The sequence below is a fragment of the Mustela lutreola genome, chromosome 8 (genome assembly GCF_030435805.1).
Source record: "Mustela lutreola isolate mMusLut2 chromosome 8, mMusLut2.pri, whole genome shotgun sequence".
Classification (NCBI taxonomy): Eukaryota; Metazoa; Chordata; class Mammalia; order Carnivora; family Mustelidae; genus Mustela; species Mustela lutreola.
Genome location: NC_081297.1, coordinates 67927858 through 67999946, shown reverse-complemented (window position 1 = coordinate 67999946; position 72089 = coordinate 67927858). Strand labels below are relative to the sequence as shown.

Here is a 72089-nt window from a genome sequence, read left to right as displayed (position 1 = left end):
TTTCCATTTCTTTGTGTCTTCTTCAATTTTTTCATGAGTATTTTATATTTTTCTGAGTACAGATTTTTTGCCTCTTTGGTTAGGTTCATTTCTAGGTATCTTATGGTTTGGGGTGCAATTGTAAATGAGATGGACTCCTTAATTTCTCTTTCTTCTGTCTTGCTGTTGGTGTACAGAAACGCAACTCATTTCTAGATGTTGATTTTATATTCTGACACTTTACTGAATTCCTGTATGAGTTTTAGTAGTTTTGGGGTGGAGTCTTTTGGGTTTTCCACATAAAGTATCATACCTTCTGCAAAGAGTGAGAGTTTGAGTTCTTCTCTGCTGATTTGGATGTCTTTTATTTCTTTTTGTTGTCTGATTGCTGAGGCTGGGACTTCTAGTACTATTTTGAATAGCAGTGGTGATAGTGGACATCCCTGCCATGTTCCTGACCTTAGGGGAAAAGCTCCAGGTTTTTCCCCATTGAGAATGATATTTGCTGTGGGTTTTTCATAAATGGCTTTGATGATACTGAGGTATGTACCCTCTATCCCTACACTGTGAAGAGTTTTGATCAAGAAAGGATGCTGTAGGGGGCGCCTGGGTGGCTCAGTGGGTTAAGCTGCTGCCTTCGGCTCAGGTCATGATCTCAGGGTCCTGGGATCGAGTACCGCATCGGGCTCTCTGCTCAGCGGGGAGCCTGCTTCCTTCTCTCTCTCTCTATGCCTGCCTCTCTCTACTGTGATCTCTCTCTGTCAAATAAATAAATAAAATCTTAAAAAAAAAAAAGGATGCTGTATATTGTCAAATGCTTTTTTATCATCTATTGAGAATATCATATGGTTCTTGTTCTTTTTCAAATTAATTAAATAATTTTAATTAATAAAAGGTATCCAAATAAATAAATCAATGTATTGTATCACATTGATTTATTTGAGGATGTTAAACCAACTCTACAGCCAGGAATAAATCCTACTTCATTGTGGTGAATCATCCTTTTAATGTACTGTAGGATCCTTCCGGCCTACTATTTCAGTGAGAATTTTTGCATCTGTGTTCATTAAGGATATTGGTCTGTAATTCTCCTTTAAATGTGGTCTTTGCCTGGATTTGGGATCAAGGTCATGCTGGCTTCCTAAAAGAGTCTGAAAGTTTTCCTTCCATTTCTATTTTTTGGAACAGTTTCAGGAGAATAGGTATTAATTCTTTAAATGTTTGGTAGAATCCCCTGGGAAGCCATCTGGCCCTGGGCTTTTGTTTGTTGAGATATTTTTGATGACTGCTTCAATCTCCTTACTGGTTATGGGTCTGTCCAGGTTTTCTATTTCTTCCTGGTTCAGTTTTGGTAGTTTATATGTCTCTAGGAATGCATCCATTTCTTCCAGATTGTCAAATTTGCTGGTGTATAGTTGCTCATAATATGTCCTTGTAATTGTTTGTATTTCCTTGGTGTTGGTTGTGGTCTCTCCTCTTTCATTCATGATTTTATTAATTTGGGTCCTTTCTCTTTTCTTTTTGATGAAGTCTGTCCAGGGATGTATCAACCTCATTAATTCTTTCAAAGAACCAGCTCCTGGTTTCATTGATTTGTTCTGCTATTCTTTTGGCTTCTATTTCATTGATTTCTGTTCTGATCTTTATTATTTCTCTTCTGCTGGGTTTAGGCTTTCTTTGCTGTTCTTTCTCCAGCTCCTTTACATGTGGGGTTAGGTTGTGTACTTGAAACCTTTCTTGTTTCTTGAGAAAGGCTGGTATTGCTATATATTTTACTCTCAGGATCGCCTTTGCTGTGTCACAAAGATTTTGAATAGTTGTGTTTTAATTTTCATTCATTTCCTTGAATTTTTAAAAATTCTTCTTTAATTTCCTGGTTGACCCATTCATTTTTCTGTAGGATGCTCTTTAGTCTCCATGTATTTGAGTTCTTTCCAACTTTCTTCTTGTGATTGAGTTCTAGTTTCAGGGCACTGCATCTGAAAATATGCAGGGAATGATCCCAATCTTTTGGTACTGGTTGAGACCTGATTTGTGACCCGGGATGTAATCTATTCTGGAGAATGTTCCATGTGCACTAGAGAAGAATGTGTATTCTATTGCTTTGGATGGAATGTTCTGAATATATCTGTGATGTCCTTCTGGTCCAGTGTGTCATTTAAAGCCTTTATTTCCTTGTTGATCTTTTGCTTAGATGATCTGTCCGTTTCTGTGAGGGGGTGTTAAAGTCCCCTACTATTTTTGCATTATTGTTGATGTGTTTCTTTGATTTTGTTATTAATTGGTTTATATAATAGGTTGCTACTATGTTAGAGCCATAGATATTTAAAATTGTTAGATCTTCTTTTTGGACAGACCCTTTAATAAGACCAATTAATATGCTGTCTGCAAGAAACTCATTTTAGACCCAAAGACACCTCCAGATTTAAAGTGAGGGGGTGGAAAACAATTTATCATGCTAATGGACATCAAAGGAAAGCTGGGGTGGGGATTCTTATACCAGATAAATTAGATTTTAAGCCAAAGACTATAATAAGAGATGAGGAAGGACACTATATCATATTTAAAGGGTCTGGCTATATCAGGCCAGTCCTTTCTGGTCTGCCACAGTCTGTGGATAAGTCTGCTGCCAATCCTATAGTTCTACCACTGTATGTTATAGACCTCTTGTTCTGAGCTGCTTTCAGGATTTTCTCTTTGTCACTGAGACTTGTAAGTTTTACTATTAGATGATGGGGTGTAGACCTATTTTTATTGATTTTGAGGGGTGCCTCCTGGATTTTGATGCTTGTTCCCTTCACCAAATTAGGGAAATTATCTGCCATAATTTGTTTCAATATACCTTCTGTCCCTTTCTCTCTTTCTTCTTCTTATGGGATTCCTATTGTTCTAATATTGTTCAGTTTCATGGTATTACTTATCTCTTGAATTATTCCTTCATGGTCCAATAGTTGTTTATCTCTCTTTTTCTCAGCTTCTTTATTATCCATCATTTTGTCTTCTATATCATTAATTCTCTCTTCTGCTTCATTTATTCTGCAGTAAGAGCCTCCATTTTTGATTGCCCCTCATTAAGAGCTTTTTAAAATTTCAACTTTGTTAGATTTTAATTCTTTTATTTTTCCAGAAAAGTTTTTTATTTCTCTATAGAAGGATTCTCTGGTATCTTTCCATGCTTTTTTCAAGCCCAGATAGCACCCTGATAATTGTCATTTTGTACTCTAGTTCTGACATCTTACTAATATCCATATTGATTAAGTGCCTAGCCATCAATACTGCCTCTTGTTTTGTTTTGTTTGAGTGAGTTTTTCCACCCTGTCATTTTATTCAGATAAGAATAAAAGCATAAAAGTAACAACCCTGGAACAACCCTGTATGCTTTCCATACAGCTTTGGAGGATAGGAATGAAAATGGCAGCCTCCTACTCTCCAGCCCTGTAGGAGCCGAGAGTTCAGGGTCTTACTCCTCAATGTGCTCTCAGAGAAAGCAGTAAATCCCTCTTGCCTCCCTGGTCTCTGGCCATACTCCGAGGTCACATGGCTTGTGACTGAGTATTTCTATCTATGGTACATGGTCCTGTTTGAAGTCTCCAAACCCAGCAGGCTCCTACGCTGCTCCTTGTGGAGGAGGAAGGAGTGGGTGTCTCCCCAGATCTGCCACTTGTGGAGTCCCTGCTCAAATAGCAGTTGCCCAACTGTGCTTTGGATCACAGTTTAAAATAACTCTGAGCTGAATGCCCATATCTAGGCTCTGTCTTTGAAGCTGGCTTCCCTACTCCAATACCTGGGAGCTCTGCAAAAGACCAGACACCCCTGGTCTTTTTGTGACCCCTTGGGTCCTGAGACCCCATCATCCCTGCGAAGCCTCCACCCCCCACTTAGTCTCTGGAGCAAGGTCCCTCATTGGAGAAGACGTCTAAAAGTTTGGATTCTGTGCTCCAGGGGGGTCCATGGTCTCTCCCCCTGTATATCAACTCAGATTCACTACTCCACATGTCCTCCCAGAAAGTGGTCACTTTTCTGTTCATAGAATTGCTGCTCTTCTTCTCTTCTCTCTCTTGTTGAATTTTGTAGGTGTTCAGAATGATTTAAGATCTATCTGAACTCCTGGGACCTGATGATATTTAGGTCTCCTACTCCTGCACCATCTTGTTCCTCCCCTTATTTTTTCAAAACGTGGAAAACATATGTATATATTTACATTTTAGAAAGGTCACACTGATAAAATGGCAAAGGAAGCATAGAGGAAGACCAACTGAACAACAAAGTCTACTTTGGGACTGAAATAATCTTGGAAAATATGAAAAAGTGGGGTAAATGTCTTGGGTGTGAAGAAGTAGAATCAGTTTTTTATGATAAGTTAGAGGTAGGGTGAAGTAGAGGAGAAATTGGATCCCAAGTGTTTGACTGGGAGACGCAGAGAACTGTGATACTAATATTTGGAACAGAAAAGGAGAAGCAAGTATGGGAGAGGAAACAATGAGTTGGTCATCCTTTGTGTTTGAGATGCCCTTGCAACATCAGGTTGAGATGGCAGCCAACTGAAACTTTGTAACCAATGATTACAGCCCTTGGTAACCATGTATATGACTATTCTAAGCACCTCATATAAGAGGGATCATACAATATTTAGTGTTTTCTGTCTGGTTTATTTCATGTGGCATAACGTCTTCAAGACTTATCCATGTTCTAGCATATTGAAGAACCACCTTGTGTTTAAAGGCTGAATAGCATCCTATTATATGTATGTGCCCCATTTTTTTTTTTTTTTTATCCATTCATCTGTTAGTGGGTGTTTGGATTGCTTTCACCTTCTGACTATTGTGAATAATGCTATTATAAACATGGGTGTACAAATATCTGTGTGGGTTACCTCTCAATTCTTTTGGATCTATACTTAGAATTGTTGGATTATATAGCAATTCTATGTTTAATTTCTTGAGGAACCACCATGCTGTTTTCCACAACAACGGTATCATTTTACATTTCTACATTCTCATGGACACTTGTTATTCTGTTATTTTTAATTAATTAATTGTTTGATTGATTAGCTATCATAAGGGGTATGAAGTGGTATCTCATTGTGATTTTGGTTTGCATTTCCCCAATGATTAGTGACGTCAAGTATCTTGTCATGTTCCTATTGGTCACTTGAATATCTTCTTTGAGAAATGTCTGAGTCCTTTGCCCACTTTTTAATCAGGTGGTTTGGGTTTTGTTGCTGTTGATGTTGTTACTGAGTAGTAAAGAATATTTGTAATCCCTAAGGAGAGGGGTCAGATTCTGCCATTTACATAATTCTGATTTCCATTATTTGCAACAAACCACTTTATTCCTTTAGAAAACAGCATATGAAACATTGCCTTAAAATGCAATTAAGTGGAACTCATTGTAGGTACATTTGGCAGAGATCTAATATCTCTAGCTATCTCTGCCTAGCCAGATGCTTGAAATAACTTTTCCATGAAACGAATCAATGTATGTTTCTGTTTTGTCCACATTCACAACTATTTCTGAACTCAGTCAGAAGTTTTAAGAACTACTGCAGACTCTTGTCTTGGCTATAAAAATACCAGATAAATATATACAAATGACAGTGTTTTTCCCTTTTTAGGATATATTTGGCATCAAATTCAAGACAAAAGAAGACACACACTTTAGTCTGTGGTTTGAGTCCCCCAACCTTCGTGAAGGTGTTTGTTTCCACCCACTGACTCACAAAGGTACCATTGCTCAAAGAACATCTCAATCTGTTTATAATTTGAGAATAGAGGTGAGAAAGAATGTTGTTTTTCTATTTTGTGACATTTTTGTGGTGGCATAGATATTTTTATTAAATCCAGCCATGAAATTTCCCTTTTCTGTAGAGATAGCCCATGAGGAATTATTTTAAGAGTAAACTACTTAACTAACTACCCTTATGTGCTCTAAATAAACCTGCACTCAATTGTTTGTAATTGGCTTAGCTGGCTGATTTGTGGGCAATAAATTTTAATAGATTTCTATGATATTCAGCTATTTCTACATCAACAAAGGGAACCATATTATTTTAAGATGCCCCAGAGTATAAAGTAGTGTTTATAGAGGCACTCAGTAAAATGCTGCTTTGTAAAGGTCCTAAAATCATTTTCATATGTTATCATCTATTTATTCCCAAGAAGATTGTAAGCAACTCAAAGGAGCTGTTTTTAATCCCATTTTATTGCATAATATAATGGTCTTCGTACAGTGTTAGCTACATAAATGTTGCAGACTGATTGATCTGGCACTCAGTGGAACTTTTTTATTGGCTATCCAAAAGTTGTTTAAATTTTGGGTGGAAGGAAGAGAGACTTTAAAATTTATGGTATTTCTGTTAGATAACTAGTTTTAATACATTCTGAGGATTTCAAATATAATGGGTGAGTAGAGCCATGTGTTCTACTTTTGTAAACATTCAAAATTGCTCTTCGGCCGTGCCCTATCCAATTTCATTGACCATAATGTTAATGAAACCAAGACTCATCAGCCTGTGGCAGGATGATTCTATTTTTAAAATCCACTTGCTCCTCTCATGCTATGCTTTGAGTTTTTCGTAGGGGTGTTCACAGTTTTGTGCCTCCCGTGGTACTTGTTTAGAGTGAAGAAAATCTTTCATCTAAGGTTGGGAGACCACTTTTCTCCTCTCTTGTAAGTTGGAGAGAACTGGCTGTTTCCATACCAACAAAGTGAAATATATATATTTTTAATCCTCTGGAAGATACACTTTTCTGTATGGTAGCCACATGTAACTGTGTAGTACTCGAAATGTGGCTAAACCAAAGTAAGATATGCTATAGGTATCAAATACACAGTGGTTGTCAAAGACAGTACCAAAGAGGGGAAAATATCTTAATTTTTAAAATATCGATTTTAGATGGAAAATGACATTACTTTGCTTATGTTGGCTAAGTAAATATATATATATATATATATATATATATATATATATATATTTATTTATTTTAAAGGTTTTATTTATTTATTTGACAGAGAGATATAGCAAGAGAGGGAACACAAGCAGGGGGAGTGGGAGAGGGAGAAGCAGGCTCCCCGCTGAGCAGGGAGCCCGATGCAGGGCTCGATCACAGGATCCTGGGATCATGACCAGAGCTGAAGGCAGAAGCTTAATGACTGAGCCACCCAGGTGCTCTCAAATAAAATATATTAAGTTAATCTCTTACTTGTTTTCCCTTTGTCTTACTGTAGCTGTTAGAAAATTTAAAAGTTTGTGTGTGGCTCAGGTTAAACTTTTTTTGGACAGTTACTTCTCTAGTGCAGGATTTCTTAGCTCCAGCAGTGTGGATGTTTGGGGTCAGATGATTTTTCGATGAAGGGGTTTTTCTGTGCATTTTTGGGTTTTTAGCAGCATCTCTAGCCTCTACTCACTAGAGTCCAGTAAATTCCACCCTCTTCAACTATGACAACCGGAAGTGTTTCCAGATATTTTGCCAAATATCCCCTGGGGGACCAAAATTGATCCTAGTTGAGAATGCCCCTTGAGAATGTAAAAGAGCAATTGTAGAGGCATCCTCTAGAATGTTACTTTGGACATGTTCTAAGGTTTTTGGTAGGTTTAAAGATTATTTTACCCAATAGATCGCACACAACTTATGGGACATATTTTTAACCTCACCTTGGTGCATTATGTATACTGTTCTCTGCACAGTTCTGTGGGAAGTCAATAATTGATCTTTATTTTTTTCCAACTTTTCCAGTCCTAATTTCACTGCTTCCAGCTTTTCTAGGCAGTCAGAGTAGAAGGAGTTGTTGGTCACCCGGTAGTCTTTTCAAATCTTGGCATGTAGCAACCACTGTCAACAGTATTGTTTTCATATACATGAGCAGTGCTATGAGTCAATCCATCAGACCAGACTTACCGCAGGGACAAAGTCTGCATAACCATCAGTATACGAACTGTCTGGGGAGGTGTTGAAGAACAGCCAGGACCCTTGAAAGAGCCTAAAGATACTATAATAGAAGCTCCCTAATTTTAGAAGAAATGATTTTCATTTTGGTTACAGCTGTTGGCATTCCAAGTGGTCCTTGTTCTGTGTGTTGAAATGAGGAGGCTGTGTTAGAGGTTTGGTTCAGTCTGAGGATTTGGTGACATCATATCAAGAATTACTAGGCTGTCCATGAATATATTTCATGTAGAGTGGAGAACTATCTACAAGTGGTTTTGTAAGGCTAGGGATGGGATTCTAAGAGCTGACTGGAAGTTGATTCTCAGAAAAAAGTGTCTACTTCTGAGAGTGTTTTTTGTTTTTTAATTGAAGTGGGGAGATTGTTTTGCTGAAGAACATCCAATGTCACTGGCCACTTATGTATAGAAATCTTTAGGGGACCACAGCAAGATTTGCTGGCCACAGAGCTATAGCTCTGAATCTTTCCTTTCCTCCTCATATTTCAAGTGTTTGTGTAACTTGCTAGCAATTTATGGAGTTGCAGGGATGGCATTGTCTTTGCAGGAGTCCTAGCAGGTCTGTTTCCCACTGGATAGTGGGTCAACTGCTGGCTCCCATTGTGGCTTATCTCCTGATACGCTGAGAAGCCACTCTGAATGAAGACTGAGATCATGGCCTATTTGTTTATCATTGTCAAATCTATGGATAACTCTGGTTGAACTCAGTTAAATTTAGCCTGTATTTTATTTTTATTGTTAAAGATTTTATTTATTCATTTTGAGAGAGAGAGAGAGAATGAACAGGGAGAACTGCAGAGGGAGAAGGAGAAGCAGACTCCTGGCTGAGCAGGGAACCCAACACAGTGCTCAATCCCAGGACCTCGGGATCATGACCTGAGCTGAAGGCAGACATTTATCCATCTGAGCCACCCAGGAGCCCCTTAGCCCACATTTTAAGAGAGAAATTTTCTGTTTCCTAAAAGACTAGATTCCTTGGCTCTTAGACTTTCTTCTAAAATATGTGCTAGTTTCCTTTTTGTTATTTTGCAAGTTGGATTTCTTAAGCCAATATTCATTACCAGGGCTTTAAGCATGGCTATTTCACTATTGACCCCTGATGTATATACTTTTTTCTTTGAGGAGAAAGTGTTTAGAAGAAACTCTACCCAGAACACAATCTTTCTGAAGTAGAATCTAGAGGTTGGAGAGTTTCAAATCAGGTTGCACTTAGTAGTTAGTTCTTTTTTTTTTATTATGATCTTAAATTATTAGTGTACTTATTTCTGCCAATAGACTTATTTCTGCCAATAGTGCAGTAAGTGAAGGAACCATGTCTTCAAAGAGTATAGCACCCTTTAAAAGTATTTCCAATCAACACTTCAATGTATCAGAAGGCACCTTGGTGGCTCAGTGGGTTAAAGCCTCTGCTTTCAGCTCAGGTCATAATCCCAGGGTCCTGGGATCAAGCCCCACGTCGGGCTCTCTGCTCAGCAGGGAGCCTGCTTATTCCTCTGTCTCTGCCTGCCTCTCTGCCTACTTGTGATCTCTGTCTGTCAAATAAATAAATAAAATTTTAAAAAAATAAAAAATAAGCAAAAAAATAAACCATGCTGTCATCACCCAGCATTGGGTGGTATTTTGTTTTCCCTATTAAGAAATAAGGAAAACAAAATGTCAAGCTCTGTTCATTGGTCCTGTTGGAAGTAGTCTAATTAGGGTACTTAAATTTATCTTCTGACTTTGTATGTCCCTTTTAAAAATTTTTATTTTTTAAGAGATTTTATTTATTTATTTGAGAGAGAGGGAGAGAGAGAGAGAGGGAGAAAGATAGAGAGGGAGAGGGAGAAGCAGACTCCCTGCTGAGCAGAGAACTTGTCAGGGGGCTGGATCCCATGACCCCAAGATCATGACCTGAGCCAAAGGCAGTTTTTTAACTGACTGAGCCACCCAGGCACTCCTGTCTTTTTTTTTTTAATAAATTCTGAAAAGGTGTTCTGACTTTAGGAAAAAAAAACCCACTCATACTTTGTCCCTTCTCCACAAAACACTGTCTTCATTGCTTTTTGAGCTACATGAATAAAGAACTAGGTTAGAAATCATCATTGGAAAACAGTGAGACTGGGAAATTTAATCAAGTAAATTTAGTGTTAGGCATTCTGCAAATTGGTTATGGTCTAAACTTGGACATAAATCAAACATATTTGGAAGTCACTTATACTTGGCTACATAAAATACAATTTTGTGTAATTTGAATACTTTGGCCAATATTAATCTGTAACTGCCAATATAATTTTAAAATGGTAGGGTTACATCAAAGTTTTAGGAGCCACATAGTGCTATTTTTCTCTGAATTTTAGTAAATTATAGAGTATCCTTTTTTGAGCAAGCAAATTAGCAATAATAGAAATAACCTACCCTATTTGGACCACCCAATTTTTTCCGCCATTTTTCTCAGTCCTCAATTCCACAAAATTGCTTATTAAAAAACTTAGTTTGCTCAAACTATTTATCAAATGTGCCTACTAAGTACAAAGTACATTCAAGTTTTTTGAACTCTGATTGCCTGAGCCACACTTGTTTTGTCTTGTCGTGTTGTATTGCTTTGCTTTATATGGTAATGAGCCCCTTCATAAGTGTAAGTTTTATTTTTGTTCCTCCTCCATGGCTAATCAAGATTATAAAGCAGCACAAGATCAATGCCCAGTAGCTTTTAAATAGTTTGTATTCCTTATGGCACTGAAAAGATCATTCTAAGCACATAGCAGACCCAATGATATTGAGTTGCCAAAATTAATCTCATAAAGACAGGGATTTTCATTGGTTTTGTTCCCTGTTATATCTTTGATGCTTGTAACAATACCTGGCCTATTATAAGTACTCAGCAAATATTTTTTGAATGAATGAATGAATGAATGAAACCACAGTGATAATTTATACTAATTAGGCCTTTTTAAAAAATTCAGCAAATGGTTCATTCTGGCACTATTGACAAATGTTACTAGAGTTTTGGGCATTATTCACTGCTTTTAACTCCCTGATTAAGTGGGATTTTTAGATCAATACTATGTAAATTACTTGAGAGACACCCTCCCCTACCATGTTCATTTTGCTTTAGTCTGGGCCTGGACTTGGAATCCTCACTTCAAAGAACATTGCAATCAGAGAAGAAAAGGAAACATTCCCCCATAGGAGACAGTCATACAGTGAGTATTATCTCAGAGAGTTGTGAAAAGGAAGATAGGCAGCAGCTCTAAGTAAAAGGAATCCCACTGGGGCACCTGAGTGGTTCAGACACTGGGCATCTGCCTTTGGCTCAGGTGGTGATCCTAGGGTGCTGGCATCAAACTCCACATCATTGAGCTCCCTACTCAGCAGGAACCCTGCTTCTCCCTCTCCCACTCCCCCTGCATGTGTTCCCTCTCTCGCTGTGTCTCTCTCTGTCAAATAAACAAAATCTTAAAGAAAAAAAAAAAAGGAATTCCATTTTTCTTGATGTAAGAATGGGAGATAATTCCCTTTTCAAGCTCTATCAGGTAAAAGAAAGCTGGATCAACTTTCTGTCTGTATCTATCTATCTATCTATCTATCTATCATTATCTATCTTTCTGTCTATCTATCATCTTCAAGAGAGGGCCAAGGATTGCATTAGTTCACTGATTGCAGGGGTAGCTGTTTAAACCATTTTAGATACATTCAGCTTTGTGCATGTCACTCGTTATGTATAATTATATAATATATAATATATGATCTATCTTATTTGTATTATATAATCATAGCTAAATTAATTAAATTATTATGTATACTAGCCATTTTGGCCTACGTCGGAAAAAAATCTCATTTAACCCTGAAAACAATTCATGAAATTGATACTATTATTGATCCCCTCTCTTTTGAAAGTGAGGGAACCGAGGCTCAGAGCAGTCAGTGAACCTGTGCAGATGCAGAGACAAACAGTGCATCACCAAAGTGGGATTCAAAACTGGGAGGCATGACTCCAAGGTGTGGACTTTTAGTGCTGGGATAACATGCCTTAGTGGTGCTTATATTCTTGTTATTGTTTCTCTTATTTGATCATGAGATTCTTCAGGGCACAAACTGAGTCTTATCCATTTTTCTGTTCCTCACAACACCTTGAACATAGTGGATGCCCAGTAAAATGTACTGGATGGAAGATAGTGCTTTTAGAATAAAAATACGAAGACTTGTGTGCCATAGCAATTAACAATTAACAAGTTACCCTAAGTTGCTCTGAAGCTTACTGACATAGATGCATTTATATATATTTTTTTAATTCTTTGCAATTTAAAAAAATTCAGAAGGAAGAAGAAAACAACTAGTATGCTCAAAAATACCATGATTCAGTTTTGAATCATCATCTTAGTCTATCATCTTAATCAATTTCCCCCTTGTTTTTTATCTTCTTTTCTTCAGAGCAGGTGCTATGAAACACAGCTTGGGGGTAGTAGTAGTAAAGAATGTGGGATTTGTTGGCTTTTGATTTGGAGACTAGAGAATTCTAGTCTCCAATTCTGCACATGATTAACTTGAGTGTTCTGAGAGAAGAGCTTTGACCTTTGGGTACTCGAAGAGAAAGTATATCATGGCTGTTGTTCTAAAGGTAGGGAAACCATACTACAAAAACTTTTGGTGATCTGGACTTGGGAGCATCTTTTCCTTCATGTTGGAGTGAGAGAGGTAGGAACTGGCCAAGAAGGTTTGTGCTCACGGGCCTTCTCTATTCTGGGTATCTGCCAGTGAGGTCCTGAAGCAGTTTTAAGTTTTTATATTGATTTCAGAATTCTCATATCTTGTATCATAGTCACATGAATGGCCCTGAGCCTCAGTAGCAGCACTGGGGGAAGATGAAGGTCACGGTGATCTGGGGAGGGGCTGCTAGAGTGATGGGCTAGAGTCCAAGACATAGATAAGCCATGTTCCCCAGAATGGTTACGGTATTAAAAAGCAATGCATATTTTTGCACATACCCTTCTATTCTGCCTCTCTTATTCTATCTCTGGGGGAGAGAGTTAAGGCAAGGTCTTTCGTGAAGACCTCTTTCTCCAAAGGAACATCTGAACATGCTGGTTCTCAGAATTTCATTTGGGTAGGAAAGTAGGATACCTATTTAGGCCTGCTAAGATGGGTTTCCTTGATCTAACTGAAAGCTATTTCTTGGCATTTACGGCTTTTGATCAACTTTTAGTAGCATGGGGCTCATTGAGTATATGCTTTCTTAGTAGTGTTCAGGGAAGAGGGATGTTTGGGAGAACAGGATTTGGATATTTGGATCTCTGGTTATTAGACTATCTCACCTGTATCAGTTTCCTCTTAACCCCTACCAATATTGTCAAAGTTTAGGACATTGCTCTGGACACTTCAAAGTTAATCAAATAGAGATAGTTTCTGTCTTAAAACATGTTGATAAGCAATGGTGGGAGGAATGTAATCATGTGATGGTAGTTTGGCCAGTACGGACCCAAAGAAATAAGGTTTTTTTGTGGATGGCTTTATATAATCAGAATTCATTTGTTGTAAAGCCCAAAATTCTTGCTCCTCCATTCCTGAAGGTTTGGCTAATGGAAATAGATACAAAGATTTCCAGTATAAGGGACATTTCAGATCAGAATTCTGCAGTGATTATGGAATGTGGTGAACTGGAAAGAGAACAAGTCAAATCCAAGAAACTTGGGTTCTTCTCACCAATTCATTCTTTGGATTGGAACAAGAGACATTTTTGTGTCCCCATCTGCAAAGTGGAGTAATTGGCTCTGATTTCTATGTTGCTTTCCCCCTTCCAGTGCTCTGTGCTTGATGTGTCCCTGTTTGAAGGGGAGCCCATCTTAGACTGAAATACCCTTGCTGGAGAGAAGATTGGATTTCAGAAATTGAACATTTTTATTGCTCCTAATATTCCCTTGTCCCTCCTTCTTTCTCCCTTTTGGTGAAATGTGGATAGCATAGTAAGGAAACTATGATTCAAGAGATTAATGCCCTTAGCTTCGTGGAAATCATTTTTCTTTTTCTTCCCCTGGTCAGTTAAAGGTCAGTGTCACGAGCTTGTTTATCTCACTCCCCCTTTCCATTCCTCATCCTCTCCCTTAATTAATGTTTCAGTGATAGCCTAGTTCATTGTCAAAAAATCCCAGAAATGGTAGGATGCTAGCTGTGATACCCTACATGAGGGACAATGACAGCTCCAAGGGTCTATTACGAGGGTTGGCCCACCGTGATGGACAGAATGTGTTCCTGGAATGAAGCCCAGTGCAACATGGACAAAAAAAATGTTAAGTGTAAGTTCCATTTGAGGTATAGGAGTTCTTCCAGAAATAGTGTGTGTGGCCGGCTTTAACTAGGTGTGTGTTTCTGAGGTTTGCGGGAGAACCTAGGTGGGAATGCTGGACACTTAAAAAACCAGAGCCCATATATCCTGACTCCTTCTCTCATTCAGTGAGTAAAAATAGCCTTTAGACCTGGCAATAATCTCAGTCCTAATTTGTTTCTTCTCTCTTCCTATGAGCTATTGTTCATTCTGCAGAATTTTTAAAAAGTCTCTTGTAAGCAGGGCACTTTGTGAAGTTTTATTTAAAAACAAAAACAAAAACAAAAAAAACCCCTAACACATAGGCAAACTTTATGGGAATCTGTCTCCACATCTTAATCTGGCCCAGATTATCCTCATTCTTGCACATCAGCCTAGATCGCCCTCCACTTTATGTTAGTAGAAGAAAACTCCTGTATATTTTCTGGAAACGCAGCATGGAAGGATTGTTAAAACTCCAGTTTTGGTAAAGCTGGATCTTCTTCTTCTTCTTCTTTTTTTTTTTTTTTTTCATTTCATTTTATTTTTTTTCAGTGTCCCAAAATTCATTGTTTATGCACCACACCCAGTGCTCCATGCAATACGTGTCCTCCATAATACCCACAACCAGGTTCACCCAACACCCCCACCTCCCCTCCAAAAACCTCAGTTTGTTTCTCAGAGTCCACATTCTCTCACGGTTTGTCTCCCCCTCAAATTTCCCCTAACTTACTACTCGTCTCCATCTCCCAGTATCCTCTGTGTTATTCCTTAAGCTCCACGAGTAAGTGAAACCATATGATAATTGACTCTCTCTGCTTGACTTATTTCACTCAGCATAATCTCTTCCAGTCCATTCCATGTTGATACAAAAGCTGGGTATTCATCCCTTCTGATGGAGGCATAATACTCCATTATATGTATGGACCATATCTTCTTTATCCATTCATCTTTTGAAGGACATCTTGGCTCTTTCCACAGATTGGTGATTGTTCCCATTGCTGCTATGAACATTGGGGTACAGATGGCCCTTCTTTTTACTGCATCTGTATCTTTGGGATAAATACCCAGTAGTGCAATTGCAGGTTCATAGGGTAGCTCTATTTTTAATTTCTTAAGGAATCTCCACACAGTTTTCCAAAGTGGCTGCACCAACTTGCCTTCCCACCAACAGTGTAAGAGGGTTCCCCTTTCTCCACATCCTCTCCAACACTTGTTGTTTACTGTCTTGTTGATTTTGGCCATTCTCACTGGTGTAAGGTGATATCTCAATGTAGTTTTGATTTGAATCTCCCTGATTGCTAATGATGATGAATATTTTTTCATGTGTCTGTTAGCCATTTGTAGGTCTTCTTTGGAGAAGTGTCTCTTTATGTCTTCTGCCCATTTTTTGACATGAATATCTGTTTTGTGTGTGTTGAGTTTAAGGAGTTCTTTATAGATCTTGGACATCAGCCCTTTGTCTGTAGTGCCATCAGGAACACGACAAGGATGTCCACTCTCACTGCTGTTGCTCAACATAGTACTAGAAGTACTAGCAACAGCAATCAGACAACAAAAAGAAATAAAATGTATTCAAGTTGACAAAGAAGAAGTCAAACTCTCTCTCTTTGCAGATGACATGATACTTTAAATGGAAAACACAAAAGACTCCACCACCAAACTACTAGAACTCATACAGCAATTCACTTATGCGGCAGTATACAAAATCAATGTACAGAAATCAATTGCTTTCTTATACACTAACAATGAAAATATAGAAAGGGAAATCAGAGAATAGATTCCACTTACCATAGCACCAAGAATCATAAGATACGTGGGAATAAACCTAACCAAAGAGGCAAAGGATCTGCACTGGAGGAAATACAGAACACTCATGAAAGAAATTAAAGACACAAAAAGATTGAAGAGCATTCCGTGTTCATGGATTGGAAGAATAAACATTGTTAAAAATGTCTATACTGCCTAGAGCAATCTATACTTTCAGTGCCATCCTGATCAAAATACCACCAGCATTTTTCAAAGAGCTGGAACAAACAATCCACAAATTTGTATGGAACCAAAAGAGACCCCAAATTACTAAGGAAATGTTGAAAAAGAAAAACAGAACTGGGGCACCGCATTGCCTGACTTCAAAGTTTACTACAAAGCTGTGATCACCAAGACAGCATGGTACTGGCACAAAAACAGACACATACTCCAGTGGAACAGAGTAGAGAGCCCAGATATGGACCCTCAGCAATATGAGCAAATAATCTTCGACAAAGCAGGAAAAAAATATACAGTGGAAAAAAAGAAAGTCTCTACAATAAATGGTGTTGGAAAAATTGGACAGCTATGTACAGAAGAATGAAACTCGGTCATTCTCTTACACCATACACAAAGATAAACTCAAAATGGATAAAAGACCTCAGTGTGAGGCAGGAATCTATCAAAATCCTAGTCGAGAACATAGGCAGTAACTTCTTCAACATCAGCCACAGCAACTTCTTTCAAGATATGTCTCCAAAGGCAAAGGAAACAAAAGCGAAAATGAACTTTTGGGACTTCATCAAAATCAAAATCTTCTGCACAGCAAAGAAGACAGTCAACAAAACAAAGAGACAACCCACAGAATGGGAAGATGTGGATTTTCTGATATATTTCTCAATTACAAACAAGCTAACAAATCAGTACTCACAGACTTATTTTTCCCCCCTGAAGAGTGGGTGTTGAAAGGAGAAGGTTTTTTTTTGTTTTGTTTTATTTTTTTGTTGTTTTATTTTTTCAGATCCATACAAAATAGACCGTCTCATCTCCATTAGAATTTATATTCTATGGAGGAATCATTCATGCTTTCCTGTTTGTTGAGTGGGTTATCCATGGTCACATGATGACTCTAGTTTGAGGACTATCTTCCAAGTGGTGCTACCACTTCCATCAACAGTCACAAGCACTTCCGGAGCCTAAGGCTCAGAAATCTGGAGGTTTGAGGGAACAGGGTGACCACAGCTGAAAGCATATAAAAGTGAGAAAGCTCTTGAGATTCTCTAGAGGGCCAAATATTTACCATGTGCCTTTCTGAGTATGATGTTGGACTTGTTGCAAAATAAACACCTCAAGGCCAGGCTTGCATCAACCTGAGAGAGTGGAACATTTCCTAGTGATTCAGTTCTTTTCAATAAGGATTTATTGAGCTACCCAGTGCTGTTTGCCATGGAAAATGCAAAAGAAGTCCAACAGTTGAGGGTATGATCACAGCCCTTAAGCAAGGTTTGATCTGCTTAAGAAAACAAAATTTAACAATAAAAAAGTACACTACAGTGTTTCATTTATTTTGAAGGGCAGATACCTTCCAACTTCCTAATTTTTTCACACCATGGTACACATAGAAAAAAATTATTTAAGTAGTGTATGGATAAATTTGGAAGTAATTGAGAGTTACCTATATGGGATTTATTAAAAAAAATAAAACATTTTTATACTGTGCCACTGTGGTAAGAAAAGTGGAACACAAAATATTGAATATGTGGAAATCTTCCAAAAGCTTTTTTTCAGATAGTTTAAGGAGAAACTTGAAATTGTTTTCATAAACATAATTTTTACTTTTTTTTACATTTTTGTTTGAAATGGCTACATACAATTCCTGAACAAGACATTCTAATAATGTTTGCTCCAAAGCCTGTAGAACCACTATTAATTAGAAAACTGGTTCAGACACATATGTAAGACAAAATTTAAAACAAAATTTCGTGTAATTGAAAAGCTGACAGTAGCTGAAATTGCATTTAAAGACTGTAACAGCTTTTTCTTACCTTTCACTGACAAATGAAATTAATTTTCCAAGTTTTTCAAATAATGGTGAAGCATTAATTTGTAGAATTCACATGAAGTTTGCTTCATTGAGATGAAGTTCACATAATACATGATTAACCATTTTAAAGTGTACAGATGGGTAGCATTAGTATATTCACAGTGTTGTGCAGCAACCATCTTCTAGTTTCAAAACTTTTTCTTTACCCAAGAATAACACCTTGTGCCCATTAAATACTCACTCTCCATGTCCCTCTCCCTCCATCTCTAGGCATCTGCTAATCTATCTTCTGTCTGTATGGATTTGCCTATTTGGGATATCTCATAAAAGAAATTGAACAATATGTGACTTTGTATCTGGCTTCTTTCACTTAACAGAATGTTTTTGAAGTTCATTCAAGTCATAGCATGTATCAGTATTTCCTTTTGTTTTGTGGCCAAATAATACTGCATTGAACATATATACCACAGTTTGTTTATACAGTCATCCATCATTAGACATTGGGTTGTTTTCACCTTTGGGCTACTGTGAATGTTATTTTCTGTTTCTTTCTGAGTCAGTTTTGGTAATTTCTGTGTTTGTAGGAATTTGTCCATTTCATTTAGATTATCTAATTTGTTGGTGTATAATTTCATAGTGGTCTCTTATAGTTCCTTCCATTTCTATAAGGTTTGTAGTAATATCTTTACTTTCATTTCTGATTTTAGTTATTTGCATTTTTTTCTGTAGTTAGCCTAGCTTAATATTTGTCAATTTTGTTGATATTATCAAAGAACCAACTTTTTTTTTTTTTTAAAGATTTATTTATTTATTTATTTGACAGCCAGAGATCACAAGTAGGCAGAGAGGCAGGCAGAGAGAGAGAGGAGGAAGCAGGTTCCCTGCCGAGCAGAGAGCCTGATGCAGGGCTCAATTCCAGGACCCTGGGATCATGACTCAAGCCAAAGGCAGAGGCTTTAACCCACTGAGCCACCCAGATGCCCCCAAAGAACCAACTTTTGATTTTGTTGATTACCTCTGTTGTTTTTCTATTCTCTGTTTTGTTTTTCTCTGTTATAATCTTTATTATTTATTTCCTTCTGCTAGCTTGGGGTTGACTTTGCTCTTATTTTCTAGTTTTTAAAGATATAATGTTAGAGTATTGATTTATGATCTTTCATTCTTTATAATATGGGCATTTACAACTATACATTTTCTTCTAATCATTGCATTAACTACATCAATGTGTTTTAGTATTATAAAAAATTCATCTAAAAGTATTTTACAATTTCTGTAGTGATTTCTTCTTTGGTCCATTGGATGTGTAAAAGTGTACTGTTTAATTCCATGTTTTTGTGAATTTTCCACTTTCCATTGGTTATTGACTTCTAGCTTCATTCTGTTGTGTCTGGAGAGCATCCTTTCTATGATTTCAATCTTTTCAGTATGTGTTCGGAAAAAATATATTGAGAATTGATTTACAGCCTAATATGTAGTCTATCTTGGAGAACATTCCAAGTTCACTTAGAAGACTATGTATTTTGCTATTGTTGGATGGAGTGCTTTCTATATGCCTTTTAGGTCTAGATGGTTTATAGTGTCATTCAAGTCCTCTACTTCCTTATTTACCTTAAATCTAGATTTTTAAGAAAGATTTTTATTTATTTATTTATTTATTTATTTGAGAGTGAGAATGATAGAAAGAGAGTATGAGAAGGGGGAGGGTCAGAGAGAGAAGAAGACTCCCTACTGAGCAGGGAGCAAGATGTGGAATGTGATCCTAGGACTCCAGGATCGTGACCTGAGCCAAAGGCAGTCGCTTAACCAACTGAGCCACCCAGGCACCCTGGGTGTTTCAATAGTTATTGAAACTGGGGCACTGAAGTCTCCAACTGTTAATAAAACTGCTTATTTTTCCCTTCTACCTGTCAGTGTTCTTTTCATATATTTTGGGGCTCTTTTGTTTGGTACATATATATTTATAGTTGTTATATCTTCTTGAAGAGTTGATCATTTGCCAATACATAATACACTGTTTTGGGCTCTTATAGCAATTTTCTAAAAAAGCATTTTATTTATTTGTTTATCCAGGGAGGGGAAAGGCAGAGGAAGAGAAAGGGAGAGAAGCAGAGTCCACACTGAGTGCTGACCTTGTTATGGGGCTCAGTCTCATGACTTTGAGACCACAACCCGAGTTGAAATCAAGTCAGACTCCCAGCGGACTGAGCCACTCAGGTGCCCCTCTTAAGCAATTTTTTACTTAAGATCTACTTTGCTTGGTATTAGTATAGCTACCACACTTTCTGTTGGTTCCTATTTGCATGGGATATCATTTTCCATTTTTTTTAAAAGATTTTATTTATTTATTTGACAGAGAGAAATTACAAGTAGACGGAGAGGCAGGCAGAGAGAGAGAGAGGGAAGCAGGCTCCCTGCTGAGCAGAGAGCTCGATGCGGGACTCGATCCCAGGACCCCGAGATCATGACCTGAGCCGAAGGCAGCGGCTTTACCCACTGAGCCACCCAGGCGCCCTCATTTTTCATTTTTTATTTGCAACTTATTTGTGTCTTTGGGTCTAAACTGAGCATATAGTTGGATTACTTTTTTAAAAAATCTATTCTTCCGATCTCTTTCAGTGGATCAACTTAACCCAATTACATTTAGTGTGATTACTAATAATAAAGGTCTTACATCTGTCATTTGCTATTGTTCTATATATGTCATATCTCTTTTGTCCTCAGTTCCTCCAATATTGCCTTCTTACATATTTGCATTTATTTCTAGTGTACCATTTTGATAGGCTCTTCATTTTCTTCTATATATCTTTAGAATATGTGCTGCCAAAGCGAGCACTTCTTCTATATATCTTTAAAAAAGTTATTTACTTAGTGATTACTGTAGGGATTATAGTTAATATTCTAAATTTATAACAATATAGTTTGAATTGGTACCAACTTCATTTCAACAGAATATACTAATATTGCTCCTATCTTATTCTGTTCCCCCCTTATGTTGTTATTGTTACAATTACATATTAATATATTGTGTATACATTAACATGAAATTACAGTTATTTTTAATACACTCAGTTTTAAATTGTATAGGAAAACAAAACAAAACAAAAAAGGAGGTATAAACAAAAATATAAAAAACCTAGTTTTTATATTTGCCTATGTGATTACCTTTATCACTGATATTAATTTCTATTTATGGTTTTAAGTTACTATCTAGAATCCTTTTGTTTCAGCCTGAAGGATTTCCTCTAATATTTCTTATAAGGCAGGTTTGTAAGGTAACAACGAACTGCCTTAGCTTCTGTTTATTTGGAACTGTCTAAATTTTTGCCTTCATTTTTGAAGGAAATTTTTGCCAGATAGATAATTGGTTGACAGACTAGGTTAATAGTTTTGTTTTGGGGTGCCTGAGTGGCTCAGTGGTTAAGCCTCTGCCTTCGGCTCAGGTCATGATCTCAGGGTCCTGGGATCAAGCCCTGCGTCGGGCTCTTTGCTCAGCGGGGAGCCTGCTTCCCCCTCTGTCTGCCTGCCACTCTGCCTTCTTGTGATCTCTGTCTGTCAAATAAATAAATAAAATCTTAAAAAAATAGTTTTATTTTGGTTTGGTTTGGTTTTTGTTTTTTCAAGTCAGCACTTTAAATATTTCCTCCTACTGCTTTCTGGTCTTTATGATTTCTGATGAGAAATCAGTGGTAAATCATATTGAAGATCTCTTATACATCACATAGCTCTTCTCTCTTCCCACTCTTAAGAGTACCTCTTTGTCTTTGTCTTTTGAAAGTTTGATTATAATATGTGTCAGTATAGATTTCTTTGAGCTCAACCTGCTTGGCGGTTTTTGAACTTCTTAGAACTGTAGATTCATGTTTTCCATAAAATTTCAGAAAACTTCTGCTATCATTTCTTTGATTAATCTATCTGCTCTTTTCTTCCTCTCTTCTCCACCTGAGATGTTTATAATCTGAACTTGGTGCTGTCCTAGAGTTCCCTTATTCTATGTTTACTTTTCTTCATTATATTTTTCTTTTTGCTCCTCAGATTGGGTAATTTCACTTGCCCTATCTTTAGATTCTTCAATACCTTCTTCTGCTTGCTAAAACCTGCTGTTGAATCCTTCTAGTGAATTTTTTATTTCAACCATTGTAGTTTTTGGCACCAGAGTTTCTATTTGGTTCCTTTTAAAATTTCTCTTTATTGATAGTCTTTTTTTTTTTTTTTTTTAATCATATAGCATTCTTCAGATTTCCTGTAGTTCTTAGTCCCTGGTTTACTCAGTTCTTTGTTCATATTTAGGATGATTAATTTAGAATCTTTAAATTAAAAATTAAAATCTTGAAGTTCAATATCCAGGCTTCCTCAGGGATGGTTTCTGTTGATTCCTTTTTCCCCCCAATGAATGGGCCATATTTTTTGGTTTCTTTATATGCTTTGTAATTTTTTACTGAGCATTGGACACTTTGGATATTGTAATGTGGTAACTGTGGAAATCAGATTCTTTATCCCCCTCAAGGATTACTGTCATTATTTGTTGAGGCCTGCAGTTATCATTTATTTAGAGACTTTCCCAGACCCTTCCCCCCATGAAATAAAATATTCCTTGTTATGTGTGGTCACTAGATTCTCTATTCTGTTATCTCTGCGGCCAGCCAGTGATCTGGCAGAGATTTCCTTAAATGCCTTGATTCAGTAAGAAAAGAAATAGAAAAGCTGCCTCTCTTTTTAAATCCTTTGACAGATTCCATCAGGGAAGCTGGCTTAATCCTGAAAAGATTGTAAAATAATGGCCACCCTCTGTGATTGTCCCTCAGCGATCCACCAGAGAGATCAAAATGCATAACTCACTGATGTTTGGAGGATAAAATCTTTATATCCCACCCTGGTACCCACAACCACATTTGGAAAGTAAGCTATTGTCCTCATTGCTGCCTGTTGCAAAGCTGTAGTAAGAGATAGAATTTGCTATGCAAAATGCTAATATTCATTGAAATTTACTAGCTTCTTTTTAAAAGTTTTTTCTTATTTTTAAATTTATTCTAAGAATTTTTCCAAGTTTTAATTTAAATTCCAGTTAGTTAACCTATAATATAATTAGCTTCTTTCTTAATTGTGTCCTTCCTTGGATGCTGTAATTGCTTAACTAGACCCCAGAGTTCCAAAATAGTTGATTCTGATGATTCTTGCCAATGGTTATTTTGGAGGAAGTACGGATTCCTGGAACTTCCTACTCTGACATTTTCTGCAGTGTCACTCTTCACATGCTGTCTTTTAAATAAATCCTCTGCAACTGGGTTATATTATATTAAAAAGTTAAAATCAGCCTTGAGTGGACAAAGTATCCAAAATAGGTGAAGACATTTGTGTCTGCTGCTTAGAGGTAAGTCTTCTAGGACCTCCTGCCTTGACTAATTTCCCATCCCTGACTATACCACTGGCCCTACCTTGGACTACCCTTTGCAACTTTGGACTCTGGATCTCTCTTCTCTGATGGGTGATGGCTTTTCCAAGGCTTCCTGCTGACACTGATGACCTCACAGTTGAGGACCCTCCTCACTGTGCTCTGCATGCTGAGGGGAGCAGGAAATGCTAGAGACAACTCATCACACTGTCTTTTATGGAAACCAAAGAGCTTGTAGCTGCTCATTATCAGAAGTGGCAAGCCTGGAAGTCTCTGGTCACTCCAATCGCCTCAAACTCCCCAAGTTGCCCCAAATGGTGAAGAGATTGATTATGACCAATGTAATCCATTCTGAGGCCATAAGGAGCTTGGCATACCATTTGGGAAGCTCTGGGTGGACCATAATGTTAAAACAATTTGATTTTGTTTTTAAGCTAAACATGATATGAACAAAACCTATAATCTTACCTCATAATACTCATAAACCTGTATACTTGCTAAAGAGTAGATCTGGTATGCAGACCTGTATTGTCTGACTAAAAGCCTCATTAGTCTCCTCTTGGCTGTGCTGTCTGTCTTGGTGAGTGGAGAAGTGTTGAAAACCAGAAAGATCAAAGAGGGCTTCCTGGAGTATTGCACTTACTACTTACTATCGTGCTTACTCTGAGTAGGCTGAGTAGAATTTGGGAAAGCAGAGAGCAAGCAGGACAGGGTGCATTTTAAGGGAAGAGAGCTGTAGACAGGTATTAGAATGGCACTTACAAATAAATTTGGGGAAGAGTAGTGACGAAGGTTTCTCATCATGTATGATTCTTTTTGATCTAAGTGGGACATTTTCAGCTAACAATGGTGTTTCATAACATCTTGTTCCTCACCAAATTGATGTATTTGTTCTTTAAAGCATGGAGTTCAGAGGTGGAGGAGAGAGTGCCCTGAGTAGTTAGAGGACCATATTCTTGACCTGGCTATGCAGTCATGTGCAATTCATTCTTCTCTATTGTTATATCCCTTCGACACTCTCAAATTTGGCTCATCTCCTTCTTAGAGTTGATTCATTGCTGGGGCTATCCACTTATTGATCATAGTACTTTAAACCTTGGATGTGTAAAATGAATTAAGCCAATCAAGGCTACGTGTGAGAGCCTTTCCAAAATTTATCCCATTGTATCAAAGGGCCTACAAGTAATCCTCCTCTTTTGATAACCCACCGATTGTCAAAAATAATCTTGGATGTTTGCCAAGTGTCTACAAGTAAAACCATTATTATGTATTTTAAAAGAATCATTCGGAATCATTTGAGATATGGAATTTTCTCTCAAAGTTCTCTTGGTGTCTGACCTTTAAGTAGTATCTTGGTGGGTTCCCCCTTACCAAGAGTAGAGGGTATTTAGTCTGGGGTAGTTATCAGAATGACTGCTCTGAGAGTCCATCCTCTTTGTTGTTTTTGCCCTCTGTCTCTAAGGGCTGTGGTTCCAGGGACCAGGAGGCCTTATTAGCAGTTGTAAAGGCACTAGGGTGAGAGGCATGTCATTGTTGGCAAGCGTAGGCATTGGGAAGGTTCCTGGCCACAGAAGGAAGCTCTGCTCCTTTTATTGCTTGTTCTAGGCGAATTATTATGTTCAGTGCAATGAATAGTTATGGTTGGAGGAGGAAGCTGGGAAGTGTGTTTAAATTAGAATCAGATGACTAAGGGCAAGTGAGTACACATATTTCACACACTTTTTCCAGTGAGATGGAGCATAGCATACATATGGATCTAGAGACATGAAAATAATTTCTAGAAGTTGATCAAAGCTCAGTGTTTGAATACAATCACATGAAGGAATTCATGCTTTGGAAGCAAGAATGTAGCTTGATCTCTGTTTCCTTCAGAAGTTAGTAACTGCTGGCCTGTTAACTGTGGGTTCTCTCTGCCAGTGGATCCTCCCTGCTGTCCCCCTTGTGCTGGCTTTTGGGGCCTTTACCTGCTTATTACCTCCTCCACTGAAGAAGCCTGGCAGCCAGACCTGGGAAGAGGGCAAGGAAGAGCAACCTCCAGCTGGAAATTTTGTCTCTCATTTTAAGTTCGGAGACAGGGTTTGCAGTGGAGGAAACTGATGACTGTAACCTACGGTGTGGTTTGGGGGTAATGGATAAATTTAATTTACCCACACTGCCCTTCTCTCTCTCTCCCACATACCCCAGGTGACCAGAACCTGACTGCACAGCAGTTCTCTTACACTTGGAAGCTGCCTTTTGAGGGTGTGTGGGAGGGAGAAGAGGAGGCTTTTCTCAGTCTTTCTTCATATGAATTCCACTCAAAGGGTAACTAAGGGGGCTTAGTTATGATCAGAAGACCAGCAGCTTTCTTATTTTATAATTACAATGGAAACAGCTGCAGAGAAAAGCAGATTGCAATTTGGCAAGTTGTTACTGAGTATCTTTACAAAGTGGTGGCCGCTTTAGGAACTGAAAATGCTGGCTTCCAGCACTGGCTTGCTGCTTATCTTTGGTTCCCAAGTTTTAAGTTCTGACATTACCCAGTCTGAAGTCACCTATTCTCATTTCTGTCCCTGGGAACTACTTTTAAAATGTTTTAACTGAAATACATCTTCCTCTCCATTGTTATCAACAGATAAATTCCAGTGGGCTGGGGGTTTATGGGTAGATTGGTCATTGAGACACAACTTTGTAGATTCCATCTTTAAATATCCTGATAATGGTGATGACAATAACGAAGACGATGAGGTAACTGAAATCTACAGCCCCAACTAGGTTGTTCTTGAATTCTGGAAGTTCACCGGAAGTTACTGAGACTGAAGGGAGCAGAGCATTACTTGGGTAATGACTTGGCCACTTGGCCTGACTGACTTGGCCACTTGCCGTCTCTGTGACCTTGGCCTGGCTATTTAACCTTGCTAAGCCTAATGTTCCCAATCCAAAAAAATAGGGATTATGAAAGGGAGATATTTAGAGTGGTCACTGGTCATTCTTTTTGGTTGTCCAGCATGCGGACACTCCTTCCTATGTTTAAGGACTGTTTTCACAAACCAATGCCAGCTGCTTGCTCTCCCAGCCTCCCTTGCATTTGGGCTGCAGGAACCTGCCCCACAGGGATGACAGCGGAAGGACTGACTTCCCTGGGCAGCAGGGGCAGCAGGAACGGAAGTGCCCCTGGTGGCATTCAGTATCATGGGTTAGGAGTGTGGACAGGACAGGGTGTGCCAGCCACTTTCCAGACCAGCAGGGGTTGCCTCATCAAAATAGAGCAGTGGGATGATTTTTCGTGGTGTCCTGCCTCCAAAGGGGCTCTCTAGACCTCCTGGAAATCCTGGGAGCTGCCTAATAGCCTTAAATGAGCCCAAATTGGATTTTGTAGCTTGCACCACAAATTTTGATTGGCACACCACCTCCGAGAGATGAATTTGAAATGAGGGTAGCACTTGGCACAGGGCATGACCCATAGTATGTACTCAATGACTACTATGTTAATAATAGAAGCACTACTAGTAGTGGTAATGGTAGTAGTAGTGGTAGTGATAGTAATGATAATAAGTAGTGAGTAACTGGTAATTAGAACTGTAAACAGACCTAAGGTGGTGTGTACTTTTTAGGGAGAGATTTTGAAGGTAATTGGTGGAAGGAATATATAAAGGCAAACTTGATTTTCATAGAATTAACTGAAAAGGGCAAATTAGACTTAGTCTATTTTTTTTAATGGTTTTATTTTATTTATTTGACAGAGAGAGAGAGAGAGAGAGAACAAGCAGGCAGAGGGAGAGGAAGAAACTGCCTCCTGCTGAGTGTAGAGCCCAACATGGGGTTGGGTCCTGGGATCACGACCTGAGCCAAAGTCAGACACTTAACCTACTGAGTCACCCAGACACCCCTTAACTTTTGTCATTTACAAATAAGGAAACCTCAAGGATGTTAAATGAATTACTCAGTGTCACCAGCTAGTAAATGGCAGAGCTGAGTGCGAACCTGAGTTTTCTAACTTCTGAGTCTTCTGTTCTTTTGTTCTTTACGCCACATGCTGTCTTAAGCTATTTCAGTTTAAAAATTTAATAGACATCTATGTTTGGTATAGTTTTGGTCCTGTGAGAAACTTTAAAAGAACGAAGGGTTGTACTTTGGATTGTTCAGGGGTGTTTCTCATTATCATGGCTGAACCTGGTGAGGCCAAACATACACATAATGAGAAGAAATAGAGACCAGAGTTAAAGAGCGCAGCAGGGGCTGAGCCCTGCAGCCATGGAGCTAAAGCCCGGGGAGTTGTCATGGGGAGGGTAAGCAGTGAAGTGGGTGTGTGGGGGTGACTTTTACCATTGGATGTAGTGTAGGTTATTTTTACTTTTTAAAAAAGTGTTAAGGTAAAGCCAGAGTAAGACATTTACTTGAGGGCTTCTTTGTTTGTTTTCGAGAGAGCATCAGGGTCGAACTTTTAAAAATACCATAGAAATTATAGGATATGAATTATGATGCTTAAATAAAACAAGGTTTTAAAATCTCTGTTGTAAACTCGTAGAGGGATGTTCTGTTGATGTTTGTCTTAACCATTTTTGGAAATTTAAGTCATATTCCTAACAAATCAAAAATATTAATGCAAATATCTTTAGGGATTTTTAAAAAAGATTTTATTTATTCATTTGGAAGAGAGAGAGTGAACGAGGAGGGAGAGTGGCAGGCAGAGGGAGAAGCAGACTTCCTGCTGAGCTGGGCACCTGGCATGGGGTTCGGTCCCAGGACCCTGAGGTCATGACCTGAGCCAAAGGCAGACGCTTAACCATCTGAGCCACCTAGGCGCCCCTCTTAATGGCTTTTTAAAATGTCATTTTGTGTTTTTAAAGGAATATTTATGCGCATGGCCTTGGGTCACTATGACAACAGTGAAACATAGGTAGGGTGGACATTTTTCAAATTGAAAGATGGGGAAATGAAGCTAGGCACAGTGAAACGCTCACCCATCCCATGAAGCAAGCTGGCTTATTAACAAAACTAAGTTCAGGTGACTTGACTTCTACTTTCAAAGTCTATCTGCTAAGAATCTCCAAAAAAATTTCACATGTCAGAAAGCAACTTTGGAAAAATTTTATGTTGTGGTAATAGCCTCTGTTTTCATTTGCTTGGATGTGCTCCTCTCCCTGTTTCAAAGCTGACTTACCCCTAAGAATAGAGGAATTTCTACACACGTCATCAATTCTCGGTTGTCTAAATGATGGTTATGAAATCGAGGCATTGGGTTACTGACTGCTAACTGGCTTAGGAGTTTCAGGCTATAGAGATGTCAGGAACTGGATCTTATGGGGAGTAAAGACGCTCACTGAGCCTGGCATTTCCTTCTGGAGTATATTGGTGTAAGTGATGAAAAGTTCTATGTTGTTTCATTTTCAAGAAAGACGGTCTCATATCTAGAATTCTTCTCAAGAGACAGCACCGACATAATTCTAATCTGTCAAAAGGTGAAGAAAGTTATTTTCCATTCACCAGCCCAAGAAGATAATGAGAAGAGGAATCTGAAACTTGGAATCTCTAATTCACAGATCACTAGTCCAAGAATCAATCATGCCTCTAATTTCTTTCTGTCTTAAAAATCCTTCCCTTTTCTCTCTCCCTGCTTCCCTTTGTTCTCACTTTCTTTCGTTCCTTCCTTCTTCCCTCCCCTGCTTCCTCGACGCCTCTCTCTCTCTCTTTCACTAATGACATTTTCCTCAGCCGGAAACGATATCCCGGAATCAAACAGTCTGCCAATCCCGTTCTTTTACCCGACTTTGCAGTAGCATTGAACACTATGGATCACTCTCCTGCCTCCTGGCCCCCGTCTTCTAGAAACGCTCTCCTGGCTTCTATTCTCTACTGGTTTTCCAACTATATTTCCCTCTATTCTTCCTTAATTCCCTTGAGGTTCCTGTTCTTCTATGTGACTTTTAAATGTTAGAATTCCTAAAGGCTCAGTCCTGGGCCCTGTTTGTTCTTTTTTTGCTCTTTTTTTCTTCTTTTTTTCTTCAGCAAGCTCTCATGAGCAAGCCTGAATTCTCATCTACAGGCTGTGGCTTGACAAATTTAAATCTCTAGTTTAGGTCTCTCCTTTGACTGCTAGGACTCATGTATCCTTGTATCTTTACTCGCTGGTCTCAAAAACACTTTAAATTCACCATGAATACGACCGATTAATCGTGTCACAGTTGCAGTGACCTGGGCATTGTTCTCTATCAAACACCACATCTCATCCATCAGCCACCGTGATAGTCTCCACATCCATTCACTGCTGTCCATCCCTGCTGCCATCACTGGTCCAGACTTAAGTTTGCCTGTAAGACTGCAGGAACCTCCTAGAAGCTCCACCTACATCTTTTCAGCCTTCTTAAATTCTTATAGGTAAACCATGCAGTTTAAGTTGTGACAATATGGACACAAAGAACCTCCAATATATTCAAGTCCAGCTACCCAATAAGAGCATAGTAGATGTTTGTCGCCCGTTGTGTTTCTTCTGTAATGTGGGATGCCCATAGCCTTGGCCTGTAATAGGGTGAGATCCTCAGGCTAGCATTACTTCTAACTTCAGTTTCCATTTCCTCTTTCTTCAAACTTCAGGCCAAAGCCCAGAGAAATTATGTTTTTGCAACAATGTCAGGGACAAAAAAATACTCAGAATGGCTTGAAATAATCAGTGATACATAGTTTCTATCAAAAGATAATAGGGAGAAGGAGAAGAGCAATCTAGTAGTTTTCATGTAGGTTTACATACAGATGCAGATAAACAAATGCACATTTAGGTATGTTATGCGTACCAAGAATACACACACATACCCACACACAGCGTCTAATTCAGGCCTGGTATATAGTAAATATTTGTTGAATGAAAAGAATTAGCTCCTTACCGAGTTTGTACAAACTATTAGCTTCTTGCGTAACCCATTTGTAGATCAGCAGAAAATGGAATCAAAATAGAACAAATCTACTAGTTAAGATGCATTCTTAAAGAATTCTTTTTCAAAATAATCTCAAAATTATTCTGGGGATACATTTACCTTGCACAAATTCTTAGAGTTGAATAGGCCTTTACTTCTTGAATTCTTCTCTCCTATACTATCCTTTCACTTGGGATCCTCAGAGGTAAGTATCCTTCTTTCCCACTTTATAGATTAGGAAACTGAGGCATACTCAAGTTGTGGAGTTCAGATTTGAATCTAAAATTTGTAAAACTAAATTGAGAAAAAGGCAAATAATTATACAACAAGAAATTTCCCTTAAGTCTGATGTTTCATATTAGTAATATTTCCCCAAACTCAATGAAACTATTAAAGTATACAGTGAAGATGCAAAATTGTTAAGTGTTCAGTTTTCTGTAGGTTGATCTATAGATTCAATGCATTCCCAGTCAAAACTTCAGGAGCTTATTTTGGTAGACATTGAGAAACTGATCGTAAATGGTCTATGAAAATGTAAGTAACCTGAAAAACCAAAACTATATACTGATAGGGGAAAATTGTATATTTGTAAGGAAAAATAAACTTGATCCTTACCTCATACCCTATACAAAATGATTCCTAAACCTAAGAACAGAAATGATTAAAATTATAGAAGTAAACAGAGGAAAAAATCCTTGGATCCTGGGGTAGGTCCTTAGATAGACAAAAATCTTGACAATGAAAGGAAAAAACCCAATAAATTGGACCATTCAGTGAAAAGCTGTTGCTCTTCAAATGACACCCTGAGGAAAATGAAAAGACAAGCCATAGCATGGGAGAACATTTTTTACAACACATATATGTTGGTTATCTATAGCCACATAACAAATCAGCCCCTAACTCAGCAACTTTAAACAACAAACATTTATTATGTCACATTTCCAAGGGCCAGAATTCTGGGACATCACAGTAAGCTGGTGGTTGGGGGGTGTAGTCATTTTATGTCTTGGTTTGGGGAAGAGTCACTTCCAAGGCCACTTAATGTGGTTGTTGGCAGATCCACTAACACATACGTTCACTGCAACTTCCTTCATGATAGCTGAAAGAGTGGAAATCACCAAATGTCCGCCAACAGGTAATGGAGAAAATGTGGTACATACATACAATGCAGTACTCACTACCCACTGATACAAAGGAAAGAATTACTAATACCCAAAACAACATGGATGAATCCCAAAACGATGATGTTAAGGGAAAGGATTCAGACACAAAAGAGAACATACTGGGGCACCTGGGTGGCTCAGTGGGTTAAAGCCTCTACCTTCAGCTCAGATCATGATCCCAGGGTCCTGGGATCGAGCCCCACATTGGGTTCTCTGCTCAGCAGGGAGCCTGCTTCCTCCTCCCTCTCTCTGCCTACTTCTGATCTCAAATAAATAAATAAATAAATCTTAAAAAAAAAAAGAGAGAGAGAGAGAGAGAACATACTGTGTGAATCCAAAAGATACAAAAAATCTGGGAACTGGAAACTGATCCAAAGCGACCAAAGCAGATCAGTTTTTACTTTGGGCTGTGGGTAGAAGGAAGAGTAGAATGACACAGGGAATCTTTTGGGGCGGGTGGAAACATTTTATATCTTGATTGTCAAGGGGCTTCAGGAGCTTATACATCTGTCAAAACTCTGATTCATATACCTTAAATGAATGAAGTTTTCTGAATATGAATTCTAGCTCAGTGAAGTTGCCTTTAAACAAAATGAGATGGGGGAAGGTAAAAAAATAACTTTACATCTTTAAAATTATTAAATATCGCTTTGCATGAGCATTCACCATTTGCATAACTTGTGGCTTGGCAGAGCATTTACATGATCTGACTTTCAGTGTTCTGGTCTATGAAATGTGTGTATTTGGCAGAGTTGTAAGCAAATGGAGGGGGAGTGAGGGGTTGCTGTGCTAGATTAGGCAATCTCTGAGGCTCCCTCCAGTTCATGCATAGTCCTGTCTCCTGTCCCCACCTGGACAAGAGCCCAGGCCTTGGAATTTGACAGACCTGGATTTGATTCTGGCTCTGCTATTTCTAGCAGCGTAACCATGGGCCAGTTACTAAGTCTCAGTTTCCTTAGAGGTAAAATAAGGATATTATACCTACACTGAAATGAGTTGATGTATAAAACATCCAACACACAACAAAAGAAGACACAGAGAAGCTGTTCAGGAAATATTCATTTTCTCCTTTCTCCTTCCGGCAAAGTCTTAACATTATCAAGTTAGAAATGAGGGCCCTAGGAAAATGAGCATTTCTCAATATTTGTCAACAAAACCTGTATCTTTAGACGCTGTAGGCAAAGCATAATGGCAAACTGATTAATAAAAATACATTGAAGGACAAAAGTAAAAGAAGGGTGAAATCTTTTTTTTTTATGTTAAATCCTTTCTTTGTTTTAAATCAGTACTGCAAATTCCGGAGACACAAGTAATTTCCTCAAAACAGGAAGAGAGGGGCACCTGGGTGGCTCAGTGGGTTAAAGCCTCTGCGTTTAGCTCAGGTCATGATCCCAGAGTCCTGGAATTGAGCCCCGCATTGGGCTCTCTGCTCAGCAGGGAGTCTGCTTCCACCTCTCTCTCTCTCTGCCTGCCTCCCTGCCTACTTATGATCTCTGCCTGTCAAATAAATAAATAAATAAAAATCTTTAAAACAAAACAAAACAAAATAGGAAGAGACATTGTAGGTTAGATACACACCACCACTTTACTGGCAAGCCTAACTTTCAAAATGGAAACTATGGACACGTCAATGATTAGTGCCCTCGTCTGGGAAACTATACTGGGAAACCCAGAGCATAGACTCTCCACAAAACAGAAGCTCAGTGACAGTGTTACGCTGTCCTTTTCATCTCTGCTGATGCTTTCAGGGTTTGGGGGGGTTCTACCCCCCATTTTATGAATACTACCTATGCCTTTCCTTGTCTAAAATCAATATGAACTGTGTAATATTTGTATTGGAAAAACAAATACTAGATATCAGATATGCTGTGAAAAATGCAAGAAAACTAATTAAAAAACAATAGAAAGTTATTATCTCCCTGCCTGGTTTAAAAGATGGGGGTAGAAAAAAAAAAAGAGGAGGTGGTATGCTTATAGGCATTTGGTTTATTTTCATTGTGTTTATTATAAGTTTGTTGCATATTTCACTGAAGAATTTCAAATGTTAACTAGGGTGGTTTTTTTCAACCATCAATCAGAGCACACACATCCAGGAGTGTGTGTTTGCTAGTTAGTGCAATAGCTTATTGTCAGTTAAGTTAAGACCCATTTCAACCAATTAAGTGGAAGTCAATGTTCCTTAAAAACAAGTTCAGTTTTCACCAGATAATTTAATTCGGCTAGTAGATATTGAATGCTTGCTTTGTGTTGCTTGTGGTTGACTCGAAGCTTCCCTGTTTTTGCTCCATCCTCCACTTCTTTCTCATGTCCTTCCATTTGGTTCGCCTTTCTTGATTACATCACATCCTCCTTGTTGGGAAGCAGGTGAGGACTTATATGGCCAATGGACACCCGCACTCTGAATGCCCTGTATTACACAAGTACAGTGTGGAGTGTGGAGTGGAAGCAAGCTACAGTCTAGTTCCTCAATGTTTATCATGTCTCATGTCTTCTTGTACCTTTTCTGCTCATCTAGATGGGTGAGGGGTGCTGGAAATGGACACAGGTAGAGTATGGGAGCCTGCCTAGGGCACATCAACAGGTAATGGATACAAGGTCACCCAAGGCTTCAAGTGCTTAGAGGTTCCTCTATTAGTAAGCACAACCACAGTAATAAGTGCCAACAAGCCAGGGGCTCCGTGCAGGTTTCAGGGACTTTAGAACAGAAAAAAATTCACGTTCACACGAACCACCCTTTCCTTTCCAGTTTTTCCATTAGAGTGAATGGAGGTTATAACCAGGCCCAATCTTCTGAAACATTGAGAGGGAATTCAGTCGCTCAGCTTTGCAAAGACATAAATATCCCCCTCTGAGGTTGAAAATGGAACAACCAGGCTGTAAATTTGAGCTCTGTGATGTTTGCCCCAGCCTCTAAGGAATATGCAATGAACCTTGTGTAAATAGAAAGCTGAATAGCTCGTTTTTGTCTGGGATGACTTACGGGTAGAGTTGCCTAGAAATGGCAGAAGTAGACCAGATGACCCCTCACATTCTCCCAGAAGCTTTTTATTTATGAGTCCTTGGCAGGACATTCCAGGTTCTCCCCAATTGTTTCCAAACCATCTGTCCAGATTCATGAACTTGATTCTTTCATGTAAAACTTCCTTCTGTCAATTTGATATTTTAATAATAGGCCATTCATCAACCACTTTCTCCTCCATACAACATATTTATTTTTTCAGCAAGTATTTACTTAGTTCTTACTCTGTGCCAGGCACTGTTCTAGGTGCTGGGAATCAAATTGTAAACAAAACAGACAAAATTTCCTGCTTTGTAGAGTTTACATTCCAGTAGAAGGAGCATCAAATAAGATAAATAATTAAAAATAAAGATTGGGTAGTGGTAAGTACTAAAGAGAACATCTAAAGCAGGAAAAGGAATATGAAACTTTAGGGGAAGGCAAGGGTTGGAATTTTAGATAAGGTCGGCAGAGAAGTCCCCACCGAGAAGGTTGTTTTTAAGTAAAACCCTGAAGGAAGTGAGGGGGTGAGGCACTTGCATGTCTAGGGGGAAGCGTTCCAAGCATAGGGTACACCACATGCAAAGTTCCTGAGGCAGAAGTGCATGTCCCTGCTGTGCGTTTGCTCTCCACAGATTTTCCTGTCATGTTCCTCTTTTTTCCAAACTGTACTTCTTTCATACTTCTTCCACAGAATCTTCTGCATCAGTATTTGATCTCTTTCTACTCCAGATTTCTGAAGCATTTTTTGGTTTGTACCAATTCTATTACATGTAGGACAAGCTTCCTTCTAAATCTCTCTCTCTCTGTGTGTGTGTGTGTGTGTGTGTGTGTGTGTGTGTGTATACATCTCACCAAACAAAGGGCAAGCCCATGAAGGAGTGGGGCCATGTGTCCTGAAAAGGACCACAGAAAGATGGAGCGTAACGTGTGTTTTGATACCACTGCTATGTGTGTTTTGATACCACTGCTGCTTTCTGTGAGGATACAGAGTTTCACCTTATATTTAGAATTATGGTTGTGCTACATTTTAATTCTTAGCCTCTTTTAGACTTTCCAGCAATGTGCCCAAAAGTCCTAATCATTCCTTCGGGAGTGCTTTTCTCCATCATCATCTGGCACTCTTTAAGCAATGATTGCTTAATTCTGGAGAATTTTACCCCAGAATCAGCTTCAAACTGGCTATTACTTTTCAAAGAGGTCTTTTCAAAGACTGGGGAAGCTCTTTAATATGGAAGGTTTTTATTAAAGGCGAATGCCATGAAGGTTTGTTTTTCCAGTACTAGTGCCATTTTATTCATTCCTGATATATGTATATATATATGTACACACATATGTGTCTATATATTTACATATATTGTATTTGTGTGTATATATTACATATGTTATGACATCATATAGATTATAACAAATTGTTTTAGAATGTATCAGTACTAGTGGCATATTAAAAAATAAAAATCAGGGACACCTGGGTGGCTCAGTTCGTTGAGCAGCTGCCTTCAGCTCAGGTCATGATCCCAGCATCCTCGGATGGAGTCCCACATCTGGCTCCTTGCTCAGCAGGGAGCCTGCTTCTCCCTCTGCCTCTGCCTGCTATTCTGTCTGCCTGTGCTCGCTCTCTCCCCCCCTCTCTCTCTGATAAATAAATAAAATCTTTAAAAAAAAATAAAAATCAGTGATAAGTAGATTAAACTAAAGCTCTGTTAGGTGCACCATTAAATTATGGAAACCACTATAATGAAACTTCAGATATATTTTGGGTAGTTTCATTTTATTTTTCACAAAAGGAAATTTTAGGCTAAAGAGAAAGTCTTCTTTTGGTTTGTTAAGACGTGATGTTTGACAGTTCAAGAGTTAAGTCTGGGCTTTCCATGTCGTCAGATAGTTTCAGATCTCTTCTTTGACTCCAGCCATTCCCCTCATGTGGCCTTTGCAGGTGGCCGTCCTCAAGGGGGTTTCCTCTCAGTGATGCAGCTGTGAGCTAAGTCCCACCAGGAGAACACGTTTCGAGAGCCACGAGGAGAGAATCCTTTTGGGACTTCCAGAAATTTGGGTCATAGAGAGTACCGAGAAATCTTCAGATAGGTAAAGACATTTTTCAGTAAATGACTCCAGGACTGGATGCCCAGTTGAAGATATCTCTGTGATGTCATGTCAGGAAATAAACAACTCAGGTTCAGCTGTGTTGTTTATATATTGGATTCCTGGAGCTTACCTCATGCCAACTATTAGGACTTTGTCGTTACTTCAGATCCCTCTCCAGTTATTTTTGAACCTTGTCTCTTGCCTTTCCTGGGAGTGAAGGGCTCACCTGTGCCCCATTTACCCCATCCATTTATTTAACCAATATTTATTTGCATCTATAATAGATTTATTTGCATCTATAATTGCCCTGGGACCATGGCAGAGATGAAATGACAGTTTCTGCTCTCCCAAATTCCCAGGAGAGACACGCAGGCAATTCCGAGACCAGGATAATGGAGATTTTGCCAATGGAAGCAGAAAGAAAAGGAGGCCTTAGGCTTGTATAGGGGGTACCCAGGGACGACTTCCCCAAAGAAAGCAGTTGTTAGCCCAAACTGAAAGTAAGTAGGAATTTTCCAAGTGAGGGAAGGGTTGGATGGTAGGAAATTCCAGCCAAGGACAAACAGGCTGGCTTAACCAGGGAAGAGCAGTAAGCCGTTGGGCATGGCTGTGGCTCAGTGCACAAGGGAAGAATGGTAGAAGACTAAGCAGGATGAGCACGCGGAAGCTTCTTTGTGAGTGACGTCGTATGCTCAGATTTTATCTTACAGGAAGCAAAAAAAAAAAAAAAAAAGACGGAAGAATTTTCAAGAGGAGAGTGATGGAAATATATTTGCATATGTAAGATAATTATTCTAGAATGGATTTCCAGGAGAGGGTAAGCCTAGAGGCCAGGAGACCAGTTAATAGGCCATTGGTAGTGGTAAGTGGCAGAGCCAGATTCAAACCCAGGTGACCTGGAGTGCTCTTGCCAACTGGATGAAGGCTCTTGACCACCACCTCAACTGCCTGTCTTTGACCCAATTAAGAAGTGGAGGTTCAGGAGGCCATGTACTTAGATGTAAAATCTTGCTCTGATCTTTAGGTACAGCAGGGTTATTAGCAAGTCACTTCACCTCTTTTTGCCTCAGTTTTCTGGTCTATAAAATGGCAGAATACAAATATAGCACCAAGTGTATGATTTATGTTTGTGAAGATAAAGTGGGCGACTATTTACAAAGTTCTAATAATAATGCCAAGTATATAGGGAACATTACGTAAATGTTGGCAGTGATGATGATGGTGGTGGCTGTGGGGATGATGGTGATGATCATGGCAACTGTGTCTCACGGGTGTTCCCATGGATGGCAGCTCAGCTGGAGTTGACACGCTATATCATCAAGTCCCACTGTAACAGATTTCTGGACATTGTTGGAACTGATCAGTTACTCTGGGTAGAGATGACTCCACTTTTCTCAGATTCTCTGGGTATGATCTTGACAGTATATTGGCAGTGAGGTTGCCAGTGAGTTTCGAGAATTCTAGGTACACCCAGATCCAGGAGCAAGTTGAACTTTTCTGAGAGGCCATACAGATGGTTACCTGATCACCCCCTGTTGCAAGGTTCTCCAACACTGACTGGGCATGAGAATCACCTAGAGGATCTGTTAAGCCAGACTGCAGGATCCCTCTTAGAATTCATGATTCAGTTGATCTGGGGTGGGTTCCAAGGCTTTGCTTTTTAAAGAAGTCCCAGGGTGTTCTAATGCTGCTGGTTTAGGTCCAGACTCGGAAAACCTTTGCCCTGTTGGGTGCTGGGCTGCCTTGCATCAGAGAGAGTGAATGAGACACAGCATTCCTGACTTCTTGCTGCCTTCCAGATCCTCCCGCTGAGCAACCCTCTGGATTCCCTCACTATGTCAGGCACACTGGTCCGCCAACTCCAAGTGTGTGCGCACTCTTTGGATCTTCTCCTCTTCTGTATATCCAAGAGATTGGACAACATCTCTAGGCCTACGGAACCAGAATTCAGAACTTCTGTGGGTGGGGCTTAGGAACCGGCATTTTAGTATCACTAGATATTGCCAGGACCCCTTTCAGCTCTGCCATGCAAGATTCCAGACGCCCCCCACCCGCAGCTCTCCTGCCACCTCAGACCAGGTGCCACCTCCCAAAGATGAGAGGGGGAGCTCCCTGGTAGTGTGCTTCCGATCGTGACCCTGCTGATGAGTGTGGCCTAGGCCTTTGCCACACAGGGGGTGGAAAATCACCAGCTTAGCCAGAACCTCAGCGTTAGGCATCCTCTTTCATCCCCATGTTCTGACACCACCTTCCCGCCCATGCCCCATCTCTTTGGCCTCTCATAGTACGTTTGCCTGACCTGCTCCATCTGCCTCTGCCTTTGGCCATATACTCTCTTCCAACAGGCAACCCTGGGCTTGACCACCCACATGCTGTTAGCAGGCTAGCAAACCCCCGTCCCTGCAGTTGGGAGCCAGACCAGTACTGATGAGTACGGCTGAGAAGCTAGCTAACTAACCAACTAGCAAGCGAGTACCGCGCTCATACTATATGCCAGCTCTGGTCTAGGCCCTGGTGACACAGATGAGAGAAGACACAGACCCCGCCTTCAAGAAAAATATTTGCCAGTGGGGCTGAAGACGGAAAATCCATACAGAAACAGCAAACAAGGAGGAGGATTTCAGGTAGCACTTGCCAGGATGGAATCTGCGAGTCCCTGCTCTGCACGGGGCTTCTTTCTTACACATTCTGTAAGCCCGTGAGAGTCGTGTCGTATAATAGCCTCATCTGACAAAAAAGAGACCTGAACTGAAGCCCAGAGGTTAAGTAACTTACGGAGGGAATATGTCAATATTAGAAATACATACAGTTCCACAAACAGGGAATGCTAACGCATGCTGTTGGGGAATTATAGGAAATCACTGAGGAGTATTTACTAAATGATTTGATAGGTGATAAGTTTTGGGGCATATATGTGTATATATATATTTATGGTTATATAAATGTGTGTATGTGTATATATACATACACACACACACAGGAAAAGAACTGGGAGGGGTACCTGGGCGGCTCATTCAGTTAGGCCCCCGACTCTTGATTTTGGCTCAGGTCATGATCTCAGGGTTGGGAGACAAAGTGTCCCCCTTGCTCCCCGCCCCCAGCCCCCATCAGGCTCCCCGCTGGGTATGGAGTCTGCTTAAGATTTTCTCTTTCTCTCCCTCTGCCCCTCCCCCTCCCACTCTAAAGGAAGAAAAGTTTATTGGGCATATGTCTCTGGAGAAGAGCAAGAGATCTGTGGGACTCACTCTTTTCCTAATATTGTTCTGTGTTGTTTAGGTTGAGCATGTATTCACGTATTACTTAGCTAAAAAAATAAGTATCAATGTCCTTATACAGTCAGCGTGCTAGAGAGGAATTTGAATGCAGATCTAGTGTGCTTTTAACCACACCACACGTCCTCTCTGGGCAGACATGGAGGCGCCATTACCCTCTGTCTTGGGCCGGGGTACTGGGGTAGTGCGGGCGGAGAGTCCTGATGGGAGAGGCGACAGGCGAGGACATCAGAAGCCGATTTACATGATTCTGCCCCTCATTTCCCTATCACGCTCACTGAAATCACTTGCGGAACTGCCTACCGCTCTTTGTTTTTGAAGAAAACAGGGAACGCTGACATTTTTTGTCTGCAGTTTTGGTTTTTGCCTCTTCTAACAGACTGACGGATCACAAGCCAAAGTTCGGCAACGTCTCTCGTTAGTCTGGGTAACGATTGCAAAGTGAACTATCCTGGCAACTCAGTGATCTGACAATGGCAGGCAGCCTGGGTCTGATGGGGTTGTGTGTCATTCTTTAACTTGAATTTCCAGGACCTGGCTGCTGCTGTCTGGAGAGCTTGCTGGCGGCACCTGTCTGTCGAGCTGGGCCGTAGGAGTCCCGGGAACAAAAACCTGATGAAAATGACAGGGCAGTTCTTAGGATGAGGAAGAGGGGGAGATTTAAAATACTGCAGGGTTGTGAGCAGCCTCCCTACCATTCAATGCCTAATTTTTGAGGTGGGGCAGGTAGGATTTGAATGGTGCGGTACACACACAATCACCCTCTAAAGGGACAGCACTTTCAGTGGCAGAAGAAGAAAATCCTTCAGTTCTCCCATGGCCAGTTATTATTACTAATTTAAATATTACCTTATTGTCTTACATATTCTGCCTACATGGGGGTGACCTATGTAAGTAAGTACTTAAGTGCTAGGTTTTTGGTCTACCTAATCCTTCCTTTAGGAAAAAAAAATGCATAAAAACTCAAATTGAATCCTAACTCATCATTTTTACATTGGGTTCTATTAGAATATCCCTTTTTGAGGCTTTCAAATATTTTAGAGGGACAGAAACATTGATCTTGGCAACATGCCAGTGATGGTGACAGACCTAGTATATTGTCTCTGTTCGGTATAACAAACACTTGTTGAGTTCCTCTCAGATCAGGGCAAAGCACTAGGTACTGTGGAGATAAAAGGAAAAAAGGGAAGGAAAAAGCTCTTTCTTTTTGACCATTTAATAGGGATATTAAATGATCACACATTGATATAATGCAAATTAAATATTTAAAATACCAAAAGCAGTAGGAAATGTAATGGAGGCCATGCCGAGGGAGTGTTTCCTCTGGTCGTGGAGATTTGGAGGGCTGTGAAGGGAAGCAGGGAGAGGTTGGAGTTTCAAGTGTGGCTGAGAATAGGCCATTTGTTCTGGAGTCAGGGAGGGCGATGCTTTGGCACCGTGCAAAGTCACTGCAGGACAACCACACTGAGGCTGGTCTCAAAACTCTTCTCATTCCCACACTGTCTGGCTAGCAACTCCCACAGACATGGCGTCTGGGAGGGAGCGTCACACCTCAGAAAGCCCTGTATGGGAAAGGACAGAGAGGCTGTCAAAATGGCCAGGCTTTAAGATGGCCCTGTGTCCTCCATTCTCCTGGACCCTCCTCAAATCATTCCAAAGTTGGTGTTTGGGAATGAAGGGACATGCCAGTTGGTAGCTTAGAGAAGGCACCTTTGGTCCTTTCAAACTACCAGTGCCGCACATCTGCTGGGGTTAAAGGAAACGAAGGAAAGCTAGGTTTCTGCTATCTTTCGGAGTGAGTTGGTGAGGTGGCCTCAGGTGAGGCTGGGAGTAGGGAAACTTGCTTGTATGGAGGACAGGAGAGGCACTGGTGCTTCACCTTGAGGATACTATTAGTCAAGGGGTGCGGGGTACAGAGTTGTCGGGGCTAAAGCCAGAATATCATCGATGTTGCTCTCCAGAAATAAGGTCGGTAAGCATGCTTAAGTGACAAACAGCTTTGGTGTGCAAACTAAAGTTTAGAAGCCTTGCCTCCCTCATTGGTGAGTGAGGACACTCAGGAAATTCTATTTCCCATAAAAGTGAGCACCAAGATTGTTTCTGGCCGTTGCCCTGAAAGGTGTGAGGCAGTTTACAGAAATGGTTCACAGGATAAGTGTCAGTTCCCAAAACCTCACTCTTTTCATCCCTATCACCAAGAAGACAGTGAGCAGCACCTCTCAGCCTGCAAGCCGATTTCAAGCGGAGCCAGGAGGACAAAGAGCACCTAGTTGTTGGATATGGTGTAGAGAAAGGGGGTTAAAATTTTACTCTTGGGTTGAGGTGGGATCAGAAGTTTGCATCCTGCACGAATGGATCCAGGAAGCATCTAGAAGGAGAGAAGTGATGAATCATGCCTTCCCACCTCAGGTCATGGTCATTTCTCAATTTGTGTGATAAAGTCTCTGTCTGTGTTGGCCTGTTTGCTTTTTAAAACAAACAAGTACAAAATGTATTATAATTTGTCTAGCCTTGGTTATTAGGAGGTGCTTTAAGTGTCCTTCATGGAAGGAAGTAAGATATGAGGGAGGTACCAGAGATCAGAGTCTCCCATTAGTTCCTCCTATGCTTTACCTTATAGCTTAAATGTGTCCTCTGAGCTTTATTTAATTTTCTGCATAAGCATCCAGTGTTGGTGTTTCTGGTGTGGGTTTTTTTTTTTAAAAACTATCTTTAGTGATTTTAATATTTTTAATGATACTGACAGTGCCTTTACAAATTATTTTGTATCATTTTGGGGCACCTGGGTGGCTCAGTCGGTTAAGCATCTGACTCTTGATTTTGGCTCAGGTCATGATCTCACGGGTTATGAGATTGCGCTCTGTGTGGGGCTCCGTGCTCAACGGGGAGTCTCTCTGAAGGTTCTCCCTCCCTCTACCCCTCCTCTCGACTCATGTGCATGTCTTCTATTTCTCTCTCAAATAAATAAGTAAATCTTCAAAGAGGTTTTTTTTTTTTTTAAATATTTTATTTATTTATTTGACAGAGACAGATCACAAGTAGGCAGAGAGGCAGGCAGAGAGAGAGAGAGGAGGAAGCAGGCTCCCTGCTGAGCAGAAAGCCCGATGATGCGGGACTCGATCCCAGGACCCTGAGATCATGACCTGAGGCGAAGGCAGAGGCTTTAACCCACTGAGCCACCCAGGTGCCCCAAAGAGGTTTTTTTTTTTAAGTAAATTATTTTGTATCATTTTAAGGTGCTAGGTTTCTAAAATAAAATTTTAATTTTTTAATTTCAGAACTAGGCTTTTTATTTCAGAAGATAAATAATTTTCTGTAAATATTCCGGAGGAAAATAGGTAACTCTCTCTGACATGTTTTTATTGTGATTTCGATTTCCACTCCATCGTTAGCTAATTTAAATCACCCGTAAACCAAAGTTTACCAACACCACTAGTTAATCTGGATAATGGATGCAAGATTAACTATTTTGGCAATTGAGTGGTTCTGATAACTGTGTAACTTCAAAATGCACTTTAGTCACGAAAAAGCCAATATGGAGAGTTTGGTGAAGTGAAAATGTTAAATTATTTTCCAGCACTGAGGTTGTTATTTGATTACCTAGCACTTTCCCTCATATCAATTCTTTCTTTGTGTCTTCAAAATAATAATTTCTGGGTTCTGCAGTTTGTCCAGGGAAAATAATTTGAGCTCCCTTCTTTAAAGCTAAATCAGAATGCTGTCAGTTACCTTTATTTACCTGAATTTATCAGGTATGTGAAATTTAACCCTAGGGGCTATAAGCACCACCTTCTGACATTTATTATCTTGCTGAAAGGTGAGCAGAGAAACAGCTTTGCTGTCGCCTCCATGATTTTAGAGATTATCTCTGGTCGACAACTGACCTGGACCCTAATGCTTTTTTAGGTGGTTGTGTTTGTCTAGATAGAACCAGGCAGAGATAGCATCATTCCCACCACGCCTGATTTAACTTGGCCTTGGATGATATCACAGACAGGGTTGGAACCTTTCACAGCAGATTACATCAATTTAACCATTATTTCAAGATTTTATCTTTTTGTTTGAACAGCTTAGCGCCAGAGATAACATTTTATAGACCCATGCTCCTTCTACACAAATGTTACTGCCATTTGGACCTATTCTGATGTCTCTCCCATAGACAATGGATTTTACTGAGTCATCCTTGGTCTGGTTTTCCCTGATCCTCACTGGGTTATTTGTGATAGAGCGGGGCCACCAGTGAAATCTCTGGTTCTTGGCCACTGATTTTATCTGCACAAAGCAGACCAGAATAGATAAGGATACAACTGTTTACAGAAACTCTTTACCACCACACTGGGGAGCACAGGCTTAGACTGTTAGGGTGGTAAATGTATGAGAGGTATGTGTGTGTGTGTTGGGGGGTGGAGGGGTTGTTGGTATTGAATTTGATTCTGATTACATGGTTACTTTTAGTGTTATTTGGATAGGATAAAAATCTCTAAAGTAATGTCCAAAGAAGTAAATAGCTGATTGATAAAATAGTTTTGGCTGGTTCTTTCACCCAGATCTCTGCACAAAATCTAGTGGTAAGGGTTAGTTAGGCCATGACACTTGGGTTCCTGGTGGGAGAATGCCAACTTTTCGTTTTCCAGATTGTGTTTATTTCCCATTTCTTACTTGGCAGCAGAGAACAACTCCCCTGGGTCAACAGAGCCAGAGCAATTTGGAAGGTCAAAATTTAATATATTTAGAGCTAGAAGAGCCAATTTTGACAATTTAAGCAAAAGATTATTTTCTTTGAGTATAGACTGTCCAAGAAGACTCAAATTCTGTGCATGGCTCTGCTATTTTGCTTTGGCTGGCTGACTTATAGGTTCTGGTTTCAATAGCTCTCCCCTGCCCAAAGTAAAAATATTGACACATATGAATTTGATGAGATGGTTAAGGAAAGGGGGTGGAAGGGATGGTACAGAGCAGATTCGATGATTCTATAAACATCCCACTGCTCAGAGAGGTCTTGGGCACGACTAATGTCTTCCAGTGGGAAAGGGACGCTTCCTGAGTAGCCAGTGTGACTCTCCACTCTTGTTTTGCTCTTTGCCTCTCTCTTTCCCTGAAAGGTCTGGGCTGTGCCACTGCCACCTCACCACACAGTGTCACAGGCGTGCTTACCTCCCAGCTGGCCATGTTCTGGTTTTCATAGGGCTCCCGTTCTCAGTGATGGTCCCAGACTTGCTGGACTTCTGTGTGTACCCCACCCCTAGAACCCAGAAGACATGCCAGGATGTCCTGGCTTCCATCCAGCCCAATGCAACTCTCAGTAAAACCTGAGCTTAAAAGGGGACACCCATCTGTGAACCAGTGGACTATACACTTGATAGAGGAATTAAGAAACCTGAGTTCTCTCCCCAAATCTGCTCTGGATTTGGACTCTCTGCTTTCCTAGTGCTGATTAATTACATGTCATATTGCACAGCGTATTATGAAGCTGTTCTTTATCCTCAGTACAACCCTCTTGTCTAACGAATTCAAGAACATGGACTTCCAAGTACTGAGGTTAGGGGAAGCATTTGGAACCAACTCAGTTTGGGCTTCCTATTTTCCTGTGGAAAGACTGCCATTTCTCACTCTAAGTGTTCTCTACTTGATAGTATTGAGTGTGTGGTGTGGATGGGCCCATTTTCTCTCTCTACATACATTATGGTCTGCTCCTCCAAGTGCTACATTTTAGAGAGGAAACCTTTGGTTTTCTTGGTATTGCCCATGACTGGGAGGATCAGTATGGCTAATTCTGGGATTTGGCACCCAGGAAATCCATGGGTCCTCCTCCAGCCTGGTCTTTCTCAGTAACAAAGCTGGTATTCTCATCTGTGTCTGCCTTATTCTTTTGTCTTATCCATCATTTAGTTTGGAACTCAAGTGGGGAAAACAGAGGTATATTTTATTGGGGCCCTATTATCATGCCTGATGATCAAAGAGGAGTAAAATTTACTCCATACTCTCAAGAAGCTCACAGAACAGGGGGAGAGGTAGAGGTAAATGAAAATAGAAGCAAAACACTGTGACTTGATGTCGTAAGATGGGGGTGGGTGGGTTGTGGGCAGTGTAGAGTGGATTCAAGAACTCCTGTTATGGACTCATTCAACCTTGGCTGCATTCCCAGATGTTGAGTCACTGGTTGAGTGACCGGGGAGAAGTTACATTACTTCAATGCCTCATTTTTCATGGGTACAGTGGGGGTAATGACAATAACCACTTCATGGGGTTGTTGTAAAGTTTCAGTGAGATGATACATGTAAATTGATTAGAACAGTGTCCAGCCAGCAGAAAACATCTTACTTTTTAGCCACTGTTAGAAGTATGATGCCTATGCTGTGGAATGACTCTTCATGTGAGTACTATTATCCACAAAGAGGCGGAAAAGAAATTTGTCCATATGGTGGAAGGATGATAAGCAAAGTAACCCCAGGCTGTACCAATATACTTTTTTTTGGGGGGGGGGGAGTATTACTGTGTAGGTTCTAGTTTGCTTCTTGTTAATAATAGTTTGTGTTGAGTTGTAGTTACTATCCTGATTGGCATCAAGCAACAGAGGGAAGGACGGTCCTTGAATAAATATGCCACCAACGAGTGTTTGTTTACTAAAGCAATTATTTCCCAAGGGCAAGAGAAGGAGAGAATATGGAAAGGAAGAGAAAAAGCAGAAGAAGGAAGGGACGGGAAGGAAGGAGAAGAGACAAAAGAGTACGGTTCAGTTCTCCCATAAATATGGCTGGTCATAATTTATATTAAGATCACCAAAGTAGTGAAAAAATAGTAGTATAATAATTCAGTACTGAGAAGAGGAAGTCACAGCCCAGATTACACTGGACAGAATACAGGTGGAAGGAAGGTATGCATTCAAGAAGAGGGAAAAAGAAAAAAAAGAAAACCTTGAAAGAATATGGAATCGAGAACCCTACTCTTTATTTGCTTATTTTTACTAGGATATCTGTAATCTTGAACTTTCACTGTATTTTCATAAAGTTCATATATACATTTTCTCATCCATACCCTTTCAACAACAGACTCAGTCTTACCAGGTGACTTTGATCCTATTCAGGTCTTGCTCTTATTTCAATATTCTGGTACTGCCATGACTTTGCAATGGGAACAAGGAGGCCCTGTTATAGGCCTCTTTAATAATGTCAACATCCAACCATCCGCTTATGGCTACACTCCTCCCACCTTCCTCTTGGCTGCTTTATTCCAGCCTCCTTTTGGCTCTTCAACCGTGACAAGCACACTAGTTCCTCACCGTGTGGTTCCCGCTGCCTGGAACATTCATGCCCAGACTTTCATGCCTCTCATGACTTCACTTCCTGTAGGTCTCTGCCAGTGTCATCTTATTAGAGAAGGCTTTCTCTACCTGGTTTTATCCAAAATGGGACTCATCTCTCCCAGTTTACCCCTCCATCTTTCCCTTGCTGCATTAGTCTCCAAAACAGTGATCACCATTTGTCATGGTGTATGCTTATCCGTGTACTTGCTTATTACTCTCTTCCCTTCTTGTGTTAGGTTGGGTTTCCTAGAAGCAGAAACAGGGGTAGGATTCAAATGCACACTGAGGGAATGCTGTTCAGGAAAGATCTGCAAGGGAGCGAGGGAAGCAGGAGAACCCAAAGCGAAGCAGTCAGGCAAGGGGATGGTGTCAGGCAAAGTCTAATCTTGGGAGAGTTCTTGGTACATGAATTGTGCTGGGAGACAAGGGCCTGGCCTTTTGTGCCCCATAAGTTAGTCATTAGCTGTGGACAAGGGAGAGGGCCTTGTGACATCCTGGCTGAGGCCCCTCAGTTGAGGACAGTTCTCTTGGAAATGGGTGCAGTTGGGAGCTGGGAGCCAACACACAGAAACAGGGAGAGGATGTGCTGACTGGGTGAACAGAATCTGAGATAGGCGACTGAAGGACATCTGACACACCTCCACTACAATATCGTCTCCATGAGATCTGGGAACTTGATTTTTTTTTCTTGTTATGTTTTGTTTTTAGATTGTATCTCTAATAACACAGAACAGAGAGAGCTTGGTAATAGTTGGTTTTCAGCAAATATTTGTTGGATGAATTCATGTACTTGTTGAACTGTCAGTGATAGTTCTAGAGGTACAATGGTGAATGAGACAACATGTTTCCTGCCCTCATGGAGCTTATGGTCTAATGGGCATTTCAGACATAGGCAATTAAAACACAGTGGGACAAATTCTGTCACAGGAAAAGCAGAGAGTATTAAGGACACACAGTAGGGGCACTTAAAATCCAGAATTTAAGAGGAACAGGTATTAGAAACCTTATGGTATGGTTCAGGGCTGTGTTTTCCAGGGTAATTGAGGGATTCCTTGAACATCTGGTAATTGGCTTTTTTTTTCTCTCCTCTAAAGGAACCCCCCTTATGGTATTTAGGTTTAATGGTCAGTGGGTAAGTCTGTTTTAAGAAAGAGAACTCAAGTGCCCTGAGGAATACAGCTATAACAGTGATACCTTGGCCCCGGGTGATGCTCTATAAACCCTGGTGATGAATTCACTCTGATCTACCTGAGCGAGTCTACACTTGGTGGACACAAACTGCCCTCCCTGGGTTTTATCCTTGTTGTTTTTTGTCTTTCAGTTATGTGTAAAATTTCACATATTTTATGGAATGGTGTGTGTGTGTGTGTGTGTGTGTGTGTGTGTGCATGTGTCCATGGGTGCAAAGGGTAGTGGGATTTGGCTTGGTTTATGATACGACTTTCAACGTTTGAGTCATGTGCCTTAAGATGCTTTCATAATTCACCTTGAAAAATGGGAAAAATAGGTTTTGGTGAAATATGAAAGGGCTATTGAAATGTCACGGGGTGGTTATGTAAGTGTGAATTATATAATGTCTGAAGGTAGGGGCTAGAGGGGGGATATTGTTCAGAAAATTTCTGGTAATTTGAATACAGTCAAAACAAAAATGTTCTTGGGCATTATTTTGTTTATTGCTAGCTTTTGGCAGAGTTGTTTTGAAGGTTGTTAGCTGTGTGCAGGCTGGGCAGTTAACCTGAGCACAGGGCTGGGTCTCTGGCTCTGAGTATCCACCTCTGCCCCATTCGTGCTCCACTTCTTCGCCCCTCAATGGACACTCTTGATTGGCTGTTCTCTTAACCACCCCTTGGAACAGTTGCCTCGAGACCTGCCATATTTAGTGGGGGCCCACCCTGCTAATTTATTTTTCCGGCTTTGTGCTTGAATTTCTTCTAGATTTAGAGCTTTGATGGAAGGGATATAATATATCAGAAAACTAGATGGTTTGATTTACCAAATACTAATTTTTTGTAAGATGATAGTTCCCTAAATGCTAGTTAGTTATTAAATACATTTTATGTAAGTTTGTTGAATGTTAGGATACTGGTGAAAATAAAGAGTGGGTGCATATTGCCATGGTTCATAAATTAAAGGCTGACCTAAATAATGGTGATATGGAGTAAATAGGAAGACTCCTGGACAAGCAGGCAGGAGAGATTGGTTCTTGGTATTACTTAGTCATGCCCTTTGGCGAGATGTTTGACCTTTCTTGCCCTCAGTTTCTCCGTAAGACTAGATAAACTTTAAGAATCCTTTTAATTCTATGTGACTAGTTTCTAGGTCTACATAGCTGGAAAACTTGCAAAATCAGCAAGGATGTGTTTTCATTCAGGTATCTTAATCTCCTAGAACTTTGGGTCAAATAAGACTTATAAAGAATGAAACCAAGTGGTAGAGGCTCCAGACTATGAGATACCCTAAATTAATTTTGATCAAAGGTATTTTTTTTTTAATGAAATGGATTACTACAATAATAATATGCTTGGGTGAAGGGCACTGGCTCCAGACAAAGAGATTGTTTTATGACTCTCCCAGTTCTTATCAGGGAAAGCTAATATTTTCATCAGAACTGGAATATGTTCTCCCTAGGGAAAGCCGATGCCATGTAAGCCAACACATATATTGTCTTGGGGCTTAAAGGGAAATTCTATACTGGAGACAATCAGAAACATTCACATATCTCTTTTCTCTTTAAGCAAAAACAGAGCTTCACCAACAAATTTGGGAAGTTGTCATATTTGAATTGTTTTCCTTTTCAGAGGAAGGGTGTGCAGTATTGGATACAGGGAGAAAGGTTTTTCTAGAAAGTTTTAATTTTTTTTGAAGATGGGGAGGAAGAACCCGCGTTTGAGGCAAAACAGTCATAAAATGTCATTTATATATCGACCCATATTTACAAACACCATCCTTTAGCAGATAAGCATGGCTGTTAAGTGCCGGCCAGTTATACTCACTATCTCTTTATAGCCAGAGACACCATTAGGGCCATTAACAGTTACTTACACTAAGCAGAATGGAATAAACAGAAAACTGGCTATGGACAGAAAAATGCGATCAAGTGGGATTGTCATTAAAGGGAAGTTCTATAGGGGCTGAATGGTTGGGATTCTTCCATCAGTCCTAGATCAGAATTACCTCCATACCCTCTTCGTCCTTCCAACAGATGCTCCAGTCAGAATACGCAGCCCTCAGCTGACCTACCGGTAAGGAAACAACCCAATCATACAGACATTTCCATAGAAGGGTTTAAATTTTTTAAAATTTAGTTTTATTTTTTCAGTGTTCCAGGATTCATTGTTTATGCACCACACCCAGTGCTCCATATAATACGTGCCCTCCATAATACCCACCACTAACCTCACCTAACCTCTCACCCCCTCCCCTCCCAAACCCTCAGTTTGTTTCTCAGAGTCCATAGTCTCTCATGCTTTGAGGAGGGCTTGACATAAAGACCTTTCGTAAAATTTCAGGTTTGTTTTTTCAACATGATAAGTATGATTTTAAAATTAAAAAGAATTAATTCTAAATACCACAGCTTATTTAATAGCATAAAGTGAGCCTAGCTATATTTTCAACTTTCAACATTCTCTTTCTCTGTGTGTGTGTGTGTGTGTGTGTGTGTTCAGTTAGCCACTGTATCTGTATAGTACATCATTAGTTTTTGTAGCAGTGTTCAACTATTCCTTAGTTGTGCATAACACCCAATGCTTATCATCACACAGGTCCTGCTTAATACCCATCACCTGGTTACCCTATCCCCCACCTCCCAACCTTCTGTAACCCTCAGTCTGTTTCCTGGAGTCCAGAGTCTCTTATGGTTTGTCTCTCTCTCTCTGATTTCTTCCTGTTTTCCCTCCCTTCCTGTGCTCCTCTGCGCTATTCCTTATGTTTTACGTGTGAGTGGAACCATATAATTGACTCTCTCTGCTTGACTTATTTCAATCAGCATCATCCCCTCCAGTTCCATCCACGTCGATGCAAATGGTGGGTGTTCATCCTTTCTGATGGCAGCCATTCTTTTTGACCTGAGTACTGCAAGGTAAGATGACATTGGTGAGTCAAGAGTTAACCCCCCCCCCCCCCCCCAGCAATTTTCCTCACCTCATAAGGAGGCAAAGACTCAGTCCTGGATATTACTTCCCTCCTTGATTTATTAGATTTTACGGGAAATTTAACGTGGTATGTCCTTTGTATCAAACCACTAAACGAGGGTATTTCACTTTGAGGAAATCCTATACTCTCCAAAAGGAATTTCGCAATTAGTGGGGTGAAATTCACACGACTAGCAAAAGTTTCATGCTTCACAAAAGACTCTTTTAGTGAACCACTCCCAGCGCTCTAAAAAGACGTGTTAAGTGAGGAACATAAGCCTGTTTCCTGAGTAATGACTCCAGGTAAATTGACACATAATGGCCAAATGTTCTTCGTGCCCAGCAGGACCCAGGAGAAATCAGCTAATTTATAATTATAATGCCTCTGTGCACTGGCATCAAACCTTCCACCCTGCTTGGATGCAAAATTGTATTTTAGTGTTCAGAAGGTTTTATTTTATTTTTTTCTTAACCACCTCTCTGCCTCTCAACAAGAGGTTCTTTTGGGTGACACCTTTTTATTTATGAGAGAAAACATTTGCAAATCTTTTATTTTTTGTTTAACTTTGTTTTTACCAGAACCCGTGTATGGTGTATTCATGGAGACCAAATTAACTAATAGGGTTTAACTGTGGGTTGAGTGTTCTGGGGAAGTGTTTGGGTACTGAACTTAAAAACAGAAGTCCAGTGTTCAGGGTCCCTAGAGAAATAATGACGGGTCCTGCTCACTGAACATTTTGTGCTTCAGGGCAGGCAGTGAAGGGTAGGGGAGGGGAAGAGAGACCAAGTGTGTGTAGAAGTCACAGAGATGTTCCCACTAACCTGATTGTTAGGTATTTTTTTTTAAAGCAATGATATGCAGAACCTGTTATTGGAATAACTGATGAAATCATGTAATGAATATGTTCGTGGGTGATTGGGGTTGGCTGTTAAGAGAAATCTGGAGCTGTTTTTAAAAAGGCCTTGCAGACTGTCGGACTCCTCTTGGAATGCTGGTTGTGAGCTGCTCACAACCCAGCTACACTTCATTGAAGCTCTTTTTGTCTCCAAGCTCGTGACACTGGAAGAATTTTTTTTTTTTTTTTAAGTTGTTGTCTTTGTTAGAACCTTCTATTTTGGACAAAGGGGAGAGTGAGAACAAAAGTAGAAATGCCCCTTGTTCTAAAAAGAAAAGACATAGCCAAGAAAACTTTATGGGCCCAGCATGCTTCCGCTGCGCTACTCTACTGCCAAGAAAATTTTAAAACGCTTTATTTTTTCAATCCAAAAAGGTTTTATTTTTTATTTCTCACTTTTCTGCTACATGTCTAGATCACCTCCCACTTGAAGGAATCAGGGAGGAGTTTGAAGAATAAGAAGATTTTTTTTTTTTGATAAAAACATTCTGATTTTTTAGAGTCATGTCCCGGAGAGGTAAAGAGAACAATGAAGTGTGGCCCTTGCCCTTGGTCTTCTCTTTCTCCATTACTTCCTTTCTACTTCCTCATTTAGCATGACCGTTAATGTGTAACATTCAAGCGCGCTCGTAATGCTCACTTCCTTTCAGTAGGACTTTCCAGCAAACTTACCCACTCTATTGTTCATAGGAAATTAGCTGAGTGGAGGTGTGCACTTGGTAACTTGACATACATCCACAACCCAGGACATCTGCTTCTTGTCTCCAGCTGCCAGATCTACCAAGTCAACATGCTATCTCTGTCTCTATTTCTGCATTCCTATTAAAGAAGCAAAGTGTTACTTTTTAGGGGCCATTAATTGAATAATTGATAGGTCATTTTCTTTCTGGTAAAAATGGATTGCAGGTGTTGCATGGAAGGATTTTAAAGCAATTACAGAGAGAAGGGTAGTGGTGTAGAGCCTGCCTGGGAGCTCAGAGGAGGAAGTCTAGAAGAATGTAGTCACCAGAGATGGTCTGCTTCAAGAAATGGCTCACGGGGTTCACAGACAAGGGAGTCAGTGAGGCAGAGAGAGACACACATTCCACCCATCTCTAAGGAGGCAGATATCAACTTGTCCTGGAAACCAAGCCAGTCCTGTTTGTATAGAAAAAGCACAAATAATTTTTTAACTAAAGTCACTTTCTAAGGAGAGATTTTTTTATAGGTAAAATGTTATGAGAGTAAATATTTTAGTGGGATGGTTTCTGAACACAATTAAGCGCAGTGTGATCACAGACTCATCAGTTTACATCTGTTGTCTGTCATAGTAATACCTCTTCTCACTCTCAAAAATGCCTGTTTGTGTCATATATTATATGGTCATGCTAATGTCCATTGAGACCAGCCTTTAGAAATGGGGCCTTATTAAATTAAGCGTTAGATCATGGAATTCTATCTTTGCTGTTAAGGATTTTGCAGTCTAAAACAGAAAATTCTAGAAATAGTATTCAGTATGGAGAGTAAATACTTCTGTCTTATGTTAAGGATATACACAGGGGATGACCTCAAGTTCTCATTTCTGACTTCCTTTCCTAGTAATGTCTGCCTGCATATCTCTAAGAAATTTCACCTTCCTTTAGACAAGGGTCAGGAAAGGAACAGGGGGCAAGGCTGTATATGACACAGGCATATAAATATCTTTGGGGTGCCTGGGTGGCACAGTTGGTTGAATGTCTGACTGTTGGTTTCAGCTCAGTTTATGTCCTTTTAGGCTCTCAGAGTCTGACTGGGATTCTCTCTGCCCCTTCCTTCCCACCCCCCATGCTCTCTCTCTCTCTTAAATAAATAAATCTCACAAAAAATAATAAAAGTAAATATCCTTTATATAAGCAAGGCAAATAAAACTTGCTTTCCTGCTAAACTTACACAGTGAGGCTGCTGGCAGTTTCTATCTCAGTGGATTAGTAAAAACACTGAGATCTCTCATCATTGTGATTCAAGCCTAGAACCCAGCATTGTTAGGAACTCCAGGGGGAGATTGTTGTCTGTCTGTGGCTGGTCCAAGGATGACAGGATGCCCTGATCACAGCATTGAAATAAAATTCTTTCCTCGCAGCCTTGGTCTGCTTCAAGATCTTCAGAGGACAGCTGTTCCCTGGAAGGCTCTCCCACAGGCCCGTGTCGTGATCACACATGCAGTTCCACAATTCAGCCAGCAGGGAGAGGTCACCCGCTCGGGTAGGCATCCAGGTTTCTAGCAGTCCAGTTCTTTCTCCAGTTTTCCTGCCAGCTCAGTGTCCTCTAGCGGTAACTCGCCTCCTGAGTGAGCACGGCCGGCCCAGCAGATGCACCGTGAGATCCACAGAGATCAGGCCTCTTCGCTGGGGTTTTCTAATGAATGCGATATTTGCAGGCCTACTAAGTGCCGGGTAGTATGTCGTCCTCTGCCCCGCCCCAGGCTCTCAGGAACCCTCTGAGAAAGAGGCCCATCACACCATGCGTAGATAAGCAAACTGACCTTTCAGGAATCTAAATGCTGTGTAGTAAGAGTCAGAGGCAGGATTTGAAACTCGAATTCCTGAGCACTCAACCGGATGTGTTTTGTCTTGTTTGTTGTGGTTGTTTTTTTAAACAGTGCTCTACCATTTCACGATTCCAAGCAGATAAACATTTTCTGGCTCCGAATGAGTCCTAGAGGCAATCGATGAAGGAGACTTCAGAAGCCTGGGTTTATCCTGCCTCATGTGAATTGCCTCTGACCTTCCTGACCAAAGGCCTCCTGAGAGGCCATAGGACAGAGTGAAAGAAGAAAGAACCGGCTTTTAAGCCAGAATCACATGGCTTTCAACCCTCACTCCACCACTGCACAATAAATACTTTATGTTCTGCTATGCTCGAGGCCCTAGAATTACAGTTTTGTACACGAGAGAGAAAATATTTGTGGTCGGATTTTTTTATTCTAGCTGCCCCTTGGTTTGTCATCTCTGAAATAGGAGAGGGTGTACCCCTAACCATTTGTGGAAAGCCAGTGTTTAAAGTTATTCAATATATTAGGGAAATAAGGGTGTGTTGTAATTGAGGGCACATGATGACAACGGTGACCCAGTGTGAAGCCCGTTTCGCAAGTGAGGATAATCTGACTGGTCTAATGTTTGGAGAACCCTCTTTTGGGCTGGCTGGCTGCATATAGGAGGTTTTGCATGATCCCGTATTTCAAGTAAACAAGTCCTGAATTCTTTCTGTGACATTAAAGGAGTGAGCTAACTCTTGCCCTATTTTGTCGAGACTGAATGTTGTGTCCCCTCAAAATTAGTATGTTAAAATCCCCTTGCCCTGTGTTGTGGCATTAGGAGGCGGAGTCTCGGGAGGTGAATAGGTTATGAAAGCAGAGCCCTCATGAATGGGGTTAAAACCCTTATAAGAGAGGCCCTGGAGAGCTTCCTTACCCTCTCTGTCATGTGAGTTACAGCAGAAATATGTCATCTCTGAACTGGGAGGGGGACGTCACTGGACACAGAATCTGCTGGTGTGTTGATCTCAGACTTCCCAGCTTCCAGAACTTTGAGAAGTAAATTTCTGTTGTTTAGAAATCACCCAGTCTATGCTAGGAACTTTCTCTTTCCTTTTCCTAATATAATGATTGAGAACATTGGCTTAGGAAACCGAGAATCATAGAATGTTATAGCGTGAGAAGAAGTTAAAGATTTTCTAAAAAATATGCAGATTAGAACACAAATGGAATTATGTGTCTTGTCCAAGGTCATTCTTTAGTTCATTCATTCAGTGAATATTTATTGTGCTTCCATCATATGCTAGGTACTGTTCTACTTGTTGAGTTACAGTAGTAAGCAAAACAGATGTGGTCATTGCTTTCGTGGATGTATATTTTAATGGGAAGGGAACATTTGGTAAAAATTACACAAATAAATATATAGTAGGTCAGAAAACATAATTAAGCAAGGCAAGGGATAAAGAATAATGAAGGAAAGTGCTCTTTTAGATAGAATGTTCAATGGAGATGACATTCAAGCAGAGTCCTGAATGAGATGAGGGAGTGAACCGTATGGATACCACATGGATACCTTCCATATGGAAGGAGAATTGCAGGCAGATGGAAGCAAGTGCAAAGGCCCTGAGGTGAATTCATACTCAAAGGTCAATGTAGCTGAAATTGATAGAGGGAGGGAAGAGTGACAGGGAATGTGACCTGACAGTAGCAAGGGAAGATTCACATCACACAGGGTCTGGTGGCCATGGGAACAGTTCTGGATGTTTAGGGTTTCAAGTAGAAGAGTGATGTGATTTATTTATGTTTCAAAAGGAGATGACTCGCAAATCAAGATCAGCCAGAACCCAGGTCTCTTTAAGGTAGATGCCACAGGCCCTCCCATTATACCATGCAGCTCTGTATACTTGCAGTTAACCTAGAAATCTTAGGAAGTCTCTGTATTTACACACTGCATTACCAAGATGGATACTTTAAACCAGAGTTCTGTAAACACAAATAATAAAAATTATGCTCACACCTTCTCTTTTTCTTATCTCACTGAAAGAAAAGTAGCAACATTTTAAATTTTTAATTGAAAAATTTTTTATTAAAATTTTTTATTAAATTTTTTTCCAAAAAATTGAAAAAATTTTTTTCAAAAAATTAATTTTATTAAAATTTTTTATTAAAATTTTTTTATTCAAGCATAATCAACAGTTTTATATTATATTAGTTTAGATGTACAACATAAATATTTAATTCTATACATTAGTGCTCATCACGATAAGTGTACTCTTAATCCCCTTCACTTATTTCCTCCATCCCTATACCCGCCTCCCCTCTGGTAGCCATCAGTTTGTTCTCTGTATTAATGGGTCTTTTTGTTTGTCTCTTTTTTTTTTTAAGATTTTATTTATTTATTTGACAGAAAGAGATCACAAGTAGGCAGAGAGTCAGGTGGAGAAAGAAGGGAAAGCAAGGCTCCCTGCTGAGCAGAGAGCCCAATGTAGGGCTTGATCCCAAGATCCTGAGATCATGACCTGAGCTGAAGGCAGAGGCTTTAACCCACTGACAACCAAGGTGCCCCTGTCTCTTTTTTTCTTTGCTTGTTTTGTTTCTTTTTTTTTTTTTTTTTTTTTTTTTTTTATTTTTTATAAACATATATTTTTTATATACATATATTTTTATCCCCAGGTCTGTGAATCACCAGGTTTACACACTTCACAGCACTCACCAAATCACATACCCTCCCCAATGTCCATAATCCCACCCCCTTCTCCCCAACCCCCTCCCCCCGGCAACCCTCAGTTTGTTTTGTGAGATTAAGAGTCACTTATGGTTTGTCTCCCTCCCAATCCCATCTTGTTTCATTTATTCTTCTACCCACTTAAGCCTCCATGTTGCATCACCACTTCCTCATATCAGGGAGATCATATGATAGTTGTCTTTCTCTGCTTGACTTATTTCGCTAAGCATGATACGCTCTAGTTCCATCCATGTTGTTGCAAATGGCAAGATTTCATTTCTTTTGATGGCTGCATAGTATTCCATTGTGTATATATACCACATCTTCTTGATCCATTCATCTGTTGATGGACATCTAGGTTCTTTCCATAGTTTGGCTATTGTGGACATTGCTGCTATAAACATTCGGGTGCATGTGTCCGCTTGTTTTGTTTCTTAAATTCCACATATTGTTGAAATCATATGACATTTATCTGTCTCTGACTGATTTCACTTAATATTATACGCTCTAGATCCATCTGTGTTGTTGCAAATGGCAAGATATCATTCTTTTTTATGGCTGAGTAATATTCCATTATATACATAGACCACATTGTATATATAGATCACATCTTCTTTATCTATCATCTATTGATGGACACGTGGGTTGCTTCCATACCTTGGCTATTGTAGATAAAGCTGTAATAAAAATAGGGGTGTATACATGTTTTAAAATTAGTGTTTTCATTTTCTTTGGGTAAATACCCAGTAGTAGAATTAGTAGATCATATTATTATTCTAGATATGTCTCCTTTGGCAAGGGAAACAAAAGCAAAATTAAACTTTTGGGACAACATTTTGATTTTTCTTAAACATTTCTTCACCAAGAACTTCATTAAAAAAAAAAAAAAGAATACTTACAGAAAGTAAAACAGTGTACCTCCTGCTGAGAAATCAGGCTTCCCCTTAGTTGAGACGGAAATAAGTGGGGAAGAAAAGCTGCCCTCAGTCCATTTTGTTGTTTCTCAGCCCACCCATCCCTCGTGGTTCTGAACACCACTGGTTGAGCTGTGTTTATTTCCAGCTGAAGGATATCATTTTACACTCTGCTCTGCAGGATTTAAGCAAACAGGTGTTTAAGCAATTTTGAAAGATGCAAATGTTAGGATTCTATACTTGTGAAGAAAGAAGTTTGGTACTGTTCCTTAAATGAGCTTATTATTTTAATTCTTTTGTACCCTTTACTTGATTTGGTCAGTGTTTTTTGTTGTTGTCTTTTTTTTTTTTTTTAATTTAAGGCAGTAAAGTTTATCCAGTTGTGCTAAATCAGTATTGCATTATTGGAACTGGAGTGTCGTTTCCAGACTTTCTCTATGGTAACACTGACAACATCACCTGTGGATTGAGAATCTCTTTGGAACTAAATGCCTTGTGTACACTACCTGCAAGGTTCATGTTTTATCCCCATTTTATAGGAAACTGAGGCTCCTAGAGAATTAATCCACATCTACTCAGTCAGCAAGTCGTAAAGCCAATATTTGAACCCTGTCTGGTTTCATTGCTGGCTAGCTGTCTATGCTATGTTATGCTATGATTAATAAAGGATTTCCATTAATCAGGGTGATAGAATGGAGTTAGGATATCAGATGTGCCTTCATGTTCTGCAGCCTTTTTTTTTTTTTTCTTTTTTTAGTAGGCTCCAGGCCCAGCCTGGAGCCCAACGTGGGACTCAAGACCCTGAGATCCAGACCTGAGCTGAGATCAAGAGTCAGATGCTTTACCGATTGAGTCACCCAGGCACCCCTCTGCTGCTTTTAAATACTTGTTTTAGAGTAAAGGAATCCCAGAATCTGGCTTGGGAGAGATGTTACACGTCATTTAGTCCAAACTCCCCATTGATGCCTGCAAAAGTCCTGTCATGGGATATTTTCCCCCATCTGTGTTTGTGCTTCTCTAGCGGTATGAAACTCCTAAGGCAATGTTTCCATCACTGGGCTACTTTGAAAATGATAAAGTATTTCCTTACACTAAGTTGCCATCAGTCTCCCTGTCAGCCTCTGTAGCACGCAGAACAGAGCCGCCGTACATGGGAGGGCGGTGCTCATATTCCCATTTGGACTTGTCTACGAGATCACTTGTTTACTGGATTTTTCTCAGATGATATAGTTTGAGGTCAGGTTTCCATCCTGTTTCATTTCTTCTGCACACGTTTGGGTTGACCTCTATCCCTTATAATGAGGGAGATCTAGGGCCTGAGACTGTGTCCTTGCTGGGATCAGACCACGTGTCTGCCACCTTGTTGCTGCTGACTCATGCTGAGATTACCCCCACTCATATCCAGCCGTCTCTTTCCCCACATTCCCGCCATAAAACACATCCTCTTCGTCCTACACTAGTTCAGTTTTTAACTGACTTGCCAGAATTTATCTGGATTCGGTTTCTTTCCATGGCCCAACATTATCAGGGTATTTTGAATTCTAGTTCCAACACAAACAAGCCCTACTTGAAAGAAAACCATCTTGTTTCACAAATTTTATTCCTTTTGCATGATGTCACTTATTTTCATCATACAAATAATGTTTTGTAGCACAGATGGAAAATTGAGTATGCATTGTTTTTAAAGTTGTGTGAAATGTTGGACAATCTCCACTTACTTCAGTGAGTGGACTGCACGTAGGGATCTAAGAGACGCTATTTTCTGGCAGTTCCACCTGCAGGACTTTGGTACCTTGCCCGCAGCAAAATGGTGAGTGGAGAAGAACTTGTGATCTCAAAAGACATGTGAATTTCTTACAAGCGTTGCCAATGTCCCACTCCGCTATGTGGTTTCTCTAACTTTTCGACTATTTGGAACAAAGGTGGAAATGGAGTATTGTCAATCAGTGACACAAAATGGTAAAGTTCATCTAGTAGCTGAATTGTCACTTTATATCAAGAGCGAAATCCTTAAAAGGTAATCCGAGAGTAGATAACAAACCTTACCTATAACAGAGGTTTAACCATTGACAGATGAAGCCGTTATGAAGGCCACAGGGCAACCAAGTGGTCATGAACGTAGGTCCAATTGATTTTTCCAAAATCTGTAATAAAAATTTGTAGTAACTTTATTTTTTACTCTTGAAGGGACTGTATCACAGAAAAAAAAACTCATATAAGGAGATATTTTTCTTTTCTGCATGCTTTATTATTGTCAGCAACATTTTAGATAGACAAATCTAAAATAAAAGTGCAAAAAATGGCACGAGGTTTCCATTTTGTTATGTAGACATTGGTTCCAATACTTTTTGAAAATATCATAAAATTGGAAAATATCTCAGGAGAAAAATTCTCCTGAGAGAAAAATCTCTGAGGAGAAAAAATTAAAAGGAAATTTGGTGGTGACTGTACTTTGAGTTAAGATAAAGATAAAAATTACAGGTTGAAAGGACTAACAACCTATAGTAACTTACAAAGTGAAGTATTCTTGGTAAAAGTCACAAAATTAAAACTATCCTCAAGCTTATCCATTATATTTGTGGTGGATTTTTGAGCATTTCAAAAGTGACTCTATTGTGAACTGCAAAGAAATTTGTATTTCTATCATTTTATTTCTGCATTATTGCTGTAGATTTTATTATTATAGCTTTGTAGTAAAGATTCTAGTGAACTAATATTATACATTGATGGAAGTTGCTCCACTATTCCTTTCTTTTTGAAATCTACTTATTTATTCGTTTATTTTCCAGATGAGATTCATAATTATTTTTATGAAATTCCAAAAAAATTCCCTAGTAGGCAATGGAGAATATCATTAAACATATACATTTTAATAATTTTAATCTGAAAGAATTGACAACTTCAGCATATAATATCTTCCCATCAAATTAAATTGGATTTGTTTACAATTATTTTTCTTTATTTAATGTTCTTTGGTAAAGTCATGAAGTTTGCTTCAAAAAATAACTATACTCTTCTGTTGAGCTCATTGCTTTGTAAGGTCTTGTTTCTATCACAAAAACTATGTTTTTTGAGTTTTGTTGGGATACAGAAAAGCAGTTGATGTCTTTAATAACTGATAACTTTTATAAGTTCCTATTGCAATTTTCCAGTTAGTTCTATGGAGTTTTGTAGGCAGGCAATCTACTGGTAATCAAAATTGGATTTCTTCTTTAATCATAGTTCGTAATCTCTTATCCACAATTCATTTTGAAAATGGCAAGTTTGTAAGTTTGAAACTAAAGCCTGACTGGCAGAGATGTAAGGCAGCTTGTAGTTTCTATTTTATGTTAATATTCATACATCTTAATATAAAAATATTTTGATTATAGAAATCTGCATCTGCTTCTGTTATTACCTGGTACATAGTAAATTAACTTTTCTAAAATATGAAAACTTCTAAATTCTGGCACAACCCAACCCAGAGTCAAAAAGAAATGTGGACTATATCCCTTTTTCTTTTACTTTTCTTATTGAGTTGGCTGGCATTTTCAGTGTTGAGTAAGGGATAACTTGTATTTTTTTAATTGTTTTTGATCTTAATGAAAATGTAATGATCTACTTTCTTACAACTGAGTATGATAATGGCTAAAATCAAGATAGATTTTCCTTATCATAACAGGAAAAATACCTTCCTTAAGTTAGTTTGCTAAAAGAGGTGGACTTTTTCCTTCAAATGTATATTTTGTATTTACTGAGATGATTATATTAAGACTAACATATGCTTTTTGCTAGTCCACTGGTCCAAAGAAGATAAGGGACATGACAGTGAGCTCTAGCTGAGGCTAGCCCAGGTCAGCCAACTTTCAGCCATCCCACTGACATAAAAACAAGCTTATTACTGCACGCTGCTGAAATTTTATAATGGTCTATTATTCAGCATTATTGTAGGAATGGTTGGCTGATGCAAATATATTATTGACTAATTATAGTGATTGAATTTCTGGGATGAAACTATTTTACATTCTTGAAATAAACCTGAAATTCCTGAAATAATAAATGTTTATTATTATTTTAACCTAAGTCTGAATTCTATCTGTTTAATTGTTCATTTAGAACCTGTGTCTGCTTTCATTTGCTATATTGGTCATTTTATCTCCCTTGAAGTTATCATAAAATGTGTTGGGATATCCCCCCATCCTTAACCCCCAATAAACAACAGTGCGTTCCAAATGCTGATCCATAGAAAAGGTCTCAGAAGTCCCTGGTATGAGATAAATAAGGAAAATATAATGTGTTTAAAAACCTAATTTGATTTAATTTAAAGGATAGTCCTTAATCCTGAGATTATGTATTTCTTACGTTCTCAGAGTTAGAGGGTTTTTTTTTAATTGAAGTGTAGTTGACATACAATATTATATTATCAATGATAGAATTTATTCTCTTGCAAAAGGACTGTGATGACAAGTGCTAATAAAAAAGAATGTTTTTGCTACGAAAAATAGAAAGCTGGTAATTCCATGTTGGTCTCTCCAAATTTTCCTTTAGCTTTCATGGTTTGTGAAATCCAAAAATTTGAAAATCATCTCTAGAACAATTTGCACAGCGTGTGGTAACTATGAACTTGTTTGTGTCTTGGGAATTGGATTATTCTGAAGCAATGTTTAACAGTGTTTGAGGACAAGGGCTTTGAGCCATGTGACTTCCAGCTGTTACTCATCTATCCCAAGAATAATTTGCCTCAGTTGTAGAATATGGCTAAGAAGGGGGTATCTCATAGGTATGCTGTGTGGTAAGTATGCTACGAAGTACTTAGCATAATGTTATGCATATAGTAAGGATATTAGCTATTTAGGATATTAGGATTTTACTAATATTTTGACATTTTTCTCTTCATTAAATATATTTTGTCCTTAAAAGCTTTTCTGTTTTTGATTACCTTAAAACATGTCTTAATGGAAATATAACATAGATATTGAGAAGTACATAGATCATAGCATATCACTTGATGAATTAAAGCAAACTGAACATACCCATGTAACCATCTAAGCCAAGGCGTAGAATACTACCAGCATCTCAAGAACCTTCCTATAGAGATACACACAGCAATGAAAATTAACTGTTCTTCCCAAAGGTAACCAATATTCTGATTATTAATGCCACAGATTATTTTGCCTGTTTTTGAGGTTCTTGCATATAGAAGCATATAATATACATTTTTTCTTTTCTTTTTCTTTTTTTTGGAGTCCTTTGCCTAACATTGTGGTTTTTTTTTTTTTTTTAAGATTTTATTTATTTATTTGACAGAGAGATAGCACAAGTAGGCAGAGTGGTAGGCAGAGGGGAGGGAGAAGCAGGCTCTTTGCTGAGCAGGGATTCCAATGCGGGACTTGATCCCAGGACCCTGGGATCATGACCTGAGCCGAACGCAGCTGCTTAACCAGCTGAGCCACCCAGGTGCCCCTAACATTATATCTTTTTTTTTTTTTTTTTAAGATTTTATTTATTTATTTGACAGAGAGAGATCACAAATAGACAAGAGAGGCAGGCAGAGAGAGAGGGGGAAGCAAGCTCCCTGCTGAGCAGAAGGCCCGATGCGGGGCTCAATCCAGGACCCTGGGATCATGACCTGAGTCCAATGCAGAAGATTTAATCCACTGAACCACCCAAGTACCCCTAACATTGTATTTTTGAGATTCATGTGTGTCTCAGTATGCAGCTATAGACTTTACAGGTTTATTGCTGTCTAGTATTCAACTGTATGTAGCAAACATGATTTATTTATTCATTCTGATGTTCATGGACACTTAGCTTGTTTCCAATTTCATGATCAGTACCATCAAGTTATAATTATTTTATTAGTCTTTTGGAGAACCAACTCTTGGATTTATTAATACATAGTTTAGTTAGCCTGCTGGCTTTAGGCTAACTAATCCAAGTCAGCTCTTATCTTTCTCTTTCTCCTGCAACTCTTCCCACTGAACTTGATTGAATACCTTGTTCGTGGACTTTGATTTGGTAAGGATGTGTCTGCTTGTCTCAAGCAGACTCTTTCATGATGTGAAGTCTAATTCTGTTAGGAAGAAAACATGGGTATATTTTCCTGAACACAAGTGGATTGCTTCTAAATATTAGTTCATGGTGTTGTGAGTTTTCATCTTTCTCTTTCTTTATACTCTTTCCAGCAGGGGGTTGGGAATTTGGCTGTAGCCAAATTCTGTGTGAAGCTGAAGGTTGGCTAATCGCATCCGCCCTCGGATTCACTTCTCCATCCGTCCTTCTGCCCATCCATCCATTCTTCCATCCATCCATTCTTCCATCCATCTTCCCATCCCTGCATCCATCCAACATTAGTATGTGTGAGAAACACCCCCAGGAGCTAAAAATTTAGGTGAACAAGGTAAGTATGGACAAGAGGTAGCCACTGAAGGAATTCAACAGGGACTGATAAGACCAAGTTGCATTTTAGAGAGGCCGTTCTGACTGTAATGTGGAGAATGGATTTCTGTGAAGTGAATTAGTTTAGGAGCAGTTCTTCAGAGGAATGGGTGACCTTTATGTGCTTACTGCTCAGGGGTTGCTACTAAGAAATGGCAGCCGTGCCCACAAAGAAACACTTTTTAATTACATAAAGGCTTTGCCATCAACCAGACATGGATTTTTGGCATGAGAATAAGAAACTATAGCTTCAAAAAAAGAAAAAAAAAGGGTCTCAATTTTTTTTTTGAAAGTTGCTTATTCTAGCCTCTAATAGAAATCATCAGAAATTAATGTTTTTCTAACTAGGGGCAAGGAATAGTTTTAAAGTCTTGAAATTTTCAGAGTTGCTTTAAGCGGCATCTTAACATTAAACTGTTTGTTGCCTTTTTGTGGGACATTTTAAATCTGAATGTAGCACACACAGCCCTTTTCCAGAATCCCGATCGTCTTTTATAGGGAACATGTCAAAGTCTTTGAGCCACCTTGCTCATCCAAAGCATTAATAGTTTATACAAGATAATTTGAGATCAGTCAAAAAAAATATGTGACTATTAAGTAATAAAGCTAATTCCACTAAAGCCTCCCAGGTAGGTTAATCTCATGAATTTAATTCTATATCATATAGCCTAATCTTTTTAAAAAAAAAAAAAAAAGCTTTTAGTAATGATGACGCTGTACATACGATGTTAGTCAAAGCTAGACATCTGGGTGGCGAGGAGGATTAGAAGAGGACTACTTTTGTTTTTGTTTTTTAATATTTTATTTATTTATTTGAAATAGAGAGAAAACACGAGTCAGGGGAAGAGGCAGAGGGAGAGGGAGAGAGAGAAGCAGACTCCCTGCTGAGCAGGGAGCCCCGACTTTGGGGCTCTACCCCAGGATGGTGGCTTGAGCTGAAGCCAGACACTTAACTGAGTCACACCAGCGCCCCGGGGCATACTTTTGCATAGACATCCTGCTGGATATGCTGGCAAAAGGAGCAGCTCATTGTGAAGGCTTCTGAGTCTGCACTGCTATGGCCTCCTGCGTTTTAACGTCCCTGCTGGCCTGGTTGGAAGGAAGGAGGCTGTGCACAGCACAAGGTCAGAAAGATACCAAATGTGCCATAAAAGAGGAGTTGGTGATTGAGCAAAGCTCTGCGTTAGTCCTGACTCAGGTCTGGGATAGCAGTTGTAGGCCATGGATGGTCGCGAAGGGCTTTTGAAATGAAGAGATAAAAATGGAGGTCTTAGTCCTGCATCATCTTTTCTCATAGAACATTTTCTTAAAATTACCTGAAATGCCCTAAGAAGGTTACAATTTGTAAACCCAAGCAACCTGTATGTGGTTTGGTACAGAGTTTTTTTCTCTACTCTCTAAGGCCTTCAGTAAAGATGTTAACCTGTGCTTCCAACTTGATTTAGAAGTGATTTAAGTGGTGGTCGCTGGCTAGAAAGGTGCCTAGAAACTGACCTTGCAGGCGGCAGAGGTAGGATCGGGGATGAGGGCAGAATGGGGAAGTGGCAGGCAGAGGTCAAGGAGGGAGAAGGGGAATGGCATGCTTAGTTCGATACATCTACAGAGCGGTTTGAGTTCCGTAAGTAAAGTCTCTTAAAACAAATGGATCATAATATGGTATCTCATTGAGCTAGTATAGTCCCCCCAAAAGTAAGTGAATTCTTAGTGTACCCATCTAATCAGAGTTAAAAATTTTTTCTTTTCTTGGATATGTGGTTTTAGTAAGAATTTTAAGTCAGAGATGGATTGTTCAGTGCCTTCCCAGAGTTTATGAAGAATTTATGAAATTAAGATAACAAGCATCCGGAAATTACAGTTGAAAACAAGAGGAGAATATAGAAATTCTCAGAATAATTTATTACGCAAGGGGATTTTTTTCACCATAGTTCAGGCCGTTCTTGGTCTAAAAGTACCAATCACTTCCAGTAGAGGGGAGTAGAGGGTCAACGCATTTGACTTTGAGGCTTAGAAAATCCAATTTAAAAACAAAATAAAAAACTGTAGGCTCTTAAGGCCAAATTTCAGAACAGCCCTCTTTTGTATACTTACCATATCTAATTCCTACTTAATTTCTTGACTAATGATGCTGGTAGATTTATTGTATAATCTGCTATAATGCTTTAACCCACTAAAACACATGGTGATTGACTATCATTCTGGAACAGTAAAGAATATTAAACGTTATGGATGGTGCATGCGGCTTTATGTACACAACTCTGTGAACACTGCTTCAATCCGCCTTCTTGAGCTTTCCGTGATGTCAACACAGTCTACATTCGTCTAACTCCTTATGTGCTCAACTCAAAAACTGTATTTAACACACAATGTGAATATAAGTATGAGCAACTTCAAAGTCACATAAATAATAGTGTTTATCCACTGCAAGTCTCTATCATGGAATATTGCCAACGGCAGATATTAATTTCTTTTCCTGAAAAGTACACTTTGCCAGAAGTGAGGCAGAAAGCTATAGTGTCATACCGTAATTCCTAGATTATCAGAGAAACTCCTACTTATACTACTTACTTCTCTGACATTTGTGATGCCTTTGACTCCTTATTGCATTTCCAACACAGAATGATGTCGCTGAAGTGTATTTTTTAATACAATAGTTGATTGGAAACCAGCCAGTTGAAATAACCACCTACTGGAAATGCCCTTCTCTATCGTGTCTTGACTCACTGAGGAGAGGATCATAGCTTCGGCATAAACCGTGTCCACTCCTGAGTTCTGTTGTGCCTGGGCGTGCCTGCCAAAGTACGTGATGGTTTACCGAGCGATGTCTTTTTCTATGGGAGCTGAGGAGGCCTCTGGAGAGGTCCGGCAAAGAAGATAGATCAGTAAGGAGTGGCGTAAGACTCTGAATAAGCACTGACTTTTTTGCAGAAAAGAAACTACGTGCAGATCCCAGTGAGTGGGCTTTTACACAGGAAGCATAAACTAGGAAGCCCAAGCAAAACCCAAGCAAAAGACCTCCAAGGGACTTAACAAGAGCAGCAGTAGCAGCCCAGTCGGGATGCTCTCAGCTTAGAAAATGGCCTTCCCGTTCCCGTTCTCTAATCAGGGGCCAGTTCCCACTCAGCTTGAGTAGACGGTCATTCATTCATTCACAGGCTGCTCCCCCCACCCCCCTGCAACAGGTAACCTGCCAGTACTCCGAATACATAGAAACAAAAGTCGTTTTTATTGTCAAGCAGAACCCTCAAATTGAAATTCCTCGTTTAAAGTCAAGTGCCCCCATCCAGCTGTGTATTTAAGAACTAGTGGTTCAACTCATTTGCAGGGCAACCCAATGGGGTGGAGGCCAGTAGTGCAGGTGGTGAGAGAATTCACCCAAGTCAGAACAAAGGAGAGAGAAGTTTATTGGAAACGCTGCAAGGGAGCAAAGGAGCAACTGTCTGCTAGGAGGTGGTGGGGGAGGGGTTAGGGGGGGCTAGGGGGTGGGGGTGGGTGGGTGGTGTGGGATGCTCTAGGTAAGGGGGAAGGTGAGGAGGCATGGGAACGCATGGGATTTTCCTTTCTTGGTACCTGTGCTCGGTTGTCAGCAGCCCACTGGTTACTAGGGCTTGTGGCTATTTTGAGGTGGGTCGCCTGACGGGCCTGTTCCCACTCAGCCCCGTGGTCACCGTGGTGGCTTTTACCTTCCTCAGGTTTCCATGGCTCAAGCCTGTTGCCTAAACGTAGCCTGTACATAATTTAGGCAACAGTTCGGTAATACTAAAGAAAATCTTTGTTGAAAGTTCCAAAGATATATATATATATATATATATATTTTTTTTTTTTTCTCCCCAGGGACCCTATCAAGTCAAAGGGAGAGGCAATTTTCATGACATCTCTGAGCGCATTTTTGGAATTCGTCTCTAAGCCCAGCCTCCAGCGAAAGGATTCTGTTGTGAAGGGGTGTGAGGGGTTGTGCAGAGTAAGATTTGAAAGGGCTGTTTCTCTGAATTTTGAGACTTCAGCGCATTGGCAGCTTGTCCTTTATAGTTCTTTGACAGAATCTGTCTCCTTCCAAGAGAACCCTCTGAAATATAGGTCTCCCTTCTGTGAGACGAGTCGGAGCCCGCAGCAAGCATAAGGTTGGCTGGAAGATGTGCCCCGGTAGGAAAAAGAGAGGCAATAGCAATCAGGGAGACTGGATTTGTTACTGAGCGGAGGTGAGCCACCTACTGGAAATGCCCAGAAACTCTGGTGTGGTGGTAGGGACGTTTTTTTTTCTTTTCTTTTTTAAAAATTTATTTCTTTTCAGTGTAACAGAATTCATTGTTTATGCACCACACCCAGTGCTCCATGCAATCTGTGCCCTCTCTAATACCCACCACCGGTTCCCCCAACCTCACACCCCCCGACTCTCCAAAACCCTCAGATTGTTTTTCAGAGTCCATAGTCTCTCATGGTTCACCTCCCCTTCCAATTTCCCTCAACTCCCTTCTCCTCTCCATCTTCTCCATGTTATTTGTTATGCTCCACAAATAAGTGAAACCATATGATAATTGACTCTCTCTGCTTGACTTATTTCACTCAGCATAATCTCTTCCAGTCCTGTCCATGTTGCTACAAAAGTTGGGTATTCATTCTTTCTGATGGAGGCATAATACTCCATAGTGTATATGGACCACATCTTCCTTATCCATTCGTCCGTTGAAGGGCATCTTGGTTCTTTCCACAGTTTGGTGACCGTGGCCAGTGCTGCTATAAACATTGGGGTACAGATGGCCCTTCTTCTCACTACATCTGTATCTTTGGGGTAAATACCCAGGGGTGCAATTGCAGGGTCATAGGAAAGCTCTATTTTTAATTTCTTGAGGAATCTCCACACTGTTCTCCAAAGAGGCTGCACCAACTTGCATTCCCATCAACAGTGTAAGAGGGTTCCCCTTTCTCCACATCCTCTCCAACACACCTTGTTTCCTGTCTTGCTAATTTTGGCCAAATGTGGGGACTTTCTAACAGACTGGGAGTCCTATCTTATGTTAGCACTTGAGGCCAAGAGTCTATAGCAATGCATTAAAGCTACATCTTCACCCGTGCCATACCTATAGGATGAACTGGGCAGATAGGTTTCAGCTAGGTGTTACAGGAATATAATTATGGTGCTTAGAGTCAATGAAGGTGAGTTTAAAAAAATAGGAGCTCTTTAGCTTCCTTTCGACATCTTTGGCAAACACAATTTGGATCATGCTCATTTGAATTTGGACGATGCAGTGCGAAAGTGTTTACTGGGGGGGTATTTATTGACTGCCTGTCATTATCTTCAGCACTCACTGGGTGCCATAGAAGAAATTGAGAAAGAGAAATAGGACCATCCCTCCTTAGGGTCAAGTAGGGAAGAGAATACAGGTGCACAAATAACTTAGAAACAAAATACGGGTGGGAAAGAGGAATATGGAGATATTTGGTTGATAACTAGTACTTGCAAGTAGCCCAAATTAGTAGACTTGGGGTGAGCAAATCCCCCAGGCTAAATTGAAATGAAAAACCAACAGCAGCTATGCAGCTCTCATTTAATCTGTCTTCTAAACTCCTATTCTCTCTGCTTGGACTTTATGCTTAACTGTCATTTTCCTTAATCACCATACAAGTGAAGACGTGCGGGGATTACATTACTTACAGCTAGCGTTGACTCAGCTTCCCAGGTACGTGGCCACTGCTTAGACATTTCTTTACACTTGGGCCAACTCCCTAATTTCACTGTGTTCAAATCCTTGTGATTGATTACATTCAATTTCTAGACAATCACCTTTATAGTATATTTCACCCTAAGTAGCCACTGATCGTAAAATGCAGCACTATTTAATGTACCACGAAGGGAAAAACCGGTCAAACTGTGCCACTATGCTTTCTTATTACTTAGAATTTTAAATTGATGTTTATTGAAAGAGCTCTTTAAGCATTATTTACATGAGAATTTAATCATACATCCCTCTTGTGCTTATGTAAAGAGGAACACATAAGCCAAATAAATTCCTTGAGATACTTGGAAAACTTCAAATTCAGAGTCCAACTCTTCTGAATCCTTTCTGATTCAGAATTGTTGGTATTTTTCACTTAATGCCTTCTTCGCACATCAGAAGTACTGGGGATGTATCATTACATCATTTAAAATGTTTTATTGAAGAAGCCATGCCTATTACATAAATGTGCAGCTGAATGAATGATCCCAGAGCAAATATCCATTAAACCACTAGCCAGTCAAGAAAAAGAACATTGTCAAGCACCCAAAAAGCACCAGGTACAAGATCCCAGGCACTGTCCCTGCTCCATCACTGCTCATTTCATAGTTTATCATGATTGATTCATTTCATCTGTTTGTGGTGAATATATATTTATACATATAAATATATAAATGGAAATATTCCATATGTATTCCTCCATTTCTAACTTTCTTTGCTCAACATGACCCTGTAATATACATCCCTGTTTTATGTAACATGTTTTTTTCACTTTTATTGTGAAGATTTATTATATGACTATACCTCATTTTTTATATTTCATTTATGCATTGTCTAGTTAATGGACAATCGGATGGTTTCCATTTTATTCCATTATAAACAATGCTGCGGTAAATAGTCTTGTATTCATCTCATGGTACACATGTGCTTGTACACACTGGCATAGATCTAGGAGTGCAAATGCTGTATATTTTGACACAGAATGCCAACAGTTTCTAAAATGGATGTATCCGTTTACACTCCCTCCAGCAGTTCATGAGAATTCAGCGTTTCTTAATATAATAGTCCTTTATGGGCTCCAGAAGGTTTTTCCTAGCTGTTGACACCCATTCTGCAAGTCTTGATGCTGGCACTTTCTTGATTTTACCAGGAAGTATCCAACAATTAGAATTCCCTCCTTACGTGTATTTCACCAACTAAGAATGGACTGTGGGAATAATCTTGCTGTTACTATTGTTTGTCTCTTGGGATTTCAGTAGACCTGTAAATGCTCATTAAAAGAACCATGAAATGTGAAATATGAGCATACTGGTCTAATAGTTAGGCATGGGCCAGGTATACACACACACACATACACACTGGGGAAGGTGTAAGATGAATATCTTGAAGTTAAAGAGCATTAAAGGGCTATTAGCAATATAATCTCAGGCCTCTAGCCATAGGAAGTAAAATCCAAATAGAGGAAAAGCTCTGATGTTCTTTTACTTTTCTGAATTTGTTCATGTTCCTCTTTAGATATATTTTTGATTTCAGTATTTTGCAAACTGAATCGAAATCCTAGGTGACTTTATTTTTATTTTAGCAGAAATGATAGCATAATGCGGAAAGACCTCTCTAGCACAGTAATTCCTTCCAAAGCAGTGTCTTTGTGTGCTTGTGCTGGGGAGTGGGGGTTGTGGGGGTGCCAAACGGTGAAGAGATTGAAATAACT

At 39.7% G+C, this 72089-nt stretch overlaps 1 long non-coding RNA gene across 2 annotated transcripts; it reads left to right on the top strand.

Annotated features, from left to right (window-relative positions):
• Nucleotides 1–23225: 23225 nt before the first annotated feature.
• On the top strand, nt 23226–60797 carry LOC131838849 (uncharacterized). 2 transcript variants are annotated; one of them, XR_009356721.1, is made up of 5 exons: nt 23226–23362; nt 50297–50336; nt 51080–51172; nt 54219–54340; nt 59008–60797. It is a non-coding gene; the product is annotated as an uncharacterized LOC131838849 (long non-coding RNA). The 2 variants fall into 2 exon arrangements; XR_009356720.1 differs by lacking the exon at nt 50297–50336 and having other exon boundaries at nt 23234–23362.
• Nucleotides 60798–72089: the final 11292 nt, after the last annotated feature.